Genomic DNA, 71,420 nt, shown 5'->3' with positions numbered 1-71,420 from the left:
CTTTTGGGATTGAAAAAGCAAGAACATACCAAGGTGTGTGTTATAAGGATGGACTAGAATGGCATGTGTTAAAGCAACATAAAATAAAGTGAAATGTGAAAATTGTGAAAATTTGTCAAAAATAATTACTTCCCTGCGAAGTGAAGCCAAGGACCAACTTAGGTTACATGAGATTCAAAGTTGAATACAATCATTTCATGGAAGAATTGGTTGAAAAGAAACCTTGGGCCATAACTATACAATATTCAAAGATATATTTAGTCTTTTTGAATTATGGATGGTAAGATGGATTATGCTTGAAAATTGTAATTGAATGATATTGTAAAATATTTTTATATTGAGTGATAGAGTATATAATTTTTTTAAATCAAATAGTGTATATAAATTTAAAAAATCAATTTAATAATTTAGTATCTAAAAAATAGATAAAAATATTATTTAGTATGCCATTTTTGAATAAGTATGGTTTAGATTACCTTTGAAAAATTATAATAATTTTTTCATCAATCAATAAAAATTAATTATATAAGTAAATATATAAATAATATACATAAATTCAAGTGTACTCCACTTATAAATTCACTGATCTTGTATATTTTTATTGAATATCAGATAAATTAACTAAAATTCTTCAAAGATAACTTAGAAAAATTAAAATGTTTTAAATATTTTGTTAAATTCAACGAGCGATTAAATAAAAATAATTGAGCTCTTATTATTTAAAACCAGACTAAATATTAAGATTTAAAAATTCTAAAATACATAATTTTTTAAGCTATAAAGTATGTGTGAGTGGATAAGACCATGCATGTCGGTCTGTTAAGAAATTTGATTTAATTTCTTGAAATAAAGTCTCACAAGTAAAGTAAATGAATAAAAAATAATTTGTTATTTATTTTCTTGACTTGTGATTAAGATTTTAATTTGTAAGATTTTTTTTACAGTTTTAATTTAAAGAACTTTGTATATTTAGTTATAATTCTATTTTGATATCCTAAAGTACAACTTATAGAGTCTAAAAATAATGATAGATTATCATTAATTAATTCAAAATACTTACTCTAAAGGGCTATATTATTTTATTTTTATAATAAAAAGGGATCTATTATCTGAATGATTTAGTTAACAAGTTTGATATTTCATGTATCATTAGTATAATAAAATTGATTAAATCAGATATTATTAACACAAATAAAATAGTAAAATAAAAGAACTTTCTTTTTTTTTTTTTAAATTATGTAAAAGAACTTTACGTCAACAATATTTAATCAACCCAACTATTTTTAGTAGAACATATATTATCTGGTAGTAGTGTGGCCAACTGTACTTTATTGACGTTATCTCATATATTATTATTATTATTATTATTATTATTATTATTATTATTATTATTATTATTATTATTATTATTATTATTATTATTATTATTATTATTATTATTATTATTATTATTAATACAATTATTTGTAGCTTAAATTCAAGCTTCCACTAGATTGTTGTTGTGATCTTATCTTTAAACAGTTAATTATATTGAAAATGGATGTCTTACCCACCAAGCTTTAATTTGGACATTGTTTCTGGTTGTCATCGAATATTTGAGTGCCCCACCATAGAAAATTTATTTTAAATGTTAATGCCATAAAATGATTTGATAATCCGATATGAAACTTCATCCAAAAAGTGATTAAGTTTAAGAAATCATGTGGTGATAAAAACAAACTAATTATGTTTGTTTAAAAAGTTACTATAAAGTAAATTAGGAAAAGTTAGAGAAAAAGAATTAAGAAAAAGTTAGTCTTAAAGACATTTGGATAGATAAGTAAAAGAGCAAGACATTTGGATAAAGAGATCACTTGATGAGTTTTGTATCATGACTTAAATTAATGAATTTAAATCACAATTTTTTAGTATATTATCAAGACTATTATTGTTATTAAATATCTAATTTGTTTTATTACACAAGTAGGCGCTATGTATACTTCAATAATTAATGAGTGTCATCAAATAATACCTACATTATGTTTGTGAAAAGAAAATTGATCAACCAACTAATAATTTGATGGTGTTTTGGATGTGTTATAATGCAATAAGCATACACGAGGGTAGGTATATAATAGCTTAGTAAAAAGATAATTATTGGTTTTTTAATTAAGTTACACATTCAATATTTATGTTCGGTCTTTATTAGTTTCATTTGAAGAAGTGAATATAAGTTTTGTTATAAGTACTTAATAAGTATCTATATCTTCTTTATTTATGTTCGGTCTAGTAAATTCATAAAACTTTTCTAATAACATGTAAGTTAACTTTTTTAATCAAATAGGATCAATTCTAAAAAGATTTTGACTTCTGTATTTAGAAGAAAACATAATCTAAACATAATATCGATTAAATTATAAATTTGTGTTGATTAACATGACATAATCACTCTTAAATTACGCAATCAAATTAAAAATTTACACAAACAAATTAAAATTTAATAACAATATTAAAATTGTTCGATTTAAACTGAATTAAAATATTTTAAATAAGGTTCAAATTTTAAATTTTTTAATAAAAATATATATATAGTTAAAAACGAAAATTATACTAAAAGTGGTGAATCAAATTGCGGATAGAGATTAATTATTGGTACTATAATATGGTTAAGAAATACTAATTATTTTATGAAGTGAATGATGACAAGAGGATTTGCTAAAAACAATAATTTGTTTGCTTTTAAATGTTTCACTCTCACCAACCAATATATTATTCCCTTACCCTCCACTTCCTTCCAAACTCTGCCAACTTCAAGTAACATTCTTTCAATGGAACCAACCATATGGTCCAAATTTACAAAAATAAATTTGACATCATTGGACCTACAAGTCTATGACTTATCTATTTCAGCTTCATTTTTTTTTTCTTTTAAGCATTAAATATTACACATAAAGTACCTCTTGAAACTCAACTATGTGTCAGAAATATTCTCATACCCTTAACCACCACTTTCTTCCAAATTTTTACAAATATAAGTTTCATGTGCATTTGAAAAGAAAAAAAAAATCATGTGCATTTGAAAGAAAAAAAAAATCAGGTGCATTTGCTGTGAACAATGAACAGAGTCACTATGATACAAATGAGCACAAATAATTTCTGATATGTTAATGATTTTCATAAGCAAAAATACTCAAAAATCAACCTCTTTTTCTAAAGGGCCATGTTATGATGCAACATATAATGTTCAAATTGTTTGGATTATATTTGGATCTTCTCAAAATATGTTACACAATCATTTTAGTTTTTCTTTTTTTTGAATGTATCATTAATCAATAATTTTTTATAAATAATAAACTCAAAGTACCAATAATTTGTTCATATTTCCATGTTGTAACACAATGATTGATATTTTACAGTTGTATATTAATTATGTAACATACATGTTCTTCAAAATTAGACAATAATTTTGCTAGGATAAAAAATAAAGAACAAAGAAACAGGAATAAAGGAGACAAAACTGTTATGTCAGTGCTGATTTTTTTCTCTTGTCCTTAAAATCTAGAATCTTTCTTTCTTTTCTCTTCAATTCTATTCATAGCACATTTATTTTTATATACAACATATACAAAAAAATTGAGTGTAAATTTGCTTAATTAACTATTTTTAGTGAAAAATATATATTAACAAATCTTAGTTACTTCCTTTTGTTTATGTTCTTTTAAGAAAAGCAACTAGCAAATCCTGCTAAACAAAGATTGCAAAATTGATTCATAAATTTTGATTCCTTCTTGTTACTAAATCAATAAATTTCCCCTTTTGAAAATTTTAAACTTTTTTTAATTAATCATATTTTTTGTGTGAAAATTAATTAATCATATTTAGCTGGCTATGAAATGGTTTGCAGCCATAAAGGGTCAATGAATATTGGCTTTGTCAAATTAAAAGTGTATGTGAGACTCTTGTTGTTTTCTTTTTGTTGCTTTTATTAGTTTTTTATTTTCCTTCTATATAATTAATTACATACGAAATATGAATAATGACATTTTAACAAAAGTGTGACATATGATGAATTAATGATGGACTTGATTATGATTTAGCTATAATAATGAAAGACTTAATAAAGTATAGTTTGAAACTCAAATTAAGAAAAAAGGTTGTGAAAAGTTTATCATAACCAAACAATAAGAATAAAAAGTGAACATTTTATATAAACTATTTCATCAAAGTTTTTTGATTCATAATTTTATATCTCAACCATGAAGTTTCAACAAGCCAATGAGTTTTTCAATGGAAAGTACCAAACAACAACAACAAGAAAAAAAACTACCAAAAGTGTTGTCCTTATTCCATTCACTCTTCTTCTCATCATGGTTCTTCTTACTCTCATGAAAAACACAAATGAATCTCCAATGTTGTCATCTATAAGCAACATGAACATAACAAAAACAGAAACAAATACAAATACAAAAACATGTGACATCTTTTCTGGTAATTGGATTCCTTATCTTGAAGAACCTTATTACAACAATGAAACATGCAATTTGATAACAGACCAACAAAATTGCTTGAAGTTTGGAAGAGATGACAAAGAGTATCTTCATTGGAGATGGAAGCCAAATGAATGTGACCTTCCACTTTTTAATGCAACTCAATTCTTAAAGCTTGTTAGAGGAAAGAAGATAGCTTTTGTTGGAGATTCAGTTGGGAGAAATCATATGCAGTCTTTGCTGTGCCTCTTAAGTCAAGTAAGTTATCAATTCACATTTTCTTGTGTCATTTTCAGGAGAATAGGAATTTTTTTTTAAGTTTGGGGAGTGATTCAGTCATTTTCGCTTCGATTCGTAAAAAAAAAAAAAATTAATTACTAGAGAATTCATTCATACATAGTATTAGAAATTTTATAAGTGATTTAGTTTTATATCCAAGATTGTATACTAAAGAGTTCCTTCTTATTTTTGTTGATGATAATTGGTTTGCATGCTTATATTTCAAATCCAACAATAAGATGAAAATAACAAACAAATTTTTTCTCTAACTTTTCAGGTGTCACAATACGAGGACATTTCTCATAAATATACATCAGATGTCATATATTTCAGACGGTACTTTTTTGCTGATTACAATTTCACCCTTGGAAATCTATGGTCACCATATTTTGTGAGATCAATTGATGCTGACCCAAATGGTCATTCATATGATAGCATCATGAAACTATATGTAGATGAGGTAGATGAAGCATGGTCTAGTAAAGTTGAAAACTTTGACATTATAATAATCTCAGCAGGACATTGGTTTTTTAGACCTTTATTGTACTATGAAAAGGGTCAACTTGTTGGATGCAACAAATGTGGTATGGAAAATGTGACAGAGCTTGGTCACTACTATGGATATAAAATGGCATTTAGGACTGCATTTAGAACCTTAACAAATCTTGAAAATTATAAAGGTGTCACATTTTTAAGGACATTTTCTCCATCACATTTTGAGAATGGTGATTGGAACAAAGGAGGGAATTGTGTAAGGACAAAGCCATTTGACAAGGAAGAAATGAAATTAGATGGTTACATTAAAGAGACATATTTGACACAAGTGAATGAATTTAATGTAGCACAAGAGGAAGGTTCAAAGAAGGGTTTGAAGTTTTTTATGATAAATACAACTGAAATTATGTTGTGGAGGCCTGATGGACATCCTAACAATTATGGACATTCTAAGGAACAAAACGTGACATTCAATGACTGTGTTCATTGGTGTTTACCTGGTCCTGTTGACACGTGGAATGAATTTTTGTTATATATGTTGAATGTAGAAAGTCACACATCTTCAAAGCTAGAGAGTGTTTTTTAACACAAGATTTACTATGTTAACTGCATGGAAAATATTGTTTATGATTTATTTATTTATTGAGGGTTTGCCTAAGTCTATTGTAATATTTTCATGTATTTACAAAAAAGGGTAGAGGGAAATGGGGAAGAGATTGATGAATGTATTTATTTACTGTTACTATATAGATAATAACATATAGAATGTATATGCAAAATGATTTGTGATTTTTATAACATTTATTTAGTGGAATGTATTGATTTTCAAATTGGTCATCATTCAGTTTCAAAAAGTTCAACTTTCTTCACTATGTATTGATTCTCAAAATTGGTTATCATTCAGTTTCAAAAAGTTCAACTTTTTTCACTCTAACTTGATAAGAGAGTTTTGAGTCTAATTACATATGTCTTAAAAATGAAGTCAACGAGGTGTTTGATCAAAACCAAAGGATTTATCCAAATCTAAAAATTCATGCAAACAATTAAAGTTATACTATTTGTCATTAAATCAAGTATCTTTGCTAATTAATTTATAAAAAAAATAATAATAATTGAATTTCTTTGCCCAAATTTACTTGCTTTTTAATTTTGGTTTGCTTAATTTACTTATTGATCAAGTTTGCTTTATTATTCTATTTAATTGTTATTCTAGACAATGGTGATTAGTCTTTGATGTTTGAAGTGTCACAATTCTTGATTGAATTTTACTTACTACTTTCTAATTGAATTATAGATTACAAGAGTCCTATTTTTATTTTTTTTTAAATCAAATGGTAAAAAAAAAAAAAAACCAGTAGGATGAATTATAGAGGGAAATTTTGCTTTAGGGAAAAACAATTGTGAAATGAGCAAGAAGCCAATAATTAATTTTACACTCAAAAAAGGTATAGCAAAATGTGCTTGATCTCACATTTATTTGAATGATATGGACATTAACTGAAATTAATGAAAACAACAAAATATGGATAAGAAAATAGTGATTCCTAGATCTCTAACCAATACACTGACGTATGGAGTCAGCAATTGCATGGTGGTGTCTAGGCTAGATAACGATATTGACTTGTGCTTTGAAGCTAAGCATAGGTGTAGCTTTCTTTCTATCCTTGAAGTTGCCAAAAACAAAAACCATGTAACGTGATCACGATTTTCTATAAGAGGAGCTCGCAGTTACACCTAGTATACCATCTCAACTATTGAGTTTAAATTGGATATTAATTTTATTGGAGGAAATGATCTCAACCGTCATCTACATCTAAATCTACATCGAACCATTAAGAACTATAATTACATCACGCAATTATAACAGAGAATCTGATTTTATGAAAGACACTTATATAATTATATATAAAATTCCTTTATTAATATCAACATTGCTGTTAATGTACGAATAAAACTCAAATATTTGATAGAATTTTAAAATATGCACCGAAAATGTACATCAGTCTAATTAGATGACAATGTAAAAAAATTCTATAATTTCAAATATCGCATATAATCTTTAAATTTAATTCAAAATATGAATGCTCTCTCGACAATTCTAGGAATAGGAAGGTATACAAGTTTCAAGAAATTCGCAAACTGGAAAGAACCTAAATACCTTGAAGCTATAGATTAGACTTCATGGTGAAAATCACTTAACACAGATTATAGAACAAAAACAGCTTGAACTAGTTGCTTCTTTATGAAACACCATGTAAAAGTAATTCAAGTTTAGCATAGCTATCATATCATCTGATCTTTTCAATATTCAGTATTTTTTCTTCGTTCTTACCGTTCTTCGGCTGTAACTCTATGCAGTACGCGCAGATGATGTAATATTGAATTACGATCGTTGCATTAATGTTAACATCTGCACAAACTCCTTGACATATACACTTACAAGGTATTCAACAAGTACAAACAAAAGTTCGATCATGCATAGTAGTAAAAAGTAACATATAATCTTAATTTTGGTCAAAATGATATCCTGATAAATACAATTATGTTTAGGGCTAAAATATAAAGCACAAATGCCGACCTAAGTAGCATAAGCCTCTGCTGGCTTTCAGTTCTTCCTGCAGAATGGTAAGGAAGCCTTTGATGACCTTCATAATCTGACAAACCATGTAACTTATCAGACGAGCCTTTAATAAAACGGTTCCTAGCATTGTTCACCTCTGTATTATTGCTTTGCATTTGTCGCCATTGCGCATTCAATCTTTCCAGCTCCATCTCTTTCAGATGAATTTCACCAAGAAGGCCTTCAGCTTGTGTCTGAAAGCACGAAAGAAGGACGGATTATTAGATTCGTCTCTACGAGGCAACCAAATGTGTGTAGAAAAGACAAATAACAAGCAGATAATCATTCAAACAGTTATTATTCAACCATTGCCGAAAATATATATTTTTTCTTCATAAAAAGAAAGAATAAACTGTTTTTTAAACACAAACAGTATCATGTATGTAGAGTATAAACCATGAAGTATGGAAAGTACCTGTTTAACTGCAAGTTGTTCAAGTAAACTGTGAAGTTGTTTATCCAATGTCTTCTCCCTTTGTGCTGTAGAACAAGTCAAATGTTACAAAGCTAAAATAGTAGTTTCAAGATGAAGCTTCAGTGTGCAAAATTAGTGGCAGAATTAGCACAAACAAAAACGATAAGATAATGGAGATGAAACAATTGAAGTATCACAACTAGATTTTAGGGCTTGCTAAGCTGTGTGGATTTCAAAGAGCATAAAATAGTATTCAATATTTCTCAGAGATGGAACCGGATCAAAGTCTCCCCAACTGAATTGATTCAGAAAGAAAAGTATAATGTAAACAAGTGCATTAAGAAAAAAAACCCAGGAAAAAAATAAAAAAGAAAAGAAAATACATCCTAGAAAGTACTATAAATTCTCAAAGTTCATGTTTAAACACAAACATGCTTCAAGATTTCCCAACTTACAATAATCACCTAATACAGTGCAATGTTGAATTTTTTATGGCATCATTGATGAAATTTGTATACATAACTATGGTTTGCACCTTTTCCTACCATAAACAAGTTCATGACATCTTTACTCAGTGTGATTAATCAAAGGTTCCAGAGGACCCGTGACCTATGTACACAGAAAGTACAAAATATATACCAGCGAAAACAAAATTACGAGGGCAAGGAACAAAACAAACAAACAAAGGACACCATTCTTTCAGATTGAAAAATTAGCATTATGAAATCAGCAAAAAAATCATAATATAAGAATGATGCACTACATAAACTGTATATTAATTAATAATTATCATTATGCTGTTTTCATTTTAAAGCAACATAATTTGTAAACTATAGTTAGATACCTGGGCAATCATCCGACTAGGTATTAAATTTCCTCTTTTCAAAGAAAGGGATCACATTTATATGTTTAATCTTTCCTTCCCATATACCAAAAAATATAATTTAAAATAAAATAGATGTAAGAAATAATACCTGGGGAAGGGTGTTTAAGTGCATTTTCCTGCACCGCTGCCCATTTCTTCTCCAACCCCTTTACAGTCTCCTCCATTAAACTCTGAAGATAAATAAGGAATTTGATGTGACAACAATAATTCAACATGGTTAAATTATTGTTTTAGTTCTCTAAAACAGAAATCAAGTTAGTTCTGAAAGACTCTCCATTTGTAACATTAATCTCTATATGATGAAATCACGACCAAGGTCTCTAAAGTCTCTAAATAAATACATCTAATCAGCCAAATTTAGGCGAGGAAAGCTGGGGATCTGATTCTAGCTCGTACCAGCTGGAGCTTGCCTCCAGTTGATGTCAAAAGGTGAGGCTTTGGGACTTTTGCAGACTCTTAATTGGGCCAAAGATATCCGGATTCATTGGATTATTTTTTAGTCAGATGCCCAACTTGTTGTGGTCAGTGTACAGTCCCGACGGACAGATTGATCTGAGTTTGGGAATATTAAAGTGTTGAGAAATTTTAGTCTGGAACCAAATTTTGTGCTTTAGTTTGAAAGGAGACATGTGAATATGGTTGCTCATCCCCTAGCAATAATGGCCACTTTAGGGCCTAGTCTCCTTGTTTCTGAGTCTTTACCAAGGTTATATTCCAAATTGTATTCTAAGTGACATGCTACGAGTTTGCTTCAATCCAAAAGAAAAAAAAATCTAATCGGCCAAATAAGTCCTTGAATGTATCCAACTATCCATTTAGTCTCCAAACTTCCTAGGGACTAATTTGATAGAAATAATGCACATTCAAGAACAGTTTAATTTCTACCATTCAGCCACTAATAGGACTGACATCGACACCATTTGAGTGTTCAGGGGGCATTTGATTTGATCTGATCTCATAATATAATTACTTATTTAGTAAGGTTTCGTTATGAAAATGACTTATGATATATTTATAAGTTGTTTTCAGTTAATTTCAATAAACTTTTCAGAATAACTTAACAATAAACACTCAATTAAACTCCCAAAGATAGCAATTGAGTAAACAACAAACCAGTTCTTTCTTCTTCTCTTCCAATTTGTCAAGCATAGCCGAGTTTGAAACTTCTGCATCCGCATCTGCATCAAAACCAGCTTTACTATTATTTGTCTTGCTTTCCTCCTCCCAACTCTCAGATATCCAAGATTGTTCGGCATTAACAGAAGCACGCAGCCGCATATTTTCCAACTCGGCCCTTAGCTTCTTTTCAGTTTCATCCATCTCCTGTAACCCAAAACAGACGAACCCAATAATGATTAAAACACAAAGCAATGAAATTCAATACCCAAAATACATAACGAACAGTGGCGGATCTTCTTAGCAGCGGGCACATGCCACGGCATCCCCTATATTTTTTTTATAAATAATAATGATAGATTATTAAAATAATAATAATAAGTTACTAAAATATCTTCAAACCTTTATGTTTTGAGAAACTAACATTGTCTCTCCCCTCTCCGCCTCTCTCTCTTTCTTCTCTCATTTATTGCTCTCCCTCTCTTCTCTCATTTCTCAGCTCAAATTGTTCTTCCCCTCTCCTCTTGAGTTATGATTTAATGGGTTAGTTCCACTTACTTTTTTTTAGAATCTTTCGCATATTTTTTATTTTACCAAATTAGGAATATCCAACAATAAATATCTCTATATATATATATATATATATATATATATATATATATATATATATATATAGTTAAAGAATACTATTTAACTTTTCAACTCGAATTCCGTTACTTTGTTCGAATTGATTTGAATGATAACAATAAATAACTTATTAAAATTCGAAATTCGATTTTTTCATAAAAGTCAACTATTCCTTGCTGCCAATCCAGCGTCGCTTTTTGGTCTTTATCCTCATACATTTTTCAGGTTCTTACTCTTTTCCTCTTTCTACTTAAGTAATTTTTTCTATAAATAGAGTAAAAAACAAATGTTAATGGTTTTTGTTAGCAAATAATCTTCTTACCATGACGTAACAAAGATTATTCAATAGTTCTTAAATCACAATCAAGTTGTTGATATCATATTAGCAATTACGTGATTGAAGAGGTAAACGAGACACGAGGTAAACATTTATTAAAATTTATATTGATAAAATATAATAAAATTAATACAACGAGCTATGTATACAGATAAATTACCTAATTCGAATGATAAACTAACTAATTTTAACAGTTGATATATGATATAGTGTAATAATATACGTTAATTGTGAATTGTTTTAGTTAACTGTACGATAAAACTCTTTTAACAGATCATATTGTTTTAGTTAATTTGTAAATATAGATTATATTTTTATTTTATATTGATGTTATGTTGAATATTTGATAAACCACCTTTATGAATTTTTCAATTATAAAATTTGTAGTTAATATTTTGTGCAAGATAGTAAACAAAACCACGAAACAGAAGATGAATATTATAATAGTGAGTGTGACCTCTAACTTGGTCCTTAGTAATTGAGCCTCGTGCGATTTTTCCTTGATTTTATTGTCGCAGCTGGATATAGCATTTTGAAAAGCAGCATTTTCTTCCTTAAGTGTCTCCTCTCTAAGCTGGGCCTGCAAAGACGCAGAGGAAAGGAATTGAAATTGGAAAGAGAGGGCAAAAGCGTAATTAAAGAGAGAGAGAGATACCTGGTGGCGAGTGGAGGAGTGAGAGTTTAATTGAAGAGTGAGAGCGTTATTGGAAGCGAGGGAATGAGCGTGAAGATGAGGGAGACGTTGAGAGATATGAGGAGGAGGCAATCTGAGACGTAGATCATTGATGGAACGTTGGAGAGAAATTGATTTGAGATCGAGTTGGCGAACGTAATTGTTTTGTTCTTCGGAAAATAAGATTGGGATTGATTCTTCTAATTCTAACTCTGATCTTCCTCCTCCTACTACGTCTGCTGCCCATGCTAATAGCCCTGCCATTTCTTCTTTTTCTTTCTCTCTTCACCTCTCTCTCTTCTCTCTCTCTCTTTTCTTTCTTCTTTCTGCTTTCTGCTTTTGTTGTTGGAAAATACACGCAATTTTTTTATTAGATTTTTATTTTATTTTATTCCGATTTGGTTTATTAGGTTACATTCATGGTTAGTAGTTTTTGTTTTTTCAACTTAATGCAATTTAAAGTATTTTATCATTTCATAAACTCTATTTAAAATTATAGTAATATATTTTTCATACTAGTTATTTAAAAAATATTAAAAAATAGTTTTAAAAACAAAATAATAAAAATTTATTTATGTAATCAATGTATTTAACTTATGATAAATAGTTTGGACAATCAATTTATTGTAATATTTTAATTAGATCTTAATATTTCAAGACCGTCAATGTAATTTAATATAATTTAAAGGTTAATCGTATAAAATAAATGTAATTTATATGACCAAATTGAAAAGAAAAAAAAAATTGTTTTTATCATTTCTTTAAATACATTTTGATTAACTAGCATTTAATCTTCTTTTCACAACAATAATTATCTTCAATTCTCTTCAATTAAAACAAAATAAACACATTAAAATAAAATAAAAACAAAAAATAAACACACGTGAAAAATAAAAATATGAAATATTTTTTGCATCCCTTCTCAAATTTGTAACTTATAACTAATGAAAAATAACAATTTCAACTTCTTTTTTTTCAAATTTTGGATCGCAATTTTAAAGATTCTATGTTAATTTCGATGCAACAAAATATTATTTAGTCAATATTTATACATTGGATTTTGATGGATATTTACAACGAAAAAAATTCCCTTAAAACAAAATTAAATTGATTCATATTTTTTATTTTGAAGAACTAAGTAGCAATTATTATAAAATATCATAATAATACTTATTAGTTAATAACTTAATATAATCTTTTGTATTGCTTCATATCTAATTAACATAATTTATTCTCGATTATATAAAAAAAAACATAATTTATTCTTGTTAAAGATATTACTTACCATAGAAGAGCATGGCAAGAGTAAAAATCAATTCCTTACCCAGCAAAATTAGGAATAAAAGAGCATCAGATTAACTTTGTACATAATTCTCATACCAAATTTTCTTACATGAGTCATCCCTGTATTAAGTGAAACTAGAACTGCAATCTCAAGAGATGGATAGAAACACAAGAATTAATGGACCATTTACCAACTTGGTTTCATCACCATGGTATTTTGTAATAATTTAAGTAAAAGAAGATATTTGAACGAGTAGTAGCTCAGTTGACAAACTAAGATTTCTTGTGTTTATATTTCTGCAATTTTTATGTTTCAGTTTTAATTTTTTGTTTTATAAACTAAATTAAATACATGGGGACGCATGTTCATCCCCCTTCACACACAAAACACGGGGATTTACCGGAAGGAAGTTTCGGAAGTGAAAAATTTAGTTACATACACTGCCGATAGCATGTTTTGATAGTGTTTTTTTTTTTTTTTTACATCTTTTCAACAAATAATAGACGCGGATGAACATTCACCTAAATTTATCCCCACAATCACAATTCATTTCATACATGCTATGTTCTTATAACAGCATTTAACTACAGACGCTTGGGTGTTCCATGAGTTGCAATAATCGATACAAACTTGCTTTACTAATATGAGTGGTTACGATAAAGCATTCGAAGTTCCTTGCAGGAACTGCATGTCCAAGGACGTAAAGGAGGGTCCATGCAATAGGAATGAATTCTTCGAGTTCGACAAACATCACAATTCTCAAGTAGATCCTCAGGTTCTCGCCCACGGCAAATTACACAAGCACCTGCCTGTATAAGCAAAAGACAAGTCACAAAGTGACTCACATCATATATATGCATAAACTTCCAGTCAAAATGAGAACAATAATGAATTATTCTAACATGTTACCGGGTACATGTATTAAATATGTTTTGGTGTCATAAAACGAGCAAATTTTGGGGCCAGTTAGAAAATGTTAAGACATCGCATTGGAAAGTAGCAGATACTCTAGATGCTTTCCTTCTATATGGAAAGAAGTGCAAGGCATTTGAGGGACTTATCGCAAAAAATGGTCATTCCCAAAGCAAAAGCCTGTGCACGTACTAGTATGGAAATTCTTGTTATGAGAATATAGTTTAATATGGATAAGTATACCTCTAAGTTATTGTGTGGAAATTCTTGTTCCATGGGGATAAAAATATCTGAGCTTGTGTAGTCACATGGAATTGACTGGGAGTATACTTTTTGATCAGTGGTGGCTGCATGCTCAACTTTCTTGATCATTGTAATACTTGCCTTGCACAAAGGACAGTTTGAAATTTTCCCCATTGCAATCTATATATATTGAAAAGCATTTATGAGAATGAAAGAAACAATGAAAATGACATATTCAACATATTTGATGCAAAATTCCATATGAAAATCACACAAGCTATTGCAAGGGAAAATTGAAATAAACAAAAATACTACAGCAAGAACAAAATCCTTTTAGCACTAGGTGGGGCAATAAACATAAAATAAAGCTAAAATGTTAAAACATCTTTTCACAGTTGAAGATGTATAGGAATAAGAAGCATATCTTTACCTTATAATCATTGGATCAATTAACTACTTTCAGTCATTAATACAAGTACAACAAAATTGTCAAAAAAAATCTTAGCATAACATATTGCTGCTCATATATTCACCCTGATTCTCTTTAAACAGAAGCAAGAGGATGTATAACAAATGATGCTATTACTGTATTATTATTGTTTCAGAAACCAAGAGGGCCAGAACTTAAGAGAAGAAACCCCCTATGATCCCAAAGCTATTGCTCCTCAGAGAAGAGATGATCCCCTATTTGCCCAACCTCTAAGGTTCCAACAAAAAATGATACAGAATTATATTCCTATCCATTTCCATTTCACTATAATCAGTTGCTACCCCAACTAACGGCCACACCAGTGATTCATCACTAACTTTCTTGCTATAATAAAACATATAGCACAAATTTCAAATCTATTCAAAAGAAAATGGCCAGCAAAAGAGAATATTAGTAATCAATAATCAAATAACAGGCTTTTATCTTGTAAAAAAATAATAATAAGCATTTTTATATAATAGATAGATAGATATTGGAAAAGACATACTCTGCGATCGACCCAATCCTGGATGCACTTAAAACAAAATCGATGTCCACACGCTAAAATCCCCCTTGTTGAGCTGAAATCTGTGAAACATATAACACATGACAACTCATTTGAAGTAGGTAAGTCATCAGAGTTATCTACTGGATCACCATCGTTGAACTTTTCAGCAGCACTGGAACATAAATCTACTGATGTTTGTGTCACAGGAAAGGGATCTTCTATAGACAAAGTTGAACTTCTGGTCTGCTCAATGCCATCTGAACTTCTATCGATAGTTCTACTTTGACGGCATAATCCAGCATCAAGTCCTTCACTGTTTTCTTGAATGTTGTCAACATTGACCCGGCCAGGAAGGGTAGAGGTAGCTGCAGCTTCAGTATGTAGCCTATCCATTCTGGAGAGCTCATCATCTGTGCTTAAATCCAAAATTATAGGGTCCAAAACCCCTTCATCATCATATTTCACAACCCTTCTTTCTTTACGGGAACGTCTAGCCGCAGTACTAATTTCATTGCCACTATTTCTTTTACCTTTCCTTGACAGTCTAGATGAATATGAACTTGACTCCTCATTAACTTCATTGCCAGTATTTCTTTTACCTTTCCTTGACAGTCTAGGTGAATATGAACTTGACTCCTCTTTAACTTCATTGCCACTATTTCGTTTACCTTTCCTTGACAGTCTAGATGAATATGAACTTGACTCCTCATGCTTAAAAAAAGGAAAGTAGAGATAAAGATTAACAGACAATCCAAGACAACATAAACATAATTCATTTATTTGGTCCAGGCCAGCATATATGATAGTACACCAACGGGATAGTATGCCCTTCCATGGATGGGTCTAAAATAATGTTCATAATATTTTTTCTATAGTGCCAAAAAGACACATGAAATACATGAAACCCCAGTCCTATTTTCAGAATACGGAAAACAAGTACGATAAAGCACCAAAATAGCAAAAAGGAATGAGACAGTCAAAATAGTTAGTTTATATAGTTAGTTAGGTATGTAGCATCTTCCTTCTTAAAAGAAATCTCTATGTCCATACTAATGACAAGCATATGACATATTTTTCTTTAGTGAAAGCACTTCAAAGGGGGGAAACCCTCACATGGAAAAGTATTTGGGAGGAAAGCAATCATGCATACAGTAAACAGACATATCTGTTGAAGTTTGTTGACAGAAGAGTGATGTTGGCTGAAAATTTTAAAATAAACATTTGATGCCAAAACATCAGAAGAATCACAAGTTATGCAATTTTGACTACGAATCAAATCAATAGAAGAAAACAATCTTATCCCTCTATCTATGAACCATTAGTGGTTATTATTATTAATGAAAATACTTGTATTTAGCATTACCAACAAATGGTTAGAAACCTGACCTGACACCATCAGAAATACATTAAATTTAAATGGAGCAACTATGGTGCATTGGTGCATAAACATAATTAACAAGTTGCAATAATGGTTAGGCATCAACTGTTAACACGAGTGTTAATTACACCACATATCACTTCATGAAAGTTGTGCCTCATTCATAAAAGGAAGCAACATACTTATGAATCAGAATTCAGAACATGCTTAAAAATACGAAAAATGTACAAGAGGAGGAGAGAGAGAGAGAGAGAGAGAAGAGCATCAGCAAGAGGAGGAGAGAGAGAGAGAGAAGAGCATGAGCCTATTGTTACCTTTTTCAATAAACAAGAATCTTCCAAAACAGAAATTTCACAAACCCCAGCACTGAAGTCAGTATTTTGCCTTTCAGGCCCAATATCACAGAACCTGCCACTGACCACTTTATTCTTGGACAAGCTACTTGCTTGGACAGTGAATGGAACTTCTATTAACAATGGCCCTACTTCATATCCACTGAAAATACGAATGACATTAATATATGAACTTCAGAACAGGTTCTCCAAATTTTACTACATGAAGATTATAGGAAAGGGAAGCACCCGTAACATTAATGAACTCCAAAAAAATTAATTGTCTTATTTATCAATGACGCCTAACCTCAAACTACAAAACAAACTACAGAAAACACAGACTCCAAGCAAAGAAGCCCATCACATAACAAAATATCCAGAACAAAGGACAACAAAAACCAATGAAGTCCAACTTCCGGAAAATATGCTGGCTTTTAGCACTAATACCACTCAACAAGCAGTTTTTCTCAAAGTTTAAGCTACTAGGCTCAGGCCAACAAATGGTTTTTTACCTGTAGCAGTAAATTTCAGTTTAAACTAGACACGATTCAAAGCAAAGCTTGATAAACCAAATTGATCAGTTTATGCATTTCAACAGTCATTTTGATTCACAAAACAAGATCCCCGGGGTGCTTTCTTTTTCTATCAAAACATGTTTTAAAAAATCCAATGCGTTTTGGTATAATTCTGCAAAAAATGGGCAAAAAAAATAAAAGCAAAGAGAAAACAAATCCACCTTTGCAAGATATAAGAATCTTCTGGGACACGCCTTCCTTCCTTTATACAGTCTTCAATCCAACGGTGGTTGACTATATGTATTCTAAGCTTTCGGGCAATATCATATTTCTTTCCTTCAAACTTCCAACACACCTGAAACATTCAAACACAAAATATTGAACCATAAACAGAATAAGGACACAGAATGTGACTAAACAAATGTCATCAAATGTAAATCCATGTCAAATCTATAATTTGTTAAATAGATAATGCTCATTGAAACAAAAAAAAATCATTTGTCACCTTTGTGTGGATGAGTAACTAAAATAATTAATAATCTGATAAGTATCAAAATATTTGGAGAACCCAATGTTAACAGCTAGCGCTATCACCGGAGAAACACCAAGTTACTTAAATACTCAATCATAGCTATCAAGGCAGCATCTCATACTACTCGATGTGGAACTTAGATACACCATAATATATTATCAATTGCGGTTCGCAAAAAATAGCAATTTGTTCAAAATCTAATAAGCTGCAATGTTATAGCGCCACTATTTGACAACACTTTGTACTAAATTGTGTATTGTAGATCAACAACGGTTTTTTCAAATTCCACTATGTTATAGCACTATTGCGCCACTATTTGACAACAAACATACCAGTTCTATCCCTAATGGCAGACGTCCCAATAGCTGCACTCTACAACACTTCACTCAACCTTAAATAGTTTTCTAACCAGTTCTACCATAATGATTCACTTTTTCCCTCTCTTCCAGATTTATTTTTTGGTTTCTTTTTTTTTCCTTCAATTTTTCTATATTTCTACTCATTCATGCAATTCATCACTAACAAAATAGCAACATTCTTAGTAAGTTAGAGTTTCTCTATAGCACCAACTTCTGATCAAGCATCTCGCTGTCCAAGATGTGTCAGTGTCTAGTGTTTAACACTGACACATTGATTACATTCAATTTATTCATTTTCATTCATTTTCTCAAATTATTAAAAGGTGTTGACGTTTGAGTGCAAATATCGTGTTCGATGTCTGTGTCAGTATATATGGTTCATAGTATACATTATAAAAGCATTCTCACTAACTAGATTCAAAGAGAGTTATCTTCCTTGGTTCACAAAGAAACCAATAATCAAATAGTAAAATTGTTATCAACCAAAGAAACTAACCAAATGCGTTATTGATTTCGACATCGTCCCAACGTAATTAACCGCTCCGGTTCATGGTAACCACTCACCGTTGCAACCACTCGATCCATACCTTGAACTTTACAAGCTGCACGTGGAGCAAGAAAAAATAAAATTAACAAAAGAAAATTATCGGATTCGATTATTTTGCACAGAAACTGAACCAAAATTGAAGTGAAACCCTAGCACGATGAAAGGATTCAATTCGATTCGGTTCGTAAAGTGATAGGTGGAAAATGAGTTGTAATGATTTTGTTTGTGAGCTAAAAATCGGAACCCTAACAGAGAGAGAGAGAGAGAGAGAGAGAGAGAGAGAGAGAGAGAGAGAGAGAGACCGTGAGATTGAAGAAGTTCAGTTTCCATAGCACTTGAGTTCAGTTTGCTGAGCAAGCTATTGCGGGAAGTTTAAAATTTTGAATTTTTGAGTGAAAAGAAAGACAAAAAGGTTTAATAACTCTTGTATTTATATATGAACACTTCTTTTGTTCGGGTTAAATTTTTTGAGCCACTATACCAACATTTCTGCTGGCTACGCCCTCCAACTTCCTAATTATTACACGATACTATTTAATTAATCAACGGAAATTCACAAAATACTTTTTGGCAAGGTGACACTAAATTACGTCGGATCAAGTTTTTTTATACAGTTCAGACCAAGTTTTTTAAATACTTATTTTGTTAAAAAAATTATATTAAAATTATTGAAAAAGTTTTTTTAAATTTATTAAGCGAGTTTATTTAATCAAATATAAACAAATTATTATTATTATTATTATTATTATTATTATTATTATTATTATTATTATTATTATTATTATTATTATTATTATAAGTTGTGTTAAATTATAAATTTTTTAATATTTTCTAGAATTTATATATAGTAACGTACATATTTGACATATTTGACATATTTAAATATACTATTATATAATAAATTAAAATAAAATATCACATAATGTTAAATTTTTAAAAAATTCATATTAAATATCAAAATAAAAATATAGCCTAAGTTTTTTGACATATTAATTTATTCATCTACACCACTTGCCACTAAACTGGTGTAGAACTTTTGGTAAATAAAATACACTAAATTTGAAAAATGATTAGATCAGACTTTAACAAATGGGTCTATGACAAATAATTGATTAAAATCCAAACAAAACATTTTTAAACAAATTAGACTTAAAACATTATGAATCCTTATTTTAACCTAACATATTTTCACATGTAATTTGATTAGTTTGAATTTCAGTTGGAAAAAATTATCGTCAACCACTTGTGATATCTTATAACCTCCAACACAACGGTGTTGTCGAGCGGAAAATAGAAATATCATTCAAGTCTTTCTAACAAGAAAATAACAAATTTGAATATTTCAAAGAATTAAATACACCACCACTTCTAATGCATTTTTATATTGATTTCTTAACAATTGTCCTAAAAACGTATTTGCTAGCATTTGCCTTAAATTAAACCATGGTGAAGAGTATGTTGTAAAGAAACTGCTGCTTATATTAAATAGAAGTCCTAGTAATATGATGAGTTTCACACCAAATGCAATTATGCTTTAGACATGTGCACAACCAGCTTAGAAAGAAGATGACTGAACAAATGGTACAGTTAAGAGTATCATTCAATAAATAGATAACAGGGAACGATGCATTTGACACAATAATTTTAACCAATGATACACGGATTTCTCTTAAATACAACAACTTTGTACAAATATTGGAGCTTTTCGGTAACCCTGTTACGTAATATGCTCAAATCCTATGTGAATGTCCTACAAAACTGAAGTCAGATCTAGTTATTCTGAAATTAGATGGGAGTGATGGCTGCATGAATGGATATTCCTCCAGCATTTGTGATGCTTTTTATACACAATTAGCCGAAAGTAAATACTCTATATGCAAATGTAGAGCTACAAGTTGTCATCCAATTCATCAGGGACATGCAATTTCTCAATGGCAGCCTGTTAGAACAGAATAAGAAGCTTTCAGATCACATTGGAAAATAAATAAAATGGCAATAATCAGAAGTTCCAAGGGTTCTAGAGTAGTCAATCAACAGTATAATATTACCAAGTAATTGAACATTCATCAAAGCAATTCCAAAGCAGAAAAATTATTAGAGAACTGGGAAATGATATTTTGACACAAACGACATGAAAAATAAAAAATAGTTCGATAATGCAGTTCAAATACATGGTTAACTACGATCAATAGATTATTAATGGACTAACAGGGGGCGATACTCATTAACCAATCCACTGAGTATGATTAACCACAATTTCTAGGTACTTAAATCTACACATAATTGAACACCTAGAAATCGTGGTTAATAGCATTTAATAAATAGTTAAATGATATTTTTGTGTCAAATTATCAAAACTCAACTATTAATGTGCTCAGAATCAGCTCAAAAGGATTGCTATTGTAAGTCAATCACCTTAATGGTGGCAGCATCCGTTGCAGATGGTTTTAAATCCAAAGCAATACCATAATGAAACATAGCTCTCTCATGCATGTTACGCCTTCTATAAATATTTCCCATCAAAGCAAAGACACTACTTTCGCAGGGAGCATACTCTTTAAGCTCATCTAGGACTTCCAAAGCCTCGTCAAATCTTTCCAGGCTCATTAGTATATTGGCCTTATGATACATGGGGAGTAGATTTTTCTTATCTGCTAACATAGCTTTCTCCATCACGGCTAACGCTTCCTCACTTCTCTGAGAAATCATAAAAAAGCATAATTTCATCATAATCTTGTAAACAAAAGCATAAGACAAATGTGGTTCTAGTTTGTACTACTACATCATGTGCAGCAAGAGATTAACCTTCAAAAAATGCAAAGCAGTTCCAAGGTACGACAATATCACAGAAGATTGTGGGTTGATTCGGAAAGCCATACGGAAATGATGTTCAGCGAACTCAAATTTCTCTTGGCGAAAATATAACATTCCAAGTCCATACCATGCGTTATAATGCCTTGCGTCAACCATGAGTGCACTCTGATAACTCTTAATCCCATTTTCAAAATCTTCTTGTGCAACATACCTACAAGTGGCAATGAATTACATTTACAAGACCGTATAGGCATGTGTGTCATAAAGAACAGGACAGTGTTCTTACTCATGTCCACAAAGGGTGTGTGCATATGCAAATCTTGGATTCAGTTGAACAGCTCGTTGAAAATTTTTCAGTGCAGTTTCATGATCTTTCTGCAGGCTGTAGCAGTTTCCCATGGCAATCCTGCGGACAGCATTTAACAGAAATAATCAACCAGGATGAATGAAGAGTTTGAAAAGAACAGCAAAGTACACAGACTGGAATAGAAGAAAAAGGTAAAAGCTTTCAACTCTAAATTTCTAATTTGACAAAAGCACATTCTGTTGTGCTAGAATTTAGCAAAATAATATTATGATCAGCATATTTAATGGAAAGGCTTCACATGCAGATATATCAAGTGAGCCAAAATATATTATATATCTCTTAGGCTCCACACGGATGTTTTATGGAAGATCCTCTACTTCATAAATAGTAGACACCAATATATCATATATTTCTGCAAAGTGGTATCACAATTGAAAGCAAATGTGTGTGTTTTTTTGGCGAAAACAAGACATCTTGGCTTCGTGCATATGCATGCTGGCACCCACACACACACAAGAAGATACAGTCAAGGGAAGCAATTTCAGTCAGAAAAAAAATACAAGGTAGTTAACCAAATAGTAAAAAGAAAGTTCCATGTGTACCTACCAAGATTGAGGAGCTAACCGATCGGTTGAAATCAGTTCCTGTGCTAGGTAGCTTAGCTTCATATCTTCCCTTAAATGCTGAACCATAGATAAGTAGTTCGATTAACCAGTAAACATGCAGGTATACATGTAGAATTCTAAATTTAAAGTCGGAGCAGGAAGCTAAAGAAATACAAGGATGTAGTGGTAAAAAAGTTATAGCCATATATCATTATCAAACAAGGAGCCTTTTACATGACAATCATCAAACAAGGAACCTTTTAGATAAATAGCTAGCAGCATCAAAAGGAGCAATGTTAGGAAAACTGGCTTAAGCAAGGACATCCAAATGTTGTTGATTAAGGCAATATTCTTCAAATCAAACAAGAGACTTTTCTAGTTGATGCAACAAAAATGCGAGTTCAAGAAGCAATAAAGAGATATAGGTTTGGTTATTACGAATAAAATGTATGTCAACTCACATAAAGGACTGTTGAGTATATATCCATTCCTTCCAAACTATAAGGTGTAATTTGACGAGCAAGACTAAAGACCCGATCAGCTTCTAAATTATCAACTAACTCATAGTGTGCCTTCCCAACCTGCATCAAAACATATCCAAAGTAAGATGACAAGTAATTAGAGCATAATGCAGATCAAAGAATCTCCAATACAAGAAACATCAAAAGAATCCAGTGGGATATAAAATAAACCAGGTTTTACAACAACCAAATCTTTTCTCACCGAGTAGGCAATATGAATCAAATTAACTATACAGACATACACACACGCACACAAAAATATACACATACACAAAGAACCAGCTGCAGTTAAAAAATCATCATACCAAAGTTGCCAAGGTTAGCCATGAAAGTCATTTTATAAACTATAAATTCAAGAATATGGAAATTAAGAGAATGACCCCGACACTCATTGAAAACTACAAAAGATTTACAAATATAAATATTTGAGATAATTTCATTAATTAAATGAAGATAACAAATTAAGGCTGAAATTTATTTCCTTCCAGAGGCTTTTATTATAAAAAAATTACAAACATCATATAATACTTATAATTGTAAAAATATTAAAAATCTCAAATCCCACACAGAATATTGAGAATAAAGAAACTGATTGAACAAAGATGCAAATTACTTCAAAAATAATTGTGATGACCACAGAAGCACAACTAGAAGGACACAAAAAAGAAGAGGAAAGCCAGATGTCTTGATCATATCAACATACGGCTTAAACACAGGAAAATTTACAGAAACCAAATAGCACTAAGCATAACATTTAGTCGATACAATCAAGAGAACCAATGGCAGAGGTTGCACTATTACAACTTCCTCGACTGGGCAAGCTAAAAGAGGATGAGGAGAAAACCTTCTTAGATAAACACTATTTATACATTTGCTGCTTTCTAGGTGCAACCAACAAAATATGAGAATATAACATTAAGCCTGAAGCACTATAATATTATGAGAATATAACATATTTAGCCTCAAGTGGTGTCTCTGAATCAATGCATATGACCAAGAATTCCAATGTGTTAAGAGCTACAGGTTTTAGTCCTTTAGGTATAGAGGGAGGAAAAAATTACTCAAAATAGTAAAAACTATATTGATACCAATGTGAATGATATGTCATATTACTTCTAAAGACGTGGCACAAATCCTTATTTATATCAATATATTAGACTCCTTATCCAAATAAATAAGGAATAAATCATGATATATTATCAAAGAAAATGTACAGCAAACCAATTATAATAGATAATCTAATTTACCATAGAAATACTAAGATACAATTAAGATGTTTTCTATATATTCCAACACACTGAAAGACCTGCTAATGAGAACTGAACCACTAAAATTACCTGAGAAAGAACCCATCCAGTATTGTAGTGCTTCTGTGGAAGTTTCAGATAGGTATCCAGTGCATCCTACACCACCATAAACAGATATTAAGAAACATGCAATTGAGGACAACACATTATCCTGATTTTATACTTCCTTTTTCATATTCCTAATTTAATAAAAAATTATTGGAATTTGGGTTGGGTCTAACTCATCTCAACCCTAAGGGATGCCTTTCACTATAAACATTTTTCGGACCATATCTCATGAACCCAATGTGGGACTCTCAACAATAGGCAATATAAATGATATTTGGGTTCTATTAACAAATATCTAATTCATACCTGGCACCTATATAAGCATGCAAGCCTATAGCCTTCCCCGAGAACTCTTAGAAGGGAAAGTATTTCTGATGCACCAGTGATGACTTTAGACTCACTTGTTACTTGCCCACCAAGTTGAAGAGTTGCTGCATCTTGTTCATAAGATTTAGCTTCAATGGCAGCAGATGAACAAGAAGTCGTTGATGTAATATTCAAACGACTAACATCCAGAACATCATTATGAATCCCTAAAATAAAGAAATGAGAATCATTATTTGAAATAAAGGAAATTTGAGACAATAATTACCTTAAGATATAATACCCGTAAACCATTAACGCTAAAGTATACAAAAACACTTCAGCTCATTAGAGTTCAACATATTAGGTTGGCACCTGGCCGTAGATTCATAGTTCTATCTGGCATCACCAAATCATATCAACAGATATCAAAAGCATCAGCACAACCATCAATGATTTGAATTTTCTTTCTGATAATAATTTTAGAAAGACAATAGCATAGAAGACAACTGATAAACGAAGTCTAAAATCATCAGATGGGAAGCAACTCACTCAAGTGAATGAATGGTTTATTTAACATTACATCAACACTATTTAAGAAGGCATTTACAAGAATAAAATTGATATGTAAGTTGTGAGATATATAAGTAATATCACCTCCATCAATGTTTTCATTGGCCCATGACTGTCCCTTTCGAATTGTCATGCTACGAAATGTCATAGGGGTAAGCTTTGACCCTCCCTTAAAAGAGCTATTAGTTCCGTTTCCAGATACAACTGTTGCATTGGCATTTGCACTTACACTTGCTTCACTAGAGAGTCTTGAACTACGTCGAGGACCCGAATCAGAAAATAATCTGCCTGAAATCTGGAATGAATAATATATTTTTGGTAAACTTATTTTGGTGAAAATAAAAATAAAAATGAGAGAATATATCATCATGCAGTCTGTACTCTGTAATCATCAAGCCTTCAACCAAAAGTACATAGCATCTCAATCAAGCCAAAAACCTTTTAAAATACTCAATAGAATAAGTGGTCAATTGATTAACAATACAACATGGAAAATACAGATGTGACTAGATGGAAACAAAATTGATGTTCAATAATGTAGTCCAAAAGTGTGACATTCCTATAATAAAAGGCTCTCCCTTTTCAGTGCTTGATTTAAGATTGCCAGTTTTAACGTTTACAACATCTTGAAAAATATACAATGCATCGTTATCTTAGTAATAGGCCACCAACCACGAGGACTTATTTTGGATAGAAGCCTAAAAATACAGTTAGGTTTGGGGCAGAAGATAAGTAATATCAGCAAGCAGTTTTATTAATTATTAGCAACTGTTGTGTTTTTAGTAACTACTATGTAACTACTGTAGGAAGTTTGAATAGGAGTAACTGATAAATAAAGATTGGAAGGAAATAGGTGGAGCATTCAATTATCTTTGGAATTGGTTGGTTGGGAGAGACTAGGCTCTCGAATTCCTAGGGAACTCTTATTTTTCTTCATCCTTCTCTCTATAATCTATATATATTATGTACTATATTATCTGTTATAAGTATTTTCCACGAGCTATATCTCTAATAAAAAAAGTATATTCAGTGTATAAATTGTTTTTCCAACCAGTTCTATCACACTGCTGCCAAAAGAAAATTGTATCCAATAATAGCACGGTGTACTTTAGATTAAGGCACTTAATCAAACCAATGTCCATATACAGAAAAAATGTCACATATAATGTGTTCATTTTAGTAATGTAAATAGAGGCAGAACATTTGAACAAACCTTTCGCAACTTTCCTTCACCCACAAACTTTCTTCGCGGGGCTTGAATAATAGAGTTAACTGTTGACTTAGGAGAATTCTCAGCATTAAGTGTGCTCAGATTTGGGCCATTTGGCATTACATTCCTATACAAAGGGGGCGGAGCAACACATGACAACTGCAAAAGTTGACAGCAAAATATGTCATCTGTTTGGAAAGAAAAATGAACATCAAATACACATCTAGTTGACCAAGGAGCCAGCATTTTCATATAAGGAAAAATAAGACACCTTTACATTTATTTCTGAGTCCTACTGATCATATTCAAATTTGTGGAAACTATAAGTTAGCATAGTTTAGCTTTCCAAAAAAAATTTATATACATCAATAGGACCAAATACCAAACAAAACTACAGAAAGTTACCTGGGTGGCCATTGGAGATGGAGTGTTATAAAATGACATGTTAGATGAACCACTACTGCTAAGTTGACCAGAAGTTCCTCCTATTATAGAAGATCCATGAGAGTTTGCAGCAATGTCCTTAAGGCCTTGCATGTGTCTTAGTTGCCTTGGACTCACGTCGTCAGAGACATTGTGTCTGGCCGCAGCTACATTACAATCTTCAGCTGACAAATTTGGAGGAGTTGAGCAATTAATATATTGCTTTTGTATGCAAAAAGAAGCTGCTTCCCCAAAAACTGCAGTAGCTTCTTCGGCAGCACCTAAATAGGAAACGGTACAGCTATAATAATGATAATAATAATAATAATAATAATAATAATAATCATAATAATCATAATAATAATAATAATAATCATATATAATAATATTAATAATGATGATAATAATAATAATAATAATAATAATAATAATAATAATAATAATAATAATAATAATAATAAACACCTAATTAATGACAACAGAACACATGAAAGTGAAGAATATTATTTAGATAACTAGATTTATTTTTTATTTAAAATGGAACTTTTTTTTTTTTTTGAAAGACAAATGTTTTAAATGGTTAGATTTGTTGGACATTATGTTGCTGGTGGGGATATAATTTTCAACCTCCTTAACACTCCACTCCTCGACTCCCCCACCCCAACTAACAAGCAAACCTTATGTCCCTAGTTTCAAACTGGTTTCTAGCAAACTTCTGCTTAGTATTTAAGAATTTTAATATTTAGTGGAAACATAAGCACTTTGGTGATTCTATTTATTTTTTTCTTCTACTGCCACTTATGGGCAAACCAAAATAAACCCATGCTGATACTTAGTCACCGAAACACAGTTTAAACCATTTGTGCATTATGCTAATACACCGAAACACAGTTTAAACCATTTGTGCATTAAAGCCTTTAAATAGCTTTCTCATCTGATCAAAGCTAAAAATAACTGTGTCCTTGTCCAAAAGGGAAATATGGACCTCTAAGCAACCCTCTAAATCTAAACTACAAAGTTCCCCTAATAGGTTCATCAGGTATGCACAATGAGCTTTGGGAATCAAGTGAGTTCATCTCACATACCTAATATGCACAGCTCCTCATAAGCAGCCCACATTAGAGGGTCCATTGATAGTGCCTGCTTAAAATGATGTATGGCACTTTTCCTTCTGTCAGTGTACCTGGAAAGGCAGAATAGAAGCGTGAACATCGATATGAAAATAGCATGAAGTACAAGTTAAAGAAAAGATTAATATTTAAAGACATTTGAAAAAACAGTCTCAAGAACACAAAGGAGCAAATCTTCGCATTATAGAAAATACAATACTGAAACCAAAAAAATTAAAAATAAAGCACAATACGGAATACTTAATGGGAATCAACTACCAAATGACAATTAAACTTATCAGGAAGGTATGTAGGTGAATATGCAAGGGATTTTAAAAGAGATTACCAACAATATATTATGCTAGAGAATCCGATGCAAAAATATTAAGCAATTATATCAATTGAAGTAGTTTTTATGCTTAGGCTGTGAAGCATAAATATATTATATACATCTGATTACCAAATTCAAGGGTTGAAATCACACCTTATCATCTACTGAAAGTGTCAAAATTTTGCCTTATGCAATTTTTCTACATATACTTGTTTAGTATTTCATCCTTAGCAAAGAATAAAATCAACAAAAAAATTGCAAACAGAAACACTTTCCACTATGTATAATTTAATGTAATTGTTAAGTATTTGTATGCATGTACGATGCGATTTAACCAAATTATATCACTAAATTAGCAAAGTAAATTCAAAGGGATTTTAGGTGGGAGGACTGATTCATTATTGATAGGATCATAGGAAGACTGAAACCTGTAAATCTGCCCTAAAAGATAATGACCAGGTGCCCCATTTGGAACCTACATAGTAAGAAAATCAACAAAATCAAGTCATTCACCTTCTCCGACAAAATGCACCAACAAATTATTACAAAAAACAATGTAAACGCATGGGCATGTGATGGGACCCAAAAGTCCAATAAATCCACCTACTTGGAAGGTATAGATGTACTCCAGAAGGGGGCATAGGACGTAGAGCTCTGCCATGTGGCAATTATTATGTAGGACAGTTATGTATTTAGTAATGCAGAACAGTTATGTAGCTCATGTGTTATGCAAGGCAATTATCTACTAATTATGTATCTAATAATGTATGACAATTAATAGAAGTTAGTAAATAAAAGTTATGTATTCCTAATATATGATGTAAGTATGGGGTTAGGAGACAATTATCGTGTGCATTTGGTAGTTTTGGACATACTTCATTTGCTGTACGAGCTTTGCAACTCTACTACAAAACCCTTGCTGTAGTTTGTATACAATCATGCGTTTAAACATCATAAACATTAATCAAACACCAATTTCGTATGGTGTTCTATCAGCATATCAGAAGTTATGTGATAAGTGAATAACTAATAGAAAAATGAACTAGTAAATTAAACATAATATTGTCACCTACATATTTCATTAAAAAATAAAAAGAAAGTTAAAAAAATTCAGAATTGTTTGGGAAACAAAATATTATCACCTACATATTTCATTGTAAATTTAAATTAATAATAGGGTGATAATCATTTAATTTGAAGTACACTCGAAGTTGAGCTATTACTATTAGTTTATACCTCTGCACCTGGCTCATTAGCAGGACATAAAGCTGCTGCAGCTTCACTAAGAAGATCCATCTGAAAGCATGATATTGCAAACAAATACCGGGATTGAGGCATTTTTGTACCTTCAAAGAAATAAAGAAGAAAAATTACGAGAAATAATAAGCACACCTACAAGACAACAGCAAACACTACAGAAATCATTTTATTATTAAAAGATAATTAAAGAAGCAGAAAAGGGATGGATATTGAAAAATAATAGAAATCACTTAGTTCCCTGTTTTCAGAGTCTCTAAATTCCTCTCTCCTGTTTTTGTTTTGTATATCTATCCATACTCGACTCTCTATCTCTTCTTTAACTTCCTCTCTTTGGTAAATCATGTGACTTTCTTCAGTCTAGGTTTTGTGAATAGAATATTAACATCGTCCTATTCTTGCCCTCTCACTTCAGTGGTCCCCTTTACTTTATCTTTCTTTTTTCAAATTTAATTGTAATATAGTATGTAAGTTTTTTAGTAGACTTATGTGCATTGTGTTGTTTGTGTGAATGTGTACGGAATTTTTATTAGCTGTCACTTGTCATGCTTCTGCTAAAGCCATGTTGCCACCTGCAACATTCTTATGCTAAATTTTTACTTTCCGCTTATTTAGCCTGAATACTTTGAAATTCATGAAGTATCAATGTCATAACGGTGTCCAATAACAACATGTACACAATACACCAAAACACATATTCATAGAGTATCCTCTATTTTTTATTTTTTAAAAGTAAATTATTGAGTGATATATTAGAGATACGACCTCTATGTGTGTATGCAATTCCAAAAACATGCCTTAACACTTTTGTATCCATTCTTTGAGAAAAAAACCAAAATGGATTCCAAAAGGACAGATTATTTGATTTCGTGTGTTCCAACTTCCAACCTTTGACTTATGTCTTTCAAACACAACGGATTATACGGATTTACTAAAGGACAAATAAGGTTGTGGGAGATGTACATTATCCACTTGAAGATGTGAGTGAATTTCTTGAATTGGCAGCAGAGCTGTAGCTCGAAGAAGCATAATTAAAAGCTATGTTTCTTTGGATGAAGAGAATGGGAGAGATAAAAAAAAATATTTAAATTAACATTAGAAAGCAAATAGTTGGAAATAATTATGCTTTCTGACATGTTTATGGGGTGAAGAATATATTTTGATATTGACCAGGGATGGATATGTATCTATACATTAATGCTATCCTTTTTAAAATTGTGATCATCATGTATGGATATGATTATTTATATATAAGAGATATATTTGTCTATCTAAAAATATTACGCATTTATATAAAATAGTTTTTATAGGACGTAGGCAATAGCAATATAGCATATCTTGAGTTTTTAAGAGTTCCCCGTTTTGAGTTGTATCATACAGATGTCGTATTAAGTATCTGGACTTCATAGCTTACCCCATGCATCACCATCCATCATTAATAACATTAATAGGAGCGTAAGTCCAAAAATGATCAAGAAAAAAATAACTAAATATTCGGAGAAACGTACCCTTTAATATATGGTATGCAGAATAAGCTTGATTACTCTGCAAGTAACAGACAGCTAATAATTGCAAATTTGTCTGCACAAAATAAAAATAATTTCCAAACACCAACTTAGAGTAGGCAAAAGAAATGTCCTTAAGCAAATGACACAGACTTTTTTAAACAAATTCCACAAACTATAATTAATTATTAACAACACTACAAGGACGCAAAATTCTTCATTGAGCACTTTGAAATACATGTACCTCAGGAACAACAAAAAAGGAGACATTAATTTACAAAGACTACATCAACATGTATAATAATAATTATTATTATTATAATTATAATCTATTTCGAGAGTGAAGCTCACACTTGCTACGCACCCAGATTCTCTACACTACAGTCATATAGTCAAGCACTCACTTCAGTCAACAAATCAGAATGACTCAAATTCGAACTGCAGTAAACCGGATTCAAAACAAAAACTTGAAGTGTGAGCTTTCTAATCTTAATTCAATGCAACCATTCCAATTTGCTGATGGAAGTGAATGTGTAACATATGACAACAAGGAATCTGGATTCTACTCGATTGGGTTGGGATATTTTACAATTCCAATTTATATGTCTTATTTACAGTTTTGTTAACAAATTCAACATATTAATGTCCAGTTACATTATGACCTCAAGCAACAATATTATTTTTCACACGAGTAGCACACAAAATTCTCCAATCCTTAACATAAAAAATCTACAACAAAACAGCTACGTGTATTGCCAAACAACTATTTGAAGTCACGCCAAAATTTCTTGAACCAACTATAACAAGTTACAACAAGCAGCAAATATCAAAAGAGAGGGAAAATCATCATCCACTATTTCCATCCCCATAATGTTACATACAAACATAAGATAAACCTAAATACATAGATATATACGTACATACATACATAGACCTAAAGCCTAACTCAAATCCCAATTGAACCACAATATGAAAATAATGCTAAAATAAATCCAAATCCAAATCTCGTCAAACCTACCAATACTCCATCTAGAAACTTTGAAAACTAATTAAAACAAACAGCTTCTTATATTGAAGGCGTGACCCGTCAGTGTCTGACATGTGTCAGCGTACGACAGTAACACCCATGGTTACATCCAATTACTTCCATTATTTCAAATTATCGTCCGTTTCATGTGTCGTGTCAGGTATCCGTGTTTGTGCTTCAAACAATACAAACATACGTAAACCTAAAAACACACATACATAAACCTAAAGGAAAACTCAAACCTCAATTTAACAACAATATGAAAATAACACTAAAATAAATCCAAATCTCGTCAAAGCTACCAACACTTCATCTAGAAACTTCCACAAATTAACTAAATAAAAAAACTTATCATAAACTAACATGAAACAACCGATCTCGACGCACAGTAACGTAACAAACGAGCATGCTAATAAACAAAAGCAAGATAAATTCGAAAGAAAAGAAAAAAGAAAAAACGAAGTTCGTTGAGCTCGTAGTGTTAAGCAATTGAATTTCATTTTCAATTAGGTTATGTGAATGAGGAAAGAAAATATATAAGAGATGGAAAAAAACTAGGATAGTGAAGTGAGAGTGAAGAAAAACCTCGGAGGGGAAGTGAGCACAGAGACGTTGAGAGATGAAGATGGCGTTGGAGTGCATGAAATGATTAAGACTTTTCTGAACGCAATCTATGAGAATCGATTCCATGGTTTTTGGTGTTGGAAGAAAAAGAGAGAGAAGAAGAAGAAGGAACTCAACTGAAAACACAACTAGTTGGGGTTTTTTTGGGTTTTGGTTTCAGTGCTTTTCGATTGTTTTTTTTTTATATATTTTATTTTTACTTTTTTTGTGTTTTTGGCTTTTGGATTTGGTTCAGGTTCAAATCAGGGTGGCACGTGGCCTAACGTTGGTTTTTCAAATTTGGTCACGTGATTTTAGGGGTTTTTTTTTGGGTCCATAGAATTTCGGGGTTAAACCGGGATCATCACCAAATCCAGATTCCAGTCCGGTCCGTTTGAGTATGTGTTCAGTTATGCTTAATAAAAATTGATTTGGTTAACAACAAATTTCATACATATATTTTAAAATTCATAATTTATCTTTGGATGATTTTGGCGGAAAACAATGATAGAAGAAATAGTATGATTATAGTATGATATTATTTATATCTATCTATACTATAAATATTTCAAACTTATTACATTAAAATTAAGTCTTAAATAAATATTTCATAATTAGTCCTTGCATCGCAACCTCTTCACACTTACAATATCTCATTTAATACTCATGCAAAAATTAAAATAATAAATATATAAATTATTAATTAATTAATTTTCAGATATCTTGCAATATCTCAAATAATATTTTACTACCTTTAATTCATACACTGTAATAGAGTTGTTAATTTGTTTAAAACTATTTAAGAAATAAAATATATAACTTGGATATCATTTAATCTATATAAGAGTAGTATTTTATATTTTATATAATGAATAAATTGTGTATATAAATCAATGTATTCCACACATAAAACCGTGATGAAATATATTAGTCAGATAATTCAATATTTATAAGAGATCAATCACGATTATGATATTTATAATATTTTGATTCATGTCGATATTGTTAAATTATGTTTTGTTATGAGTTTAAACCTGAGACTTTATGGTAGAATTTATCATCTCTTTCAAGACAAAAAAAAATATCATATTCATTTCATATAAAATAATATTTAAATGACACTTTTAAAATAATTATTGCACTATAAACCTTCTCACATTCTTGTGGGAACAAACATATATTATTAAAAGGAACCATTAATTTTCGCACAAAAGAATATTAATAGCTAGTTATAATTGATTAAATACAATTTTAGAAATTAACCACAGTCTTATAATTTTAATTGATTACACAATTACAAATTTTACTCAATCATAATTTATTTTCAGTTGTATATATATAAAGTTCAAATATAATTTTGCATTTGTGAAAGTATAATCAATTGCTATACAACCTAATATTGTTTGTGATTGTCTTCTGTTTTTTATCAATTGTTTATGCTTAAGGTTTGTATTTCTCGATTGTTTCGAGTTTATCAATAAACTTCTTTAAATATCTCCCTCGCCATTTAAATATCTCAGATGTTAAATGCACACCCTACTACATACCCTAGCATATTCTTTTCATTTTATGTGTTTGTTATATTCATTTTATTATGTGTATGACATTGATTTAGTATTCTTAGTTTGATGTGATGCAATATAAGCAGAAATTAAAGGAGCAATGATAAAAAGGTCTAGAGGTCAATGATGAAAATGATTATATGAGGATCATGAAGAGACTTGATTAAATGTGACTTTAAAAAAATATATATGTGTTAATAAATAAATATAAATCATACTTATTAAATAAATTGTGATTGAACAATTAATTTTATTTTTTAATAGTTTACAATTATACAATCTAAAGTTGGAGAGGTCGTCAAAAAAGTTTAATTGTTGAAGAGACTTGACAAATTTAGACTGAAACATTTTTTTTTCACTTTCAAATTCCATAGTTTCATATTCATTAGTAATATGTATCTTCTCATTTGCGATATTTTTTTTCTACTAATATTTTTGTTGATTATTTAAAATGACATTGAATGTCTCTAAAATGTTAATCGTGAATGGTAATATATTTTCTAAAAATAAATTACATATTGCTGTTGTATCAATTCTATTTGTTTCTAATTTTGATTTATTTGAATTTTGATTTATTTGAATTTTGATTGTTTAGAAAGAGTTATCTTTTATTGTCTTTTGCGAGATGTGGTAAAACTTTGTTAGGCAAACGATGCTGAGCACCTTCAATCCAATTGTGCAACACAAACCTTAATGGTGTCTTAAGTGATGTCTATATTGTCACTCACTCATTTTTTAATTTTACAGTTAAAAAATAATTAAAATATTAATTTAAGCATTTTTTTATAGAAGTTCACAAACGTTGCTTCGCTAATTCCACTCTGGTGGACTCCAATAAACGAATATGAAAAAGTTATTCCATGTAATCTTGCAAAAAAATAATTCAATAATAAATATTAACTATTGAAATAAAAAATAAAGAAAATATTAAAAAAAATTAAAATGAAAATAATTATATAAAACAGAAATTTCAATAAATGTTTCTATGATTCAACGGTCGTATAATTGCTATTTTATAATTTATTAATTCTTTTATAACTAATTCACAGTAAAATCAATTATTTTTATACATAGATATGTTTCTCTAACTTGACATATTCTTCTATTTAATTTTTAGTGATTTTTCTGAAATTTAAATAATATTATTTCACACAATTGATACATTAGTCATTAAATTAAGATCAAATGATTCAAATTTCAACTATCTGATTTTAACTTAAGGACTATCAATTTCCCTGCAACACAAATGTGTGATTTTTAGCCACATTCTTAATGTCTTAAAGTTAAATTCTTCAACACCATTTTTAGCCACATTCTTTATTATAGATTGAATTTCATGCAAGTTCTCCTCGTTAAGAAATGAGACATCTCCAATGTATAGTTGAAGTGGTTAAAACTAAGACATCTCTCTTTTGGTACTAGAAGGATGCCAAAATCAAGATGTTACTTGAGAAATATTGGCAAGTGAAGCTTTCAAGTTGTCCTCTGAGAAGGACAGGTCAACCATATCACCTTGCAAATATTTCTCGTAAGCTGGTAGGTCAAAATGGCCATGTCCACACATTGCTGTCAAAATAACCTTAGCCTCTCCAGTTTCTCTACAATGAATAGCTTCTCTAATGGTTGCAGCAATAGCATGAGTTGGTTCAGGAGCTGGTATTAACCCTTCTGATCTTGCAAACTGTATAGCACCTATAATCAAAACAAACAATCAAGCTTATATATTACCAAAATCTTAAGGGCCTTTTTACTTTGTTTTCTGTTTTCACTTTCACTGATAAAATAAACATTAGAAAAAGTACTATGGAAGTTTTTGAAAGTGTATTTTAAAAATAGTGATTCCTGAAACATATTATCTCTAGTTAGTTTCAATCGTTTATCGATTACAGTTAAAAAAAAAAGAAAGATTCATAATTAAATGTCATTCGAGCCGCTGATATACGAGGTAAAAATTGAAACTGTTTTTGGAAAGTAAATGGGCCTTTAATTACCTCGAAAGCATTCAGTTTGTGGAATTGAAATTGCTTCCATTAAACCTAACTCATAAACATGTGAGATCAATGGTGCCATACCATGATAGCGCAATCCACCTACAAGTAAAGCAAAATTGTCAAATACAAAAGATATCCTAACAAATATGACATGAAAACGCCTGTTGGTCCAAGAGCCAAGTAGCTCGATTTCCCTTAAACAAGACCTCAAACTCAAGTAATGTGAATAGAAAAATAGGTGTCGAGAGAGCTTATAAGCTCGCCTTATATATGTCCTCCTGACTCTACTTGAATTATACTGATGGATATGCAGTAGTGTCTAACACGAGTCAGTGTTGGAGATACATGTGGTTATATCCAATCACTTCTATTTCCTCAGATTATTATCAATGTCTATGTGTCAGTGTCGTGTCCAGTATCTGTATAGATGTTACCTTGTTGAGGGACCTAAACAAAAAATAAATAAATGAGACAAACTTTCATAGCATATAATAAATTAATTACCAGCATGAATTGGATCAGGAACAAAGTCATGACCAAGTGTACGCATTTTCATCAAAGGAGTCATCCCTGCTGTATCACCAAAATCATAAGCATATATCCCTTTTGTTAATGAAGGACACGCTGTAGGTTCAACTGCTCTAATCAAAGGATTAATTTTGCCATTAAGCTTCTCCCTAATGAAAGGAAAACTAAGTCCTGCAAAGTTGGAACCACCGCCAGTACATCCTATGATAACATCTGGTGTTTCACCAATAGCTTCCATTTGTTTAAGGCACTCTTCACCAATAACAGTTTGGTGAAGTAAAACATGATTAAGTACACTCCCTAAACAGTACTTAGTGTCAGGATTTTTAGCAGCTACTTCTACTGCGTCTGATATAGCTATGCCTAAACTCCCTGGAGTTGTAGGATCATTTTTAAGAACTCTTTGACCAGCTTCAGTGATCATAGATGGTGATGGATGTACTTTTGCACCCCATGTTTGCATCATCAATCTTCGATACGGTTTCGAATCGTAAGAAGCGCGTACTTGCCACACCTGCACAACACAAATTAACTGAGTTCAATTGGGTAAATTCTTCATCTAATTATCAGAACAGTCCCATACATACCTCACATCCAAGGCCAAAAATGCTGCAGGCAAAGGCTAATGCACTTCCCCATTGTCCAGCACCAGTTTCTGTCACAACATTCTTGACACCTTCTTGTAGATTATATCATGCTTGTGGAACAGCAGAGTTAGGTTTGTGGGACCCTGCTGGGCTTACACCTTCATATTTGTAGTAAATTCTAGCAGGTGTATCAAGAAGCTTTTCCAACCTCTTGGCTCTAAATTCACAAGATACACATATATAAGATTCCTCTAACAAGAATTCAAAAAGATAAAAAGGAAAAGTGTGATATATGCATGGTTTAAAAAAAAAAATATTTGCGACCTCCAATTGAGGTTGCATCAGACATCAACAATATTTGACTACAATTCTCTGTAATATCAAAGATCACGACACAAACATAATTTAAAGCCTTGGACATATGGTTGATTTTACTCAATCCTACGTCAGTCATCAGTCATCAGCCATCAACCATATTTGAGCGCGATTCTCTGTAGTATCAAAGATCGCGACACAACCAGGATTTAAAACATCGAACATTTAGTAGATATTAATAAAACCTGATGAGAGGGGTTGGGCGCCAAAGCTTGTAAACATCACGAACTTCATCCGGTATGTCTATGAACCTATCGGTTGTCACCTCTTGTCTGATTAATTCATCAGGAAAAAGAGGCGACAAATCTTCCGGTTTGATAGGTTCAAAAGTCTTGGGATGCAATGGTGGAGGTGGTTTAATTGGAAGATCTGCCACTAGATTGTACCATTGATGAGGAATTTCAATTGATTTATTAGCATCCAAAGTTGCTCTCACTTTACATCCATTTGAATGCCTCATATGCATTGGCTTTGTACTCAAGGCAAATCTCTTAGGCCATTGCTTTTCAACTAAAGTTAAAAAAACAAAAACAAAAATTCATAACCATTCTATATATAACTACTAAACTTTGTAAAACAAAACCTATATTGAAATACAAAAGCAAAATTCCTATAGTTCAAAACTAATTTAACATGGTTTGAGGAGAGTTGTATATACGCTATTAGATACTAACAAACATTTTCTGGTAAAAATAAACTTCCATTTAGTTAATTGTCTGGATAATTAATTTATTAAAAAAATTGAGCTAAAAGGAGCATATATAACAATTTTTTTAATTATTATTATTATAGAATGAAAAGTAAGAATTAGGTGTCTTCAAATTTTCTACATTATGAAACCAAATAAGCATAAAAACCTCAATTTGTCTTTTCAAAATTTGTCAAATTCAATAAACTCGTGTGACTTTAATTGGATAACATGCTATTAAGAATCTTAAAAGAACTTGAAGAGTTAATGAATTGAAAATAGATATATCTCAGTTAATAAATGAACTAAAATACAAAATAAAATAAAAAGTGTATAATTAAAAAAAAGGTGATTGAGTACCTTGAGAGTAGAAGTAAGGTGATGTAGTAGGAAATGAGTTAACAGAGGAAATACTACTGACACCTTTCATTTCTTGTGTTTGGATCTTCAAACAATGAAATGATATGACATAAAAGGCAATTTTTTTTTGGTCAAATAAAAAGCAAGTTAAAGGAGTTGCTATAATGTGGAGTTATTAAATTGCTAGAAAATTGAGATATGTGACTACGAAATTTATCTACTCGTGTGGCACTAAAGACAAAAATGCAATTTGGGTTGGTAGAACTATTGAATATTATCGACTTACCGATCCGACCAATTTAGCATCTGTTTAGTATTACAATGGACTTGTTAGAACAACATGAAACCACGACCATTATAATTCATAGATTTAAAAATCACGACCATTGAATGTGATTTTAACAACTACATTCTAATACTAAATATATATTTAATTTCATTTTGATTTTTTTTTGGAATATCTTTGGATTCATGCTAGAGAGTTAAATGATCTTAGAATTTAGAAATTAAATATTTTTTTATTTATTTTTATTTTATATTTTAAGAGATATTAAATTTTATTATAATTAATTCATATAATTATGTGATTTCAAATTTAAATTCAAAACGATCTAATAATATCCACATATCTAAAATTTAAGTACTTATCTAGTTCACTTTTATCAGCTCTATTTTCATCCTATATCACTAATTTAATTTAGATAAAATAAGATAAATTGATGAATAATATTATTTTAAAAATACAAATAATTATATAGATATTTTAAAAATTAACATAGTAAAGTAATATAATATGATTGGATGTATGTGCATTTTTTATTATTATTATTATTATTATTATTATTATTATTATTAAATTCTAAAAAATTTCACCCAAGAGTTATTATTATCAATTAATGCCACTTGAGTGGTTGGGGATTCTAGATGTTTCTCTAGACGGGCAGCTCTGTGCACTTCTAATTTCAAATTTTGTTTTAGTAGGGATTGGAAATACATAAAAGATCGCCTACGTCGGAATGTCGATAAAATAAATAAAATAAAATAAATAAAATTGAATTTAATGGAAAGAGTTAGATTTTAAAAATATAATGAATATATGTTATAATTTTTATAAAAAAATATATTTTTATTTAATGTCCGACGTGCTTCAAATAATAGATTATATTTAATGTCCGACTTGTTTGGGTGCTCAAGTGGTTATTGCCACTCTATTGGTCTTATAGATTATAAACAAAAATAATTAGTACAAAAAGATAAAATAAAAATAATTAACTTCCCATTTATTGTGAGGTTTGGTTAAATACAATTACTTTTTTAATTTCATGAAAATATAAAAGTGTATTTTAAGAAGCCGTCTTTATGATAACTTATTCTATAAAAAGAAGAAAAAGTCATTAAATATTTTATAGCTAGATCGTTAAATTGGAGATTAGGCCTCTTCACATATGAATGACTTTAAATGGTCTAAAAATTTGATAGGGATACTACTTTATTTGCCCTCAACATTAGTTTGGAAATATCTACATAGAAAAAACGCTAAATTTTGTATATTTAAATATGTGTTTTTGAATAATTTGTTCGGTCTAAATATAAGTTTTGACTAAAGGTGTTGGGATGTTGACATGCACTTATATGTTTAAACTCAATCCTTACATTGAATATAAGCTTCTTATGTTAAGTAATGTTTATATTTGCTGATAATTGGACCACACTTGAACGTAATATAACCATCGAAGTTGAAAGTACAACGAGTATAACAGACATAGACACAATTGACTTTAAGCATTTTAACAAAATTTTGTACTTGACCCACGTAGGTAGTTCAGTACTTTCAGTTTGTGAGCTAAGAAACACTAAAAGATTTATAAGAAAGAAGATTATAGGTTCAAACACATGAAAATTAAGTACTAATTTACTAGCATTTGTAATCTTAAACATTGGATATAAGAAAATTACAGCAATTACTCTATCTAATTAGATTAGAGCCAAATTTTCTTCTTACTCCCATTTGCACTTGATCTTGTGAGTGTGCCTAAAATCATATCTCAAAACTAATTTCCCATCTAATGTCCTAAGACAAAAACTTTCCACCAAAACATAACAACCAAACCTATTCCATTGTTTTTCACATGTTACCTCTTCTTTAACTGTCACAACCCTTTCTTTCCCATTACCATAAACCCAACCTCCTTGCTCTTGTAACCATCTCATATTCTCAATAATTGCTGAACTCAAACCAACACTTACCCTTCTCTTATTATATGGATTATACACTCTAAACCATATAAAACCATTACTATCATTTCTTCCATTCTTTGATGCTTCCATTCCACCTATCAATACCACTTCTCTTTCAACAAATACATTCACAGTCACAACATCATTTTCATTTTCATTTCCATTTTCATTTGCATTTTCATTTCTTCCACAAGAATAAATCTCCTTCCATTTTTGCTCAAGTGTCATACTATAAAACATGGACTTTTTCATTTGTTGTTTAACTTTTCTTCCATTTTCCTTCACAAATATAAATGGACAATACCATTTTCCTACAACCAAAGGTGGTGAATGTTTTCTTGAGATAGGAAAATTGAAACTTGGAAGCTTTTCTCTTAAAGGGTCATCAACACCTAGAGCTTCATTGAGTTTGCATGATCTATATGAACCTGATATTCTAACTTTCCATCCTTTTTTTCTTAGGAATTTTGGTGGAATTCCATCAGGTGTAATGGACTTAGCAAAGAAACCACCACTTTGGTGACTTTGAATCTTGAAAATTTGGTATAAGTCTTTTAGATTGAAAGGTTTTGGACTTTTGTCATTCAAGATGTTGTTGAAGCAACAACTCACTATGTCACCTTCTCTTGAGCATTTGTATACTTTCCTACAAAAAATCAGTTTCAACATTGTTACTATGAAATATGAACGAATTATTATCAGTTTCAAGATGTTACTCATGAAGTGTGCATACATAAATGTTGTGATTGCATCCAAATTTGAGAAAATACCAAATTCATATAGTCAAATAAATTACACAGTTTTGTTAGAAAATGTTGTGTTACTAACATCACATATACATGTATTTTTTTGTTAACGCGAAATAAGTCTAGATGTGTCGGTGACTAATATATGTAGGAGAACTTGACTGACCATCTTCAGTGGAGTCTCCCTTCCAAACCACGTTTTTTCTATACACGCGGCTGGAACTTGAGACCTTGCTTAAGGCACATGACTCTTTCCACTCAAATATTTCGCTCAAACCAATGTAATGTTTGTATGAGTTATACATGTATGAGGCAGCTTGGACAAAATCATCAGAAAACACTTACCCAAAACAAAGAAATATTAGAAGAATTTTATAATAACTATGAGTTTTTTTAAAAGAATAATTACAAATCTATAATAAGTCCGAGTTTTTTAAATGATAGCTTTTCAAATCAGTTGAGATTAGTTGTTGCATCTCAATTTTTTAAAAGCTTTCTCATTTGAGTTTACACAAACATCTATAAACTTATAAGGACTTATAAGGACTTATATATAAAAACTATAAACTTATTTAATTGAGAAATCCTCGTAAGTTCGAATTTAATCCAAACTAGGCCATAAACTCAGTTATAACTTCAGCTTATGCTTAACATAACTAGTTGACAAAGTACTAATTATAAGAACAAACATAGTTAGCACAAAACACTTAAATGAACATTATAAAAGCATGAGCTCAATTTTACGGTTCCATATAAAAATTAAACAAGAACATTTGTCACATAATTTTGGAAAACTATAAAGTCTCACATCCAACAAACAAAGACAAGTAAAAGTGTATATAGAGAAATTAAGTCCAATTGGTTCCAACTTTTGGAACAATACTAACATAAGAACTAATATACTAATATTTGTCTATCAAAAAAATAAAACGTACCCTTTGTGTCTGCCTTTGGCTCTGATGACATAGTATCTATTCGTCGAGAGAGAGTGATCAGGCACAGGAAGAAACCAAACCTTAACACTCGAAGTTTGTTCATACTCCGACGGATGAGTAATTGAGAAAACTTTATCCTGAGGAAAAGGTAGTTTCTTCACATTCTTTCGCCGGCATATTCGCCAACAACATGTGTCTTCAGCTTCTGCTTCCTCATCTGTAATGACTATATAGCCTGAATATGGAGCATCTGGTGGTGGTATCTCCAATGTACTTGGAGATTTTCTGTACATAGACAAAGGCCTTGTCACATACATTTTTTTTTCTTCTAAGTATCAGTTTCTAAGAGTCACTATATAAATTGAAATCTTTAAGGGGATTTTATCAGTTTCAATTCCTTATGAATGAAGAAATGGAAATGATCAGACACATTAAAGTTCACAATATTGGATAACGTTTCAATTATTAATTAGGAATTCATGCATTTTTCATATACCAATAAGGTATAGATAGAAATGTGTTGTACCACTATCATAATAATCAAGCTACTGTACGGTTGAATTGGTAAAGATTAAAGAGAATTAAAGCAAAAAAGAATGAACTCTACTTTATTTTTTTCTTCTCTTTTTTTTAGTGAATGCTATTGTCACACAAAAATAAAGAGTATTTAGTGAAAGAAATGTTATACTTATATATATAATTTTTTGATGAAAAATGGGAGATGTCCATAGTGTAAACTAATTTTAAGTTGATGTTATGATAATCTAATATTTTGTAATTATTTTTAAATTATGGTTACATACTAGAGTGTATACTTAAGGAGCAATATTGTGACTTAAGTTATTATTAAATGTTAGTGTAAAATTATTTTATATTTATAGTGTCTTTCCATTAAACTCTTTTTTTACTATTAAAATTTTTGGGTGAAGGATGCACCCAAATCAAAACATGAAAATCTCTCATCTAAGAGGAGTATCTGAGACTCAAATTTGTAACATGTCGAATACAAACCATGTCATGCTCTATTAGACCAACCACTTAAAAATCAAGTAGTTGTCGTCAAGTGGTAAACAAGTTTTAATGAAAGTCAAATCAATAAGTAGAACTTGAATTCAAACTTAACCAAACTAATATTTGATAAACACATTCTAACCACAAAATTAAACTTTGGATTACTATAACTCATTCCCCTAATAACACACAAGGAGGATTGAAAAAAAGAACTTAGAATTATGCTATTATATTATTATGCATACATATCACAGTGTTTGAGAATTATTAATAAAATATACTAGTAGCAATCATTTACCAATTTTTTATTTTATTTTTCAGTAGTGGAGTTGTATAGTTTTAGTGAATTTAGAAAAGAAATAGTGAAAGTTGCACCACCCAGAATGTCATAAAGAAAAAGTAGCAGCAAGGTATTTACTATTTAGTGAAGATTTAAAGAAAATAATGAATGGACCATGACGATTGCTAGTTTGGTTCTTATATCAACTTTCCAAATCACTTGTTCCCATTTCCACCACTTTAATAATACCATGGAATAGGAAGAATGATATATATATACACAATAAATAATCATACGCATGTCAATATATTTATCATACAACCACTATTCTTATATCTATTGTGTATTCATTTCTATGGTTTTGAAACATGTTGTCCTATAAGTTGAAATCATTAGAAGAATTAGAAAATATTATAAGCTATCCTTAAGCTAAGGTTTGTATTTCAGTTGAATTAATTAGAAAATATTATAAGCAAAGCCTCATACCAAACCAGTACACAAATACACATAATCAAAGATTACATAGTAGTATATGAGTCCAAAATTTAAAATCTAATAAAAAACAGAAAAATTAGAGGATTGAAAGAACACCTACACTAAAAAATACTAGACCTACATCAATGTGACCCAAAAACAAAATGGTAGTGGTATCTAAACACCCCATTTTTTCTATCCACGTCATTCTCAACAAAAACAAATATTTTTATGCAAAATACCCCTCACTCCACATAATATACACCCTCCACCTCCCTTCTCCTTAGTAAGCATCTTTTGCATGGTACTCATTTTCTGATATGAATCTGACAGCAAACTGAATCATTTTTTTTCCTTTCTGATACGAACATTTTTGTGACACATTGCTTTATTTATTTATTTATTTTTCATTTTAAATAATAATATTTAAATTTTATTAATCAAAATTATATTTTTATTTTAAAATAATTTCATAAATTTAAACTTAATAATTTTTTTTTTCTCAACAATATATTAAATTATAAGCTGAAATAATAAAGAATTGTACCCGAAACAAAAATATAATGATATCTTCAATTGAAGAGATTTATATAGCTAACTAAATATTTTTAGATTTTTAGTTTTAATCCTCCGACTTTGTAAAATCTAGTAAAAAGAATTTAAACTCGTGTTTAATCGAATATTTAATTGAAGTTCATTAAAATTTTGAATTCAAATATTTATTTAATTAAAATTAAGAGGACATCATAAAAAATTAAAATTTATTTAAAGTAATATTTGCACAAAATCTGAAGGAAAAATAAAAAAATCTGTACAAAATAGAATAAAATAAAATGAGAATAGAAAAAAGCAATAAATAAAAAAGAAAGTCGAAATCCAAAATACCGTTTTTGCTTATACACTTCTCAGATCTCAGTTCCCTTTTGCCGGAAACACCACACTTCTTCTTCTCTTGTTTCCACCGCCTCCACTCTCACCACTCTCTCTTCAAGCTTCTCTTCAGGTTCGATTCTATTCCCTTTTTTCCTAATTAATATCCATTCAAAATCTGCCTCTCTCTCTCTCTCTCTATACCCCTAATCTATTTTGCCCCATTTCTCTCTCTCTCTGAATTTAAAGCTTGCAACTTTAATCTATACTACTTATTGGGCGGTTTTTAGATTTGTATTCGACTATTAATTTCATTGTTTTTTTTTTACGGAAATATGGGTTTTTGAATCTGCGATTCGAATAATTGATAAATGGAAACTTCTGTTTCAATTATTGAATAAATTGGTGAAATGTGGTTTGCGTTTTGGTTCTTGTTCATTGGTTGTCTATGATGATGTTCTTCGCAACCATATATGAATAATTTTGTTTATTAGTACTGATTTGTTCAAATGGTTGGTTTTATGCTTTATGGAATGATATTCTGTGTCTGAAATTGATGTTGGTTTTCATTTAGATGTAATTTTTTTGGTCTTAACCCTCTGGTTTCCAAGGAAAAGGGTCATGGTAATCCCGAGTTTAAGGAAAGTCTGACCTAGCCTGGGTTTAAACTCGAGTACTCCTCATTGATCAATGTTAACAATTAGTTGCTATAGTGGGGTTATAGGGCTATGTATAGCGGTGTTATAGTGCTATAACATAGCGGAATTTGAACAACTCGCTATTGATCCGCGATATGCTATTTAGTACAAAGTGTTGTCAAATCATTTGCTATTGTGGAGCTATAGCACTATAGCAAAGCATAATTTGAACAAAATACTATTTTCCCTGATCTGTAGTTGACAACACTTCGATTGATTAGTGTTTAACTGAAAATCATTAACCACTTGAGTCAAATCACTTGGTTATTTGGATTTAGTTTGTTTTTATATGAAGAGGGTTTTTTTGTCTTTGCAAATTTTTATGTTTGTGCTGATTTTGCTGTACATTGAACTTGTTATCGATTGCTTCTTTTGTGGCAGTAAGAATGTATAATAATGTTGGACCGCAACCAGGGGTGGCGCAGCCTCCAGCAAGCACACAACAACCTAATCCTTTTGGGAGTGCATTTCAAGTTGCTGGTTCAGGACTCATTCGAGGTGGATTGGGTGCTTATGGAGGAAAAATATTAGGATCCAGCTCTGAGTATGTCCAAAGCAATGTAAGAACTAGTGATTTTTTTGCCTCTAATAACTTAATTTGCCTCACCATTCATAAGGTTAGATCTTCATATGTTCCTTTGAAATTGCTATGTGAGTAAATACTCAAATTGTATCCTCAAGATACATGAGGTGTCAAGTTAGTTCTCCAAGGATATTGGAGTATTTGATATCAACTTTGTCCTTCATATAGTCTAAAATAAGCTTTAATTTAGGGACCTAATTGATGTCGAAAGATACATAAAGAACAGGGTCTAATTTGATGTTCAAAATCATATTCCATGAAACCTAATGAGGTTGCCATAGTGGAAGCATGCTAGATCTCTGCAACTGGAGAGAATGTGTATAGGAATACTCTAGTGTGAGGTCTCTGCTTTGATTCCTTGGAAAAAGTAAATTTCTTAGGAAGAGTTCCTACCTTTGTTGCCCAGTCGGCCTTGAATAGGATTGCTTCCAGTACGAGGATACGTGTGGTTTTCATAAAAAAATAATCATATTCCATGTTTTAATTTTTAAATCTAATTCATATATGGCATTTGTTCTCTTACCGTAAAATTACTAATGAATATATATCAACCGACATAGGCTTGACTGTGGAAAAACCAATGTTAGCTGTAAAATGACATTAAGTCGCTTAACGTACCTTGATTTGCTAACTTCGCTTACCTCAAGCATAACTAAGGTATAGATTCAAGGTTTTCATTTCTAAATGAATCTTCGGCATTGAATTACAGATAAGTCGGTATTTCTCTGATCCCCAATACTACTTTCAAGTGAATGACCATTATGTTAAGAACAAATTGAAGGTGGTTTTGTTTCCATTTCTGCACAGGGTAAGCAACAACTTCAAACTCTTTGAATTTCTCTCAAGTTTTCATTTAATTATCTTATTTCATCATCATGCTGCTCTTATCTTATTTGTTTTGTTTTTCAGGGTCATTGGACTAGAATCACCGAGCCAGTGGGTGGTAGGCTCTCTTATAAACCACCGATTTATGACATAAATGCACCAGACCTTTACATTCCATTAATGGCATTCGGTACTTATGTCGTTCTTGCTGGCCTCTCATTGGGTCTTCACGGAAAGTATGTTTTCCTCTTCCTATACGTTAATTCCATAATATATTTGTGATGCATGTTCTATTCATTTTTCTTACATTTATTAATATTAGCAATATTTCCACCCTCAAAACAAGTGCAGTTTACCTTATTTTATTATTAACTTATATTATATTATAAATGTCCTAGAGTTCTGCTCTTCGTCAGATTCACATAATTTTAGCTGAATCCATTTTACTACTTGTGATAAAACACTTATTGTTGAGATTAGCTTTATCGAAACTGACTTTAGGACTCATGAAATGCTACTTGCAGTAGTAATTAAGGTCTTTTGAATTGTCGTGGATATCAGTAACAATATTGTCAACAACATGCTATTGTCTTTTCTTTCATCAGGATGATTTAAAAGCATTGATAAATCTGCTTTCATCCTTCTAACATCTCAATTCTGTGTTGTGAGTTTCAATTCTGTGATCAGCATTTGTATGTTGTGGTGCAACAGCGCATGCCGCATGGTTACTCTATTAGCAGTGTTGAATGTTGACAACTTTGTTTTCTAGCAAGGAATTGCTGATTGTGATTATATTTCATAGTTTTAATCTATTTTTGTTGCCTTGGGTGCCCGGATTTTTTTGCGGTTATTCTTCAAGTCCAAAATTTAATTTATGTTGTATTTCCATCTAAAAGACTGTAAAGACTTCATTGTTAGCCATAGATGAGTTAGCTTCTTAGTTGTTGTAGATTCTGCATTTTTCTTATCATGATTGTTACTTTGAAATTTTCACAACTGGATTGTTTTTCGACTTCATATAATATAGCTCAGTTAGGGTTTGTTTGTTACGGATTATAAAAAAATGATTTTGACATTCAATAAATTTAGAATTTAGAGATTTTTTTTAACATTTTTAAGAAAACAGAAGTTATTTTGTAGTTGTTTATGAAAATTACTTTTTTACAAACATCATCTACCGAGAAAATAATTTCTAAGAGAAGCTACTCAACACAGCTTTATAATTTAAGTAGTTTTTAGATTTTTCTTTTCTTTCAGATCCTCATTTAAAAAAAAAGAAAACTGTAGCATACAAATGAAAACTTCTTTTTCTTTTTGGTCAACAAATGAAAAACTTCTAAAAGTGATATTTAGTAATTTTTTTTTATAAACAGGCCCTTAGTTCCATTTCAATGTTTTTTTTCATAGTTTGTTGTGGTTTCTTAAAGATGCTGTATTTTACTCCAGGTTTAGTCCAGAAGCATTGAACTTGTTATTCATCAAGGGATTACTTGGTTGGTTTATGCAAGCTGGACTACTTAAGGTGACTTTACTTTCATTAGGAAGCGGAGAAGCACCCTTGCTCGACATCATAGCATATGCTGGATATACTTTCACCGGCATTTGTTTGGCTGTCCTCGGAAGAATAATATCTGGCTACTCCTACTACTTTTTGATGCCATGGACCTGTTTATGCATGGGAGTGTTCTTAGTAAAAACAATGAAACGAGTCCTTTTCGCAGAGGTCAGGAGTTACGACTCGAGCAAACATCACTATCTCTTGCTCTTTATCGCTTTGGTTCAGTTCCCTTTGTTCATTTGGCTTGGCAACATTACTATCAATTGGCTTTTGTAGATTGATGATAGCTTTTAACACTACTGAGGCAGTTTATAGTAAAATTATTGGTTGTTGATGTTTGACAGTTTGTAACATATGGAATTTTTGTTGGTAAGGTTGGGGAATAAACCTCATTAGAAATATGCATAAGTATAGGTCTTCTTCATGTATATGATTGGTTTCCTCTATACTTATGCCATGTTTGGAATTGTGTCAGCCTTCCATTTCTCGCACCTCAATGTCTTTTTTAGCCGTGATTTTTCTAAAGCTACAAATTTCAGCTTTAGACTTACTGTGGGATCAACAATTTCTCACTGCAAATACAAACATGTACTTGGCATTTGAATTTTTTTTCCTTTTCTATAATACCATTAAAATACCAAGAAGTTGAATTTTTGTTAGGGTCTTAGCCAATGTTGTAAAGTTTGATATCATGATCATTTTTCCATAATTATAGTGAGTAAAGTTTTATATCATGATCATTTTGTCATGTCATAGTTATAGTGAGTCATTGCCATTATACCAAAGTTGCAACTTGTAACTTGCAAAAATCACTGGTTCAACTTCCTGTGATTATGGCAAACTTGTGATTATGACAAACTTTCTATGATACCAAACATGTCATATTATTTGTTGTTTGTGTTGGATGAGTAATCTCTGTTCTGATAGTGTAAACTACAAGATATGTTTTCTGCTGGTTAGCTCCATACTCCTTTGAAATGGATCTAGAGATCTGCTTTGCAAAATTTGTTTGTTGTTGGTTTCGACATATACAATTAATTAATTGATATTTTGACAAGATAGAGTTGATCAGATAATTGATAGTCCAATAGTTAGATTGTAGATCAAATCATCAAGAAAAGTTTAGGAATAAATTCAAAAACATGTTTGAAGTTTGAACTTTGATGTATGATGATGATGATGGTATTATGACATTGTTTAATTCATGTAGCTAATTCTACATAATTTAAGTGTTTATTTTGACAAAATACTAAAGTACATTTTTTAAATCATGAATATTGGTGACTTGATAGTAAATGATCTAATAAATCATGAATAGACTTTGATAGTATTTTAAAATTTAGATCAAATTTTAACACAATTTTTACAATATTAAGATATGCATATCAATTATAAACATATTTTTGAAATTATATTTCACTAAATATAGGACTCTTTAAATATGAAATGTCACTTACGAACAATTCGTACTCTCTAAGCATTCAATATAAGAAAGAGTATATTGTATACATATAAATTTGTGTTTATATTTGAAGTTGGACATACTTCTTGTCATACTGTATTCTAATTATTATTTTTTCTTTAGAAAAAATTGTCACCGACGCACTAATAGAATAATAATATGTCTTTATCTGCGTATGCACTCACTTTCCAGATTATTGTGTGTGATAGCATGAATATATTCATTCTTATAAGGTAAAGCTTGTATTTTCGATTATCTTTTTTTAAAAGATTCCACCAGACATTATTTGAAAATAAGTTAAGATAAAAGAATGATATTTATTTGGTGCTCAACTTAGATGTTTTCAAATTATAGATTTCTATTAATATCCTCCCTAAAATAAAATATAAAAAAAATATTTAAAAATTTAATGTATTTGATTTAACTTAGATTAGATACATTAATTTTTTAACTATAATATTTTTATTTTTATTTTTATTTTATTCTGAAGATAGTATTAATATATTGATCTTGGTATCTATCAATCTCTAGCATGAAGCACCCAAATCCAAACTTAAATAATTGGTGGGGACCTAATGTATTTTTGTTTAACATTCTATTTCTTTTCCTGAATCAGCTTATAAAATCTCAATGCATCCTTTTCATATATTTATAATCAACCCATATGCTTATGTATTAGACATGAGAGAAACTTAGACCCACATAAATCTTATCATCTCTCATTTTTTGTTTGTTTTTCCTTTATTAGACTATATATTATTGTAATTAGGTAAGTATTGCATATAAGAGAAAGCACTCGTTATTATGAAATTCGAGGTAAGACTCGTGAATATTTGTGTAAATTGCTAAGAGCCTAGTTCTTCCTAATTATTTGGTAAAAGAAATGATTTTTAATCTAAGGAATTGAATTGAATGCCCTATGTGACACGAAAGACTAATCTCTAATAACTAAGACCATATTTTTGATTTGCTAAAAATAAAAATTGGACAAAACAACTTTTATTGTGAACAAAAAAACCAACTCTTATTAATCATTAAATCATAAAATAATTTTTTGCTCATTATAAATTATTAAAAATACTAAAGTATATTTTTTATTAAAAAATTAATTTTTTTTAACTCACATGTCTCTCTCTAGCTTTATTTCTCTCTTTCTTATGTTTATCTGTCTATACTCTTTTATATTTCTCTCGCCCTCTTATCTCTTTCTATTATCTCATGTCTCTCTTATCTCTCTCTATTCTATAATTCTATAATGTCTCTCTCTTATCTCTCTTTATTGTCTCTTCTTTTTAATTTATATCTCTATTTAATCTCTCATATCTCTATTTCTCAACTATCTTTTTTTTTTCATCTCTCTTTTATTATAATATTTGAATTCATACACATCAATAATATATATATATATATATATATAAATAAATAAATGCATTAAAGTAAAAGTATTACAATAAATGTATTATAATATATACAATAATGTACCCTAAGAGTTTATTTGTTTCGGTTGATGTATTTTTATACGCATGGATTAAATATCAAATACTAGATATAATTAATTGGCCTAAGCATGTAATATGTGCCACATTATGTTAGTCTAAAGAAAATGAATTTTAACAATAAATTTTTTGAAAACATTATTATTATTATTATTATTATTATTATTATTATTATTATTATTATTATTATTATCTCCAAAGCCATCTTAAAAGGGCTTGAATATGTCTTCTAACCGAACCTAATATGATTTCGACCCGTTTTGCTTTACTCTTAGTTAATCGGTTTGTATAACTTAATTTGAATTCTTAATTGTTGATTGATATAATTTTAGAAAGTTAGTCTGTTGGAGCGATTGTCTCCATAACTAGAGTTAGCTATTATGGAGGTTATAATGTATCCAACCAATGCATGTGAAAGTTATGGAAACTAGGGCCACCAATTATTTTTTAACATTATTTTTATTTTAAAATAATATATCGTTTTCAACTTTATATTTTAACTATTTTATTTTTGTCATATATATTGGATCAATTTTACATTCAGTATATTATTTCTTTTAATTCTTGTGATAGTTTGAAAATTAGTTTGATTTAAAGAAGTTCTTCTCGAATGGTGTTTGGTACACAGTTTTCCATGTCTCATTTTATTTAGAGAGACATTATATATATTTTGACACAAAAAATTCACATCAAATTACAAGATGCATATCAAAACCTAAGAGTCCTACTACAATAACATTAAAAAATAAATTTACTAACCTGCCACTAATTATAAATACCATCTCCTCACAAAATTAAAAGAAAATTAAATTAATGGTATTTTTGAAAGAATAACATTAAATATAGATAAATTAATTGATATTTTCTTATATTTATAAGTCTAAAAAATGTAAGGATTTTTTTTTTTTTTTTTGTTTATAAGTGAGTCTATAGAACTTAGGAAGATAAGAAAAGACACAATAATTTATGTATTTGGGATCTCTTGTCATGAAAACACCTCAATAATTATATTCATTTCAAATAAGATTACAATAATTTGTAATCTATTTTAAATAATGTATCACTCTACACATTTTTTATCTTGAGTTATAAAAAATAATAACATTCTTACAAAAAAAAAAAAAAACTTTTTAGTATTCTCTCATAACACGCTTGCTATTAAATGAGATAATACAATATTTCACAGGATTCTCTATTTATAAGAGAATAGTGTGAATTTTTCTAAAAATAATTAAAAATGTCAATTAATCTCTTAAAATTCCAATAACCTCTAAAAACTCTTACTTCATTTTTCAAAATTAAATTTTAAAACCTTAAAATATTCACCACTTTTTACCGTGCATGAATTACACACTTTAAAAATTTAAATTGATTTTCAATAATTCCAATTATGGCAAATGCCTAATATGGAAACATAAAATCATATTATTCATCTTTGTTTATTTTGAATTTATAATAATTGAGTGAATCAATTGATGATGGTGGACACAGCTCAGCAAGATGATCTTGAAATATATACCTTGATATACGCAGCTCTAATATAAGTATATCCACCTCACATATACGTGGATTTAAAAACAACGTGTTACCTCTAAATCTCATACATACCCTACAATTTAGCAACAACCCCTTTTACCCATATTATTTTGCCCTACCTTTTCTCTTTTACACTCCATCTTCATTTTTTCATCCCTTTCAACTATGTCACGTCACAACTTACCATCTAGCAACATTAATATAAATCCACTTAGTCTCAATGTCGCATTTGGGTTGTCAATACATTTTTAAAAGATTAATTATTTATGATTATTTGTGTTGAATTTAAGATAAGACTTTTATGAAGTTTTTTTTAGTAAAAACACTATATTTTTGTTTTAATTTAATTTATCATATAGTTTTGAAATGTAAAATTATTTTAAAACGATAATAAAATCAATCTATTTAATATATAGGATCATGAATTCATGATACTATTACTTATAATTTTAATTATCAATGAAAATTTTATACATGTATAAAACCATCAAAATCTCAAAAAATTTAAAAAAATAAAATTTCTATTACACAAAAAAATTTCATTTTTTTTAACTCTAACGGTAAGATATATGAATCTTAATAATTTAGAGTTTAATTTAGTACGTAGTAAATAAAATTTAAATAAATAATCATAATTAAGATTGAAATTCGAATTTTTTAACTATTTATATTTAACTAAAATTTATTAATTATTCATTCCATTCATTAAAAAGAATATGGCTCAGGTAATCCTATCATGAGTTGATGTCCATATATATTTTAGGGTTATTTTCTCTAAAATATCATCTAAAATATTAAATTCTTAACATACGGCTAGAAATCAGTTTCAAATTTGTTTACATACGGTAGTCAAATTGTTTTTACCTAATTATACTCAAATCTTGACCAATTTTAATTTACAGTGATAGAAATTACAAAAAAAAGATATGCAAAGACTATTATTAGAAAACTATATATTATAAAAATCAAACTATTATAAGAAAAATCAAAAATAAAAAATGTTACTAAAAATAAAAAATTAGGCCACGTTAGAATTTCTAATCTTATCTCACACACCATGCACTTGCCCAACTTAAACATGTAGTGTTGTACTTTTCCTTACTTAACCAAACCTTATTAACTTAGCCACGCCTATAAAAACTACCCACACCCTAACAAACTCATTCCAAACTAGAACAAATCACAAAAGTGTTCTAGTTTCATCACAAGAGAGAAAAACAACAACGTGAATAGCATCGAAAAAGAAACATCTTCATAACAAAAATCAATCTTTCTTTTTTATTTGAATGGCAACTCGCGTGGTCCCACCAAGAATCTTCAAAAATCTCCGTTACAAAACAACAACAACAAAGACACTCAACTCCTCTCATCCTTCGGCCGCGGCGGCCGTCACTTCAACGGTCGACCTGACACCGCCGCCGCCGCCGCCGTCATCACATCCGCTATCATCTCTCGACTTAAACAATGCCGAGAGACTATTCTCGGCAGTACCAACATCAACTCTAGTTCGTTCCACAGCCGTTCTACATGCAACGGCTGTAGGACCTATGGTTGATGTTGGAATATGGGCTATGAAATCGAAACTTTTTCAAATGGGAATTATGAAAGACGCCGTTATGGCCGTTACGAAGAAAACGTTTTATGAACATTTTTGTGCTGGCGAAGACACCGTTGCTGCTGGACGGAGTATAAGGACCGTTAATAATGCTGGCTTACGTGGCATGCTTGTTTATGGTGTCGAAGATGCGCACGATAACGAAAGTTGTGATCGTAATTTTGATGGATTCCTTCATACCGTTGATGTTAGCAGATCACTACCTCCTAATTCCGTAAGTTTTTTTATTTTTTTTATTTCTTTATTTAATTTTTATAATGATCGTATTAATTATAATTTGCGCTTTTTTCAACGTCGTGACCGTTGATATATCGAAATGAAAAGATTGTTCGGAAATGCTATATTTTTTGTCAACAAATACTTATTTTTATTTTTGGTCAACAAATACTTATTTTTATTTTTGGTCAACAAATACTTAGCAATACATTCCTTCTATTTTTTTCAACAAATACTTATTTTTTGTTTGAATTAAACTAAATCTCTCTCTTTTTTTAGTTTATATTTTTAAAATTGGTTATATAATTAAGTAGGCATTAATTATAGACTTAACTCATAATAAGGAGACTTTCCATTTCTTATAATAAAAACCAAGAGGATCTTTTTAAGAATATCCCTTTTTTGATAAAAAAATATTCATTTCTTTTATGAATACCCAAATTTTTTTGGGAATAAGGAAGGAACTCTACGTATACTTTTGATTATTTTATTTCATTATTTGTTTATTTATGTGGCCTCTCCCCCTATATAGGTAATAAATCATGGTGTTTGTGTATGTCTTGAAAAAAATTAAGAGATGTGTGATTTTAAACAAATCACCTCCAATTTAGTGAACTTAATTATTTGAAAATACAAATTCTTTTATGTTGAAAATATAAACAAATTTTTTTTATTATTAAATTGAATATATTATCCATCATGGTTGAGTTATGTGTGGTGGGCCTTGACTTTTAAAAGGGAACGCGTGTGTTGATTTGAACTTTATTGTTTTCTTTGATGAATGAATGTGAATTGAGTTGTAATCTAGTTGGAAGTACGTGTCACATTGCATGCATCATTGTCACCAAATTTCATACAACAATTTGATATGCCAGGTCAAGTCATGCTAGTTATATTTTTGTGATCTTTTGTTGCAAATTGAGTTCATGTAAAATGTGATCTAATGTTGTCTTATGTAATCATATATTTGGTTGTGGTCCCACACTCCTAGTTAAATGACAATGTGGTTGGCATTGTGTCATAAAAATTGGAAACTAGTGTTTATAATTTGATGTTGCTATTTTTAGACAAAAGGGTTGGGTGTAGTATATATATATAGTTTGGATTTTTTTACCATTTTTTTACTAGAGTATTAATTGTTTTGTATTATATTGGTACATAACACCATGTGATTCCTCTGTTCTTCTATTCGCTTTTACTTTTAATATAAAAATATTTTACATTCTCAATAATCACAATAATCAAATCATCTAAACACATGATTTTAATCGTAATAGTTTCTAAAATAGTTCTTTTGATTGATTATGATTTGTTGAAACTGTAATTTTTTTGACATTAATAGTATGTAGAATTTAACACATATACCGACTAAACATTGATATGTCGATATCGGTAATCAATATGTCATATAAGTGTCTGATACGTGTCAAAAGCACCTTCTATCAGAAATGTTCAGTGTTACATAGAAATTAATTTTTATTTATTTGTTTTATTTTTGTTCTAATTTTAATTTATTTTTTGATGTGATAGGTGAGTTTTGTAATAGTGAAAATAACAGCAATATGTCCAATGGCATTACTAGAGAGAATAAGTGATCTTCTAAGATGGCAAGAAAAAGAGCCTTCATTGAAATTAGCATGGAAACAAGATTGTCTTCCAATATTCTCAGAATCAAGTCCATTGTATCACACTCAGAAAAGACCTGAACCATTAACATCAGAAGAAGAGAATGATCTTGAACTAGCAAATGAAAGATTACAAAAACTTTGTGAAAAATGTGTTGAAAGTAATATGCCTTTGTTGGTTGATGCAGAACACACAAGTGTTCAACCAGCTATTGATTACTTCACATATTCTTCAGCTATTATTCATAACAAAGATGATAATCCAATTGTGTTTGGAACAATTCAAACTTACTTGAAAGATGCTAAGGAGAGATTGCTTCTTGCAACTAAAGCTGCTGACAATATTGGAATTCCAATGGGATTTAAATTGGTTAGAGGTGCTTATATGTCCACTGAAAATACTTTGGCTCACTCTTTTGGATATCCTTCCCCAATTCATGCTACCATTCAAGACACACACAATTGCTTCAATGATTGTTCTTCTTTTTTGCTTCAAAAGATTGCCAATGGACCTGGTTCTCTTGTTCTTGCTACTCATAATATTCAATCAGGTACTAATTATATATACATACAATATTTCAACATGTTATGTTCACTTTCATCTATTTTATACATTCATCTTAAAGAATATTGATCATGACACGTAGATGCTGATAATAAGAAAATAAAGTGATGGAATGTAATCTCACATAGAATTGTCAAATGGACTGATCCAGTTTATTGAGACATAACTCATTTCGTTCAATTTTTTCTACTAAAAAATAGTCTAACTCGAATCTAATTTTTTTATAGTCCAGTCCAATAAAAAAAGTGGACTAATGGACTGACCCACGGGCCAGACTCATTTGGACAACTCTAATCACCCGTATCATATTTAGAAATATACTTCTATTTGGCCCGACTTTTTTGTTGGCGCTGCATAGAAATAGCAACATTTTAAATGAATGTGTCTAATGTGAAGTGAAAAATGAAATGCTGTGTGTAGGAAAATTGGCTGCTGCAAAAGCATATGAAATAGGGATTGGAAAAGTGAATCACAAGCTTGAATTTGCACAACTATGTGGAATGGCAGATGCACTTTCATTTGGTTTAAGCAATGCTGGATTTAGAGTAAGCAAATATATGCCATTTGGACCAGTTGAGATGGTTATGCCTTACTTGTTAAGAAGAGCTGAAGAGAACAGAGGACTTTTGTCTGCTTCTGGATTTGATAGGCAACTCATAAGGTAATAATAAAAAACAATCGTTTTTCACTTACCATTTAATTATATTGATGCATATGAATTATTTATATGATGTTATGCTGACAATTATTATTATTTTTTTCTTTTCAGAAAGGAGCTTGGAAGGAGACTAAAAGCTGCAATATTTTAAGATCTATATAATATTTTTCATAATACTAATAATAATAATCATGTCTTGTTTGTATAGGCAAGGCAACATGATTTTTTAATTTTTGTATAAAATAGAGAATTCTGTAATAGGGTGGAATTTGAATTTCAGTGAATGAATTTTGCATCATTATAATTATTATTATTATTATATTTGTTGGAAATGCAATTTAGATTTTGGGTTGAGTGTTTGTATATATATATTGCCATATTATTATGATTTGGAAAATCTGCCACCCCACATTATAAAAATAGATGACACAAAGAATGCTAAATTATTAAATCTTATATTGACCAAGCAATCCCAAACTTATTTTTTAAATCATGTCGGTTCATTTAAATTAATTTTGAAGGAACAACGTGCATCTTGTGCTATGATAGGATGCAAGTGGAACTTTTTTTAATTATTCCTAAAGTTCTAATTTTTCTTTTAGGAATAGAAAGATCTGCAAATATGAATCATAATTTATTGCTTATCAATTTTTTACTTACTTTCCTAGAAATAGTTGTATGCCATAGTACATGGCATCTCAATAGTAGTTTTTCTTTTTACAAAAATCTCAATAATAGTCTATATATTCATCAACAAAGTAATTCATATATAACTTTCAAATTTTCACACTTTTTAGCAAAAATTTAAATCCAACTTTTCACTCTAAATAAACAATTCATATAATCAAAATCATATTTAGCTTGACAGACCATAGAGTTTTGTAAGGGTAAAAATATGATGGGTATTCAATTTTTTCACCACATAGATATCTGTATTTTATGAAGTAGCATTATGACGCAATGTGTAAAATATATAAAATGTGTGATTTGATTTTTTGATATGATTATTCAGAGTTTAGTTAGAAAGTGCTAATGTTTGATCAATAGTTAATCAAGTCAAAGTTTGAATTCGATCTTTATTAAAATTCATTATTAACTATTTGAACTTAATTATTTAATTATTGTTAATGAATAATTGGATAATATATTTTGAGATGTCTTCTATTGTGGCATATAATTATTTGTATGAATGGATTGTTACATCTTTTTATAAACATCTTTTGTCATTTTCACATTCATATATATATTAAGAAAGTAAATAATCTATTTGCGAAGTTTGTGGGAAAAATGTGATATGGATACTATAGTTCTCAATGTGGATGGTAGTGTATTAATTAATCCAAGGAGAGTGAGTTTTAGAGGTTTGTTCTAGAATCATGATGGAGATTTTCAATTTGGTTTATTTGGTAGTGTGGGTTGGTTGAATGTGTTGCATGCAGAGATTCAAACTTTTTGTTTAGAGTCAAGTTGTGTTGGCAAACAGAGTTTAAGAGGATTGTTTGCTTTTCATATTCCTTACCATCATTATGCTAATATGTTGGACATCATCTTAGAATATATGAAGAAAGATTCAATTTTTTCTTCCGTTGTACTTTTTGTGAAGTAAATGCTTGTGCATATATATATTTGCAAAAATAAAAACTAATAGCATAGAGTATGTGATTGTGGTTCATGAGCCGTCTCTTAGTTTAACTTCTAACACTTTTAGATGATGTCATAGGTGTGTCTTTTTTAAAAAAACTTAGTAGTATTATTTATTATTATTTTTTTCTTTATTCCTTTCCTCATGTAACCAAAAAAATATATATTTGAATTTGAAAGTTCAAACCCTAACTTAAAACACATTCGAAATTAATAATTAACATCTATTTGTATTAAATAAAATAGATATGAATTTAGCACATTATCTAATTTTATAATATAATGTGGCCATAAAATTTATTTTCTTTATAAAATTTCATCAGGAATACTTGCAGAATTTCCTATGAATCTAATAAACACAAACTTTGCTGCCGAGTTTATCTTCGGAAAATTTCCGCATATAGTTCTTGGAAAAAGCTAGTGTTTGCTGCGGATATACTGTCGTATGTGAATCCAAAGAAAACAAAAAAAATTCCTACCTTGCGAAATCTGTAATCGCAAGAAATATCTTTATATAAACGGTAGGCAAAACGCTGATTTTCTGTGTGAGTCGGAGACCTTTCTATTAATTAATATTATCTCCGTCCCTAAATGTAAGACACTTTTGAAATTTTGTCTTTTTTACACGATTATCAGTTTTTTTAATTTAAGTGATTTTATTAATGATATCTTATATTAAAGGACGAAGATAGTATAATGTAGGGATGGACAACGGGCGGGTACGGGTCCAAAACTTACATCCGGACAAAACCGCGGGTGAAGCACAAAGGTCCATTTCCGACCATTTAAAGTTCGGATTGTGTGGGTTTCGGGTTATGCGGATTTTCGGGTGGGTAAATTCGGGTTGGACTATTGGGCCATTTTAAATTTCTAAAACTTTTTTTTTTTTTTTTTGTAAAATTAAGTGCAGGATTTTTGAGTCCAACACTATATGGTCTGTATATAATTAATAAACAGATCGCTAACCCCCGTCGTGAGCATCGCCGACGTGAACCTCCCCACCCACTTCCGATCATAACGGGTGAAGAGCAGGGAGGAGCTGTCGGATGCCATTTTAAGAAATGGGGCTTACTTTAAGGCAAAAGTTCCTCGTGGTGTTGCCGGTCGCCGACAACTCATTCTCGCCATCATGAAGCGTTGCATTGCGCTTGTCCCGATTCGTTGAAGCATAGTGAAAATGATGAAGTATCTGTTTCTTTTTTATTGTTTGAGTTTTATGAGTTAATGTAGCCATGGAGTCTAGTGTGGAAAAATTACGTGTCTCTCTGTTTCTTTTTTATTGTTTGAGTCATGTGTTGTTGAGTCATGTTTATGAGTTATTATGTATGGGTGTCATGTAAGCATCTGTTATTAGTTATTAATATAATGTTTAAATATTGTATTTAAACTTGTTTGGTAAGCCTAAGAGTTCAGCTTCTCTGTGTTGTGTTTTTCTGGAAATGCATATTCACTCACTCACTGACTCTGCTTTGATTTCTCATAGAAAATTTGGTTTGTTCCTCGTATTAAAATTGGCGTAATCTTCTTAATAGCATATATTTTCATGAGAATCAAGTCACTGATCTCTCTACCTTCCTTCCTTCACGCGGAAATATAGCATATATTTAATCATTACCAGTATCATCATTTTTATTTTTATCATCTAGAAATGACCTAATAGCCCCCATATATACTTTTGAGATTTTTAGTGTTGAGATTTTTAGATTTTTAGGTTGGTGTTGAGATTTTTAGTTTCATAATTTAGGGGATTTGTCTCCTTTATAATTTACTAATTTCAATTTTTAATGGAAAAATCAATTATTTTAAAAATTGGATTGATTTGGTTAAAATTTTAACGAAATAAATTTATTTTTTAATATTATTTTTACTTATATTTATATTTTATTTTAAAGATAATAATTTTTACAACTTCGTTAAAGTGTGGTATCATCGTATATTCTTTATGATTATGTGACATTGTCATATTTATATTTTCAAAACTATATTAGTTATAAAGAAAAAAAAATAGAGAATTCATTCCATTGACAATCAACCATAGTTAAGTTCTCTAGTATGATTTTTATTTTGTAATTAAATTCTCATCTAGTTTTTATTGAGATTAAAGATAATATATATTATCGGTGTAAAGTAATTTTACATTAACAATCAATTATAATGAATCAATTTATAAAATATATGTTTAACTTTTCTTTTGAGTGTTTTTGTTGATTGTGTTATCAATGTGATTGGTTGTCAATGTAAAATAAATTTACACTCGGTACATTATCTTTAATCTCTTTTATTTTTTAAAAAATTATATAAAAGAACTTCATTTCATTTTAATTGTTTGGTTTGACAGTACACATACAAACATACTATTAGATACTATTAGGGTTTAGTCACTTATAAATGATATGAAACTACTTGATGTAAGAGTGAATGAAGATATTGAAAGTTTCTTTTATCATTTAATGTTTCATAAAAACAGAAATTATGTCTAAAGGTATACATTAGACAAAAAAATATTGTACTTTTGTCCGAAAATATATATTTAGAGGACAATCAATATGATTTCTTCTAAATATGTACTTCCGAAGTATGTTAAGGGTGGGAAAATAAACTTTAAAAGATGATTCACCATTGACCACACAATACTTCACCTTAGTAGCAGCCTTGCTATGTGTTTCATATACAAATCTTTAAAACCATAAAACTAATAAAAACTAGGATACAATGTTGTTACTAAAACTTGAAAACAAAAATACTAGATCTATAGACCATTTTTTATATATTAGATCTATAGAGACCTTAATGTAAAAGAGATCTGTAAAGAGAATATTTAGAACATATTTTCATCTTAAGGAAATACATAATTTAAACCCTAAACAAAAATACATTTAAAATCTTTATAAAAAAACCCACAAAAATAAATGAATTTGGTGCATTTATTTAGATAGTTGACTATTGACTATCCTTAACAAAAGATTGATCAAATCAATGTTACATTTGCATTCTCAAGGCAACAAGCCTTCCTATCTACTAAAGCATAATATATAAAATAATAACAATTTTAATGAAACCTACAACATTCAACTCTACATAAAAGGGGCAAGCATAGAAGGATTAAATGGGATTTTCCTTGACCAGCAAAATAAAACAAAATTTATAGTCTATATTTGAGCACAAATCACTTTTGGCACCATAACAATGCCCCAATTTTGACTATCTAAGAAATTCAGAAGTTACTCTAGCGATAACACGCCGATCTTCGCCAAGAGCTCACATCGATGAGAAAGTTTGACAACTCAATGTCGGCTTTTTACCACCTGGGGCTGTAGTATGTTTCTTCTCCCCACTATGAATGTCAATATCCTTCATTCCTTTCTAAAGTGCTATTTTTTTCTCCTTTTTTCGAACTTGGTCTCTAATCCACAATTTTGGCTACAAAAGTACAATGAGTTTGTGAGAATAGCTGGTATATAGTGTTATATTGCAGTGGCAGTTGATTATGACCTGCAAACCAAAGACAAAACTCATGACATGACTAGGTAGAGAGAGAGAGAGAATAACATATTACTCCAATCGTCACATTATAAGTGTCATTTTAGTTCATGCACACTTCGTAAGAAAATAATTAGTTTTGTTGATTTTTAGATTAAAATAATGGTGAAGACTAAAATACACATTAATTAGAGTGGTTGAAAGTAGTAGTAATAGTAGAATAATTAGGTGAACTATTTAATTAAAGAGGGTATTATTTCCTAAAGTGACATAATTTGAGACGGAGAAATATTCCAAACTTGACATTTAGAATCACACGGAGGGAATAGCAGAATTACCTCCAAAGTCATTAACATATTATGCAATTATTTTCTTCAAACGATCAGAGTGTAACGAATTTTCATGCCGTTTCCTGAATAACAAAAAAATTCAAATAGTCAGAAATTAAAGAAATATGTAGCAGACATTATTTTAACAACTAAGATTAGGAAAAAATAGTATTATTTTAATTCTTTGATGCACGTGGAAAAAATAGCTGCTATTTGACAGCACTTTATTCATAAAAAAAATAGCATATCCTAAAACAATAGCAATTTGTTTGAATTCCACTACGATATAGAGTCGCTGTATCCGCTATTTGACAAAACGAGTAAAACCTGCAGAAGTTTATTTGAAATGAAGGAGATGTTCTTGTTCGACATAGTGAAATTAGATAAATACCATAAAATAGAGAAGCTGTCCATAAAAGGTACTTACTGGTCATATAATTTAACAAGAGACTGTGGCCTTGAATAACCGTCATCCTTTTTTTCAGTTTTTAATATGAATTCACTTCTTGGTTCTGTTTGCTCTTCTTCACTATTTACTGCTTTCGGTTTCCCTGTATTCCTTGATTCAGGTTTCCAATTCGCTTTGATAAGAGATTGACTTAGTAAGTGAGCAATGTTTGAAGCCATTGCCTCAGCTTTCTTAACAAATGGAAATTTTTCCTCATCAAAGTGGTTTGATAACCACAAATATGAAGATAAAACTTGATGCCTACTCTCAAGGTCTAGGAGTTCTGAATCGTTCCGCGCCGAACATTTTGGCATCCCCATAGCTATACTTACAGGTACCTTCTGACCAAACGCTGCAGCGAATTTGAGCAAGTGGTACATAGCTTTTGGATCCCTAACATTAACAGGTGCAAAACAGAAGTTAAAACGATCATCTAATGATAATCCTTGGATCCTCTCTAACATATTAGCGATTTTCTTTATGTGATCATGTCGACACAAGAAGTACGACCCGTCCAAACGACAATTTTCGCCAAATTTTTCTAAAAGCTGGCTGAATGTCAAGTTAGAAAACTGTCCGGCAAACAATTCTACCTGCTCATAAAAAGGAAAAAGGCCAGCCCTTGTCACGTGATCAAAGGGTTGTTTCAAACACTCAATCAAGTAATCCAAATCATCTAAATGTAAGGTAGTTGCAAGTCCATCGGGATAAAGGCATCCTCTTCGACCAGCTCTCCCTGCAATCTGCTTAACCTGTGAAGCTGGAACAGGAAGAATTTTGTCACCGTTGTACTTTGAAAGTTTATTAAAAATCACCCTTCGAATGTTAAGGTTCAGGCCCATCCCCACTGCATCACTAGCCACTAGAACGTCGTATTCATTACTCTGATCGTTGAACAAACTAGCTTGCTGTCTACGAGTTTCTGGTGGCAAAGCTCCGTAGATAACACAACATCGGTGATTAGTGTTTTTCTCGATGGCTAATTTAACCTCAAATATCTCTCTCCTTGAGAATGCAACAACACAATCACCAGACCGAATATTTTCAAGATTTCCAAGCAGAGTCTTTGCCTCAACCACCAAAGGTTTGAACCTCTCATAATGGTGCTCACACAACTCATCTCCTGTATCCTCACATATCTTTCGAACAATATCCAGAACACTAGGATCACCGCATAAATGTATCTCGTCAGCCTTCAAACCAAGCAGCGCCCTAGTCCATGCATACCCTCTATAAGGATCCGCCATCATCTGAATCTCATCAACAATAGCAACTTCATACAATTCCTGTGTCGAAGCCATTTCCACAGTACACGCAACATGATTTGCAAATGGTACATGCTTCTTCTCTTGACCAGTTAACAAACTACAATAAACACCCTTCGCATTAACCTTATCGAAAACCTCCATAGCCAACAATCTAAGTGGACTACAATAAATCCCCTTCTTTGCCTCCATAAACCTTTGAAAAGCATTATAAGTTTTACCACTATTAGTAGGACCACAATGATAAATTTCATCGCCCTCGCAAAAGGAAACCAAGTGTGAGGTTTCGTGAGGTCAGCTGACTTAACCATATCCCTAAACCTCTTAATTTCATCAGGAAAATTAACCAAACAAAACTCAACAAATACCGGAAACAAAAACCTCACAGCAACATCACACGGTCCGAGTGAAATCAAGTACTTGGCAACATCAGCAGAACATCTCTTCCTGAAAAAGTTCCGAAACTTGTGCGCGGCCGTCGGAAAAAAACGATAAACCAATGTAAATAGCAAGTGCTTGGTTTGACGCCCAGCCCGATTTCGCAAAATAATCGAACACATCTGTTAAAACATCCACCTCAGCTCTAGCCAACTTAACACCCTTTTCAACACTCTTAAGCTCACCATATAATTCAACAGGATCTTCCGACGCCACATGAGTAAAATCCTCTAATTCATCATCATCCCTATTATCATTACTAGTACAACTAATACTACTATTACTACATTCTACAGAATCAACAATATTTGAATAACATTCATCATTACCATAATCTAAAACAACCCCATTTTCTGATAAATCACAAACATCATCACTAACCTTAGTTCCAACCTCAAAATTACCAATACCCTTTTCGAATTGCGAATCCTCGTCAGTCGCAGCACCACCATCCTCGCCGGCGGTGAAAAAGGGTCCTCGCAGCACCACCATCGTTTCCTAGTTGAACTAGTCGAATCAATCTGCCCAATTCAATTTTTAAAACATTGATTAAGAGGAGATATAAAGCTAATTTTATGGATGAAGTGAGAGAGGTAGGAAGTGAAGTCATAAGAAATAATTAGGATTTGATGTCACTCCAACATAATATTAACAAATTTATCATACTCATATTAATTATTCCACATTTTAGTATTAATCAAAAAAATAAAGTGAAATTAGTTTTTTTAACCCCTTTGATTTTTTTAATGTGTTCAAATTGATCCATTAATTAATTTTAGATTAGAATTACTGTGATAGGTTAACAAAACTGGCCCATTAAGGTTTGTGTTCAAAATGAACAAAAAAAAAACAAAATGAAAGTCTATGTTTCTTTTTTATTAGTGAAAATGATGAAGTCTATGTTTCTTTTTTATTGTTTGAGTCTCTTTATGAGTTAGTGTGACCATGGAGTCTATAATATGTGTGGACAAATAATGTGTGTCTCTGTTTCTTTTTTATTGTTTGAGTCATGTGTTGAGTCATGTTTATGGGTTATTATGCATGGGTGTCATGTAAGCATATGTGATTAGTTATAAATATAATGTTAAATATTGTGTGTAAACTTGTCTGGTAAGCCTAAGAGTTCACTGAGATATTTCAAATTTCTTGTGTTCTGTTCTTATCGTTTTACTGCATCAAATTCTACACATAATTGTTCATTCATTTTGTTCTTGCTTTTAAAAGCTCAATATTTGTTAATTAACTTTAAATCATTTCTTTGATTACTAAGAAAGATGAATAATCATTTGATTTGTGGTAATTTCTGAAGATTAGCCCATCAAATAGACATTTTCTAGATTTGCCTTCACTGAAATTTCTTTACCTTAGAACAGGACTTACTTGGAAATTTCTTTAACTCAGTGTAAAATGTTTTGAAAATCTCAGTGTAAATTGTTTTGTTAAATTGACATTAATTATGAATGAGTTTGGTTGTGTAATATAAGTCTAAGAGTTCATTTACTAAATATTTTTAATTTAACATAACCTTTTTTTATATGTATTTAAGTCATTAGTCAAAATAGCTTATCTGGTAATGCATATTCAAATCAAAAAAGTAAAACACCTCATGTTTGTGATTTTCTGTATTTATAAAGCAATAATTTTTAAAACACAATTCACTTGACTCTACATTTTTAATTTAACATAGTTTTTTTATATATTTACAAAACTGCCATTAATGAAAATAGTTATTTCACTGTGTTTTTTTTGGAATGCATATTCAAATAAAAAAAGTAAAACACCTAAATAGTGTTTGTGATTTTCTATATTTTAAAAAGGAAACAGAGCAATAATTTTTAAAACAACAATTCACTAACTCTACATTTTTAATTTAACATAGTTTTTTATATATATTATGAAACTGCCATTAATGAAAACAGTTAGTTTAATTGAATATATATTTAATTAATTTATAGTAAAAATAGTGATTAATTATAATTTTAAATATTATTTAAATTAATAATTTATTTAATTGAATTAATTATAATTTTGTAAGTGATTAATTAGAAATAGAAAAAATTGGGTGTCTGTAGTTTTTATTTATCAAAATAATATTACTCACTCTTTTCGATTATTAATTAGTATTATCATATTATATTTTAAATTATTTGATGTTAATTAACTTTTCAAGAGAACAACATTTAATGTAGGTAAGATAGTCTAACACCAATGTATATTTTTTACTATTTGATCAATAAATTTTATTATATTTCATTTCATCTTAAATAACATGTAACTTAGAGTTAACATTTTCTTGCTGAAAACTAAGGAAAATCACTAATATGAGTTACAAAAGTAAAGTGGACAAAAAATGAAACGAAAAAAAAAATAAAAAATTAAATGGTCACTAATATGAGTTACATTTTGTTGCTGAAATAAGTCACACTGGTCTCTCTACCTTCCTTCACGCGGAAATGACCCGTATCATCATTACCAGTACCATATATTTAATCATTACCGTATCATTACCCGTAGCATATATTTAATCATTTCCCGTATCATCATTTTTATTCTTATCTAGAAATGACCTAATAACCCCGTATATACTTTGAGATTTTTAGTTTCATAATTTAGGGGATTTGTCTCCTTCATAATTTACTAATTTCAATTTTTAATGGAAAAATCAATTATTTTTCCATTAAAAATAATTGACATTAATTATATTTATATTAAATTGACATTAATTATGAATGAGTTTGGTTGTGTAATATAAGTCTAAGAGTTCATTTACTAAATATTTTTAATTTAACATAACCTTTTTTTATATGTATTTATGTCATTAGTCAAAATAGCTTCTCTGGGAATGCATATTCAAATCAAAAAAGTAAAACACCTCATGTTTGTGATTTTCTGTATTTATAAATCAATAATTTTTAAAACACAATTCACTTGACTCTACATTTTTAATTTAACATAGTTTTTTTTATATATTTACAAAACTGCCATTAATGAAAATAGTTATTTCACTGTGTTTTTTTTGGAATGCATATTCAAATAAAAAAAAGTAAAACACCTAAATAGTGTTTGTGATTTTCTATATTTTAAAAAGGAAACAGAGCAATAATTTTTAAAACAACAATTCACTAACTCTACATTTTTAATTTAACATAGTTTTTTTTTATGTATTTACAAAACTACCATTAATGAAAACAGTTACGTGTGTGTGTGTTTTTTTTTTTTTTTTTCGGAATACATGTTCAAATCAAAAAAGTAACACACCTAGATAGTGTTTGTAATTTTCTGTATTTGAAAAAAGAAATAGAGTAATAATTTTTAAAACAAATTCACTGACTCTACATTTTTAATTTAACATAGCTTTTTTATATATATTATGAAACTATCATTAATGAAAACAGTTAGTTTAGTTGAATATATATTTAATTAATTTATAGTAAAAATAGTGATTAATTATAATTTTAAATATTATTTAAATTAATAATTTATTTAGTTGAATTAATTATAATTTTGTACATGATTAATTAGAAATAGAAAAAATTGGGTGTCTGTAGTTTTTATTTATCAAAATAATATTACTCACTCTTTTCGATTATTAATTAGTATTATCATATTATATTTTACATTGTTTGATGTTAATTAACTTATACAAAAGTTGTTGAATATAAATAAAATATACACATAAGATATGCATGATAACTCATTATGCATGATATAAGGAGTTGTTGAGTATATGTAAAATATGAGTGAAGATGCATAAATTATGTGTGAGTATTTAAAAAAAATGTATGATACATGCAATGAAGATAAATTCCTTTTTATTTATTTTATTATTTTTTAGTTTCCCCGATCCTTATGTGACTTTATACACTTATAAGATTCAATGGATCAACGACGATAACAATCGTTCTTTACATGATGACTCTAGTATATCTTGTGTAATCACTTTTTCTTGAGGTCAATCAAATGTGCATTATTTAAAATGCTTACCCTTCATTTTTTATACATCCAATATCTTGCGTTCCCGTGTATATATTTTCAAGCGTCAAAATATTTAAGATATTTTTTTTATTTCATATATTTCAAATTCCCATATTTATTATCATAAAATAACATTTTTTTTTTAAAAAAAAAAACGTTAGAACAAACAACAATGAGACTAAATTTGTTTAGAAAGAGGGTAAGGCACAACATCGAACAATGATATTGGAAAATGTACATTCATTGCAAATGAGACATGAGTTACAATGTGGGGAGCGTGTTTAGCTTTAGTTGGAGAGACAACAAACGCTAGTCATTCTTGTAATTTAGAACTTCTAAGAATAATAACTGCCCCAACTTGAAATGCTTGATTCTTTTGTTATCCCATGATTTCTCTTATAAAGCACATCACCATTCAAGAAGAAATTCATTGACAATCTCCTTAAAACCCTTTTGTCGTTCTCTGAAATACCCAATGGATATTCCTTATTCTTAACATATGATTTGATGTCATAAAACCACGGCTTGCCATCCAACTCTTCTTCTATTGATAAGCAATATGCAGGTTTATCTCTTTGTTGAATCTTTATGACCGGCACGTCTTGATTAGTGGTTATTTTGAACATTGACGACAAAGTGGCCAAGGCGTCAGCTAACTGGTTTTCTTCTCGAGGGATATGGTGAAAAGTAATCTTCTCAAATTGTTCTGTCAATTCTTTGATATGGGTGTGATACGGAATCAATTTAGAATCTCGCGTTTCCCAATCTCCTTTCGTCTGATGGATGACCAACAATGAGTCTCCATATACCTCAAGAAATTTTACATTTGATTCAATAGCCGCTTTAATGCCCATAACACATGCTTCATATTCAGCAATATTGTTTGTACAATCAAAACACAACCTAGCCGTAAATGGAGTGAACTGGTTTTCTGGAGAAATCAAAATGGCTCCAATTCCATGCCCTAACGCATTAGAAGCACCATCAAACACCAACCTCCACTTTTCTTTATCAGATGATTCAATCTCTTCAACTAAATTCATTATGTCTTCATCGGGGAATTCACACTGCATTGATTGATAATCTTCTACCGGTTGATGGGCTAAGTACTCTGCTAGTGCGCTTCCTTTGATGGATTTTTGTGTAACATATACCAAATCGTATTCTGATAACAACATCTGCCAACGGGCGATCCTTCCAGTAAGAGCAGGTTTCTCAAAGATGTACTTAATTGGGTCCATTTTAGACACCAACCAAGTTGTATGACATAACATGTATTGTCTCAACCGACGAGCAGCCCATGCCAATGCGCAACATGTTCGTTCAAGTAGTGAATATCTTGTTTCACAACTGGTGAACTTTTTGCTCAAATAATAAATAGCATGTTCTTTCCTACCAGATTCATCATGCTGCCCCAGTACGCAG

At 30.2% G+C, this 71,420-nt stretch overlaps 9 protein-coding genes across 11 annotated transcripts; 3 read left to right on the top strand and 6 right to left on the bottom strand.

Moving 5' to 3' along the window:
• The first annotated feature begins 4,117 nt into the window (after positions 1 to 4,117).
• On the top strand, positions 4,118 to 6,077 carry LOC101494718 (protein trichome birefringence-like 19). The gene is made up of 2 exons (XM_004507189.4): positions 4,118 to 4,724; positions 5,023 to 6,077. Exons 1-2 carry the CDS (start codon positions 4,236 to 4,238, stop codon positions 5,824 to 5,826), a joined length of 1,293 nt encoding a protein of 430 aa, XP_004507246.1. The 5' UTR covers positions 4,118 to 4,235; the 3' UTR covers positions 5,827 to 6,077.
• Positions 6,078 to 7,613: 1,536 nt separating this feature from the next.
• On the bottom strand, positions 7,614 to 12,269 carry LOC101495042 (uncharacterized). The gene is made up of 6 exons (XM_004507191.4): positions 11,897 to 12,269; positions 11,699 to 11,821; positions 10,275 to 10,484; positions 9,250 to 9,331; positions 8,276 to 8,340; positions 7,614 to 8,054 (listed from the first exon to the last, which is right to left on the bottom strand). The coding sequence occupies exons 1-6, from the start codon at positions 12,176 to 12,178 to the stop codon at positions 7,755 to 7,757; spliced, it is 1,062 nt and encodes a 353-aa protein (XP_004507248.1). The 5' UTR covers positions 12,179 to 12,269; the 3' UTR covers positions 7,614 to 7,754.
• A 1,432-nt stretch (positions 12,270 to 13,701) lies between these two features.
• Positions 13,702 to 18,977, bottom strand: LOC101495587 (uncharacterized). The gene is made up of 6 exons (XM_004507192.4): positions 18,944 to 18,977; positions 17,778 to 17,911; positions 17,024 to 17,204; positions 15,332 to 16,042; positions 14,355 to 14,534; positions 13,702 to 14,008 (listed from the first exon to the last, which is right to left on the bottom strand). The coding sequence occupies exons 1-6, from the start codon at positions 18,965 to 18,967 to the stop codon at positions 13,838 to 13,840; spliced, it is 1,401 nt and encodes a 466-aa protein (XP_004507249.1). The 5' UTR covers positions 18,968 to 18,977; the 3' UTR covers positions 13,702 to 13,837.
• A 1,599-nt stretch (positions 18,978 to 20,576) lies between these two features.
• On the bottom strand, positions 20,577 to 33,124 carry LOC101495914 (cell division cycle protein 27 homolog B-like). 2 transcript variants are annotated; one of them, XM_004507193.4, is made up of 16 exons: positions 32,920 to 33,124; positions 31,311 to 31,383; positions 29,782 to 29,891; positions 28,974 to 29,020; positions 28,191 to 28,288; positions 27,088 to 27,386; positions 26,686 to 26,841; positions 25,557 to 25,767; positions 24,903 to 25,129; positions 24,579 to 24,644; positions 23,182 to 23,301; positions 22,722 to 22,798; positions 22,095 to 22,214; positions 21,800 to 22,019; positions 21,410 to 21,691; positions 20,577 to 20,933 (listed from the first exon to the last, which is right to left on the bottom strand). In XM_004507193.4, the coding sequence occupies exons 1-16, from the start codon at positions 33,022 to 33,024 to the stop codon at positions 20,883 to 20,885; spliced, it is 2,262 nt and encodes a 753-aa protein (XP_004507250.1). In that variant the 5' UTR covers positions 33,025 to 33,124; the 3' UTR covers positions 20,577 to 20,882. The 2 variants fall into 2 exon arrangements, with proteins under 2 accessions (XP_004507250.1, XP_073221420.1); XM_073365319.1 differs by lacking the exons at positions 28,974 to 29,020; positions 32,920 to 33,124.
• A 2,391-nt stretch (positions 33,125 to 35,515) lies between these two features.
• Positions 35,516 to 39,203, bottom strand: LOC101496245 (uncharacterized). Its single transcript, XM_004507194.4, is given in 6 exon segments — positions 35,516 to 36,191; positions 36,491 to 36,589; positions 36,995 to 37,532; positions 37,606 to 37,822; positions 38,166 to 38,490; positions 39,029 to 39,203. Coding segments are annotated over 6 exon segments (1,506 nt in total). The 5' UTR covers positions 39,099 to 39,203; the 3' UTR covers positions 35,516 to 35,934.
• Positions 39,204 to 40,922: 1,719 nt separating this feature from the next.
• LOC101496571 (uncharacterized) lies at positions 40,923 to 43,409 on the bottom strand. The gene is made up of 2 exons (XM_004507195.4): positions 42,948 to 43,409; positions 40,923 to 41,912 (listed from the first exon to the last, which is right to left on the bottom strand). The coding sequence occupies exons 1-2, from the start codon at positions 43,262 to 43,264 to the stop codon at positions 41,027 to 41,029; spliced, it is 1,203 nt and encodes a 400-aa protein (XP_004507252.1). The 5' UTR covers positions 43,265 to 43,409; the 3' UTR covers positions 40,923 to 41,026.
• Positions 43,410 to 45,569: 2,160 nt separating this feature from the next.
• On the top strand, positions 45,570 to 49,720 carry LOC101496897 (uncharacterized). 2 transcript variants are annotated; one of them, XM_004507196.4, is made up of 5 exons: positions 45,570 to 45,715; positions 46,662 to 46,840; positions 47,573 to 47,671; positions 47,773 to 47,924; positions 49,135 to 49,720. In XM_004507196.4, exons 2-5 carry the CDS (start codon positions 46,667 to 46,669, stop codon positions 49,520 to 49,522), a joined length of 813 nt encoding a protein of 270 aa, XP_004507253.1. In that variant the 5' UTR covers positions 45,570 to 45,715; positions 46,662 to 46,666; the 3' UTR covers positions 49,523 to 49,720. The 2 variants fall into 2 exon arrangements, with proteins under 2 accessions (XP_004507253.1, XP_027191862.1); XM_027336061.2 differs by having other exon boundaries at positions 45,583 to 45,715; positions 46,666 to 46,840.
• Positions 49,721 to 54,840: 5,120 nt separating this feature from the next.
• Positions 54,841 to 58,773, top strand: LOC101497224 (proline dehydrogenase 2, mitochondrial-like). The gene is made up of 4 exons (XM_004507197.4): positions 54,841 to 55,569; positions 57,102 to 57,747; positions 58,182 to 58,422; positions 58,531 to 58,773. The coding sequence occupies exons 1-4, from the start codon at positions 55,027 to 55,029 to the stop codon at positions 58,568 to 58,570; spliced, it is 1,470 nt and encodes a 489-aa protein (XP_004507254.1). The 5' UTR covers positions 54,841 to 55,026; the 3' UTR covers positions 58,571 to 58,773.
• A 4,193-nt stretch (positions 58,774 to 62,966) lies between these two features.
• On the bottom strand, positions 62,967 to 66,647 carry LOC101497553 (DExH-box ATP-dependent RNA helicase DExH18, mitochondrial-like). Its single transcript, XM_012717747.3, is given in 5 exon segments — positions 62,967 to 63,552; positions 63,879 to 63,952; positions 64,297 to 65,830; positions 65,833 to 66,070; positions 66,072 to 66,647. Coding segments are annotated over 4 exon segments (2,268 nt in total). The 5' UTR covers positions 66,513 to 66,647; the 3' UTR covers positions 62,967 to 63,552; positions 63,879 to 63,897.
• Between the last annotated feature and the right edge of the window lie 4,773 nt (positions 66,648 to 71,420).

Source organism: Cicer arietinum, chromosome 2 (genome assembly GCF_000331145.2).
Source record: "Cicer arietinum cultivar CDC Frontier isolate Library 1 chromosome 2, Cicar.CDCFrontier_v2.0, whole genome shotgun sequence".
In the NCBI taxonomy this organism is placed as follows: Eukaryota; Viridiplantae; Streptophyta; class Magnoliopsida; order Fabales; family Fabaceae; genus Cicer; species Cicer arietinum.
This window is presented reverse-complemented; position numbering and strand designations above follow the sequence as displayed.

What these genes read in the sequence shown, in the direction of transcription:
- LOC101495914 (XM_004507193.4), bottom strand. Translation starts at nt 33,024, where the DNA reads ATGGAATCGATTCTCATAGATTGCGTTCAGAAAAGTCTTAATCATTTC. An exon ending in CATCTCCAATGGCCACCCAG is followed by an intron (nt 26,842 to 27,087) that starts GTAACTTTCTGT and finishes CAACTTTTGCAG; the next exon opens with TTGTCATGTGTTGCTCCGCC. An exon ending in CACACCCTTTGTGGACATGA is followed by an intron (nt 22,020 to 22,094) that starts GTAAGAACACTG and finishes TGCCACTTGTAG; the next exon opens with GTATGTTGCACAAGAAGATT.
- LOC101495587 (XM_004507192.4), bottom strand. Translation starts at nt 18,967, where the DNA reads ATGTCGAAATCAATAACGCATTTG. An exon ending in GATTCTTATATCTTGCAAAG is followed by an intron (nt 17,205 to 17,777) that starts GTGGATTTGTTT and finishes TCGTATTTTCAG; the next exon opens with TGGATATGAAGTAGGGCCAT. An exon ending in AGGATTGGGTCGATCGCAGA is followed by an intron (nt 14,535 to 15,331) that starts GTATGTCTTTTC and finishes CAATATATATAG; the next exon opens with ATTGCAATGGGGAAAATTTC.
- LOC101496571 (XM_004507195.4), bottom strand. Translation starts at nt 43,264, where the DNA reads ATGTATGTGACAAGGCCTTTGTCTATGTACAGAAAATCTCCAAGTACA. An exon ending in GCCAAAGGCAGACACAAAGG is followed by an intron (nt 41,913 to 42,947) that starts GTACGTTTTATT and finishes GATTTTTTGTAG; the next exon opens with GAAAGTATACAAATGCTCAA.
- LOC101497224 (XM_004507197.4), top strand. Translation starts at nt 55,027, where the DNA reads ATGGCAACTCGCGTGGTCCCACCAAGAATCTTCAAAAATCTCCGTTAC. An exon ending in TACTCATAATATTCAATCAG is followed by an intron (nt 57,748 to 58,181) that starts GTACTAATTATA and finishes TGCTGTGTGTAG; the next exon opens with GAAAATTGGCTGCTGCAAAA. An exon ending in TTTGATAGGCAACTCATAAG is followed by an intron (nt 58,423 to 58,530) that starts GTAATAATAAAA and finishes TTTTCTTTTCAG; the next exon opens with AAAGGAGCTTGGAAGGAGAC.
- LOC101496897 (XM_004507196.4), top strand. Translation starts at nt 46,667, where the DNA reads ATGTATAATAATGTTGGACCGCAACCAGGGGTGGCGCAGCCTCCAGCA. An exon ending in CTGAGTATGTCCAAAGCAAT is followed by an intron (nt 46,841 to 47,572) that starts GTAAGAACTAGT and finishes ATTGAATTACAG; the next exon opens with ATAAGTCGGTATTTCTCTGA. An exon ending in TCATTGGGTCTTCACGGAAA is followed by an intron (nt 47,925 to 49,134) that starts GTATGTTTTCCT and finishes ATTTTACTCCAG; the next exon opens with GTTTAGTCCAGAAGCATTGA.
- LOC101494718 (XM_004507189.4), top strand. Translation starts at nt 4,236, where the DNA reads ATGAAGTTTCAACAAGCCAATGAGTTTTTCAATGGAAAGTACCAAACA. An exon ending in TGCTGTGCCTCTTAAGTCAA is followed by an intron (nt 4,725 to 5,022) that starts GTAAGTTATCAA and finishes CTAACTTTTCAG; the next exon opens with GTGTCACAATACGAGGACAT.
- LOC101495042 (XM_004507191.4), bottom strand. Translation starts at nt 12,178, where the DNA reads ATGGCAGGGCTATTAGCATGGGCAGCAGACGTAGTAGGAGGAGGAAGA. An exon ending in ACTCCTCCACTCGCCACCAG is followed by an intron (nt 11,822 to 11,896) that starts GTATCTCTCTCT and finishes GCGTCTTTGCAG; the next exon opens with GCCCAGCTTAGAGAGGAGAC. An exon ending in AACAACTTGCAGTTAAACAG is followed by an intron (nt 8,055 to 8,275) that starts GTACTTTCCATA and finishes TCGTGCTTTCAG; the next exon opens with ACACAAGCTGAAGGCCTTCT.